Below are 71,916 nucleotides of genomic sequence, written 5' to 3'. Positions count from 1 at the left end.
ATTAAAAAAAAAAAAGAGGAAGAAAAGTAAAAGGGAACTACTTTAATAAGAGATTTTTTTTCAATCTAAATTTGTAATGAAAGGTGAATGAATGCCAAAAGAAGTTTTAAATATCAATTCATGCTCGAGAAGAAACAGATCGAGTGAGTCAAGTGGGTCGAACGAACCGAATAGATCAATTGAGTCAGACAAGTCGAGAGAGCTTTAATCAGGTGGAATATTTGTAGTAGACAAACCGGTGTGAATTTGACGATCTTTAACACTTCCAAACCAAATTGTTGGGCATTTGAAACTAAACGTCAAGGCATTACAAGAGTCTACAGGATTTGATACGGTTCGACAAAGTAAATTTGTTGGGACATTTAAAAAGCTAGAGGGGGAATAATTTTGTTCGCTTCTTTGAAGATGCTTTACAGTAGAAATTTGAACCGAAGATTCCACAATGTTAACGCTTTCAATTTACTTGGTCTCCGCCTCCTTGAGGTAATTAATCTAAGGGTCCGTTCTTCACTCTCATAGATGCACTATGAAAACCTCATTTCTGGAGATGGAGAAACATCGTAGAAGCTCAAGCACGAGAATACAAAAATAAAACACTGTTAGGACACTCCGAGAGCTAGAGGAGGGTGATTTGCTCCAAACACTTTGTGGATGATTTGTTGCAGCGAAAATTCGAAGCAAACGCTAACACCCTTGATTTTACTTGGTATTTACCTCTTTAAGATGACTAATCTAAGGATCCACTCTCCTCACTGATAGTACACTATAAAATCCTCCTTCTAGGAGGCAGAGAAGCCTCATACAAGCATAGACACAAGCGAATACGAGATACAATAAGAAATACAACAGAAACAAGGAAATAGATACAACAATAAAGGATCTTTAATCTTAATCTCTTGTTGTTGTGAATCACCTCTTGATGCTTGAAAATGCAGCTACACTTTGCTCCAAGAACCTTCAAGAATTGGCGGAAAGAATCGAAGAAGAAAAGTTATGTCCCCCAATCGATTAACACGTCAGATCCGAGCGAATCCAGCCATCCAAACTTCGCAACAGCTATTTTCTTCGTCACTTAATCGATTAGACAATCGATTACGGGCCTTCTTAATCAACCACCCAATCGATTACGAAACCCTTTGTTCACTCGTGAGCTTCTCCCAATCGATTACTTAATCGATCAAGAAGCCTCAATCGATCACCTGATTGATTTAGAAGCTCTCTGTTCACTCGCGACCAAACTTAATCAATTAAGACTCTCACGATATTCTCAATCAATTGGAATTCTTCCCAATCAATTCAACACAGTGCAATGGACTGTGCTTCGCGAAAACCAGCTTCCAATCGATCACTTGATGAATTGGGTTTAGGGTGAATCGAACACCTGATCGATTCACCATGCACTTTGCGAAGAGATGTGATCAATCGATCAACTAGCGCAGGTCTCAATCGATCACTTGATCGATTATCCAACCCTAACTTACTTAATCCAAGTCTAGAGTTCTCTTGACGAATCTATAGTCAACCATGACTGACTTCTCCACCAAGTGTTCGGTCAGTCTTTTGACCCACTTGGACTTTGCCAACTTTTCGTTGGACTTTCGATCACCAAGTGCGGCCCTTCTTGACCTACTTGGATTTTCCTCATGCCTAACCGCAGTTAGGACTTTACCTTGCCAACGTGCGATCTCCCTTGACCTACTTGGACTTCCTTGTGCCTAACTGTAGTTAGAGCTTTCCTTTGCCAGTGTGTGATTCTCTTTGACCCATTTAGACTTTCCTTTGTTTAACCGTAATTAAGACTTTCTTTGCCAACGTGCGGTCCTCCTTGATCCACTTGGACTTTCCTTGCCAGCATGTGGCCCTCCCTGACACACTTGGATTTTTCCTTTACCTAACCCTCGAGTTAGGACTTGCCTTACCTAACCTCCGGTTAGAACTTTACCAGTTAGATACCGATCCTCCTTACTTAACCTTTCTCACATATTGTCCAACAACATATTGTCCAAACATCAAAACTCAAATTCGAATCCACTCGAGCTTGGTTAAACTAGTCAACCTTGACCCAGGGAATGATTGCACCAATAATCTTCCAACAAACACTAGAATACAACAAGAACAAGGAAGCAAATACAAATACAATGAACACCTTACTCTTGATCTCTTATTACTAGGTTGACTTGGAAATACAATAGCACTTTTCTCTAGAATCACCAAGAATAAGCGGCTCAAACACCTCGTGAAACCCCCTTTTCCAGGGTTTCTCTCAGGCTGGAAATTCCTCCTCATCAATCAAACGACAATTAAAAAAAACTACAGAATAGCTCTTTTTGGAATGCTTAATCGATTGGTGAGTTATACCAATCGATTACAAAACATATAATCGATGGCCCCCAATCTATTTCAAGACTTTCTGGGTGTGTTTGGTTCAAATTATCACATATTACCTTGGTTATAAGGAATGAAACATAACTTGATGTTGTTGGGTTTAATTTAGGTAATGCAATAAAACCTTGTTTGTTTAGAGGTTTTAGTATATAACCTAGTGTTATATATTACAATATTATCCTTGGTTTAATAATGATAATATTATTATTAATAGTGATATATATAAATAATAAATTTTGATAACATTTTACCTTTTTATTATTATTTTAGAATTTTTTAGATAATTTTATTGGATTTTAGATTAAATCTATTAATTTATTCCAACTATAGCTAGAAATTAATTAATTTAATTTACTACGATTTTAATTAAAATAACAAAGTTCAAAAAAAAAATATTCGTCATCTTCCTCCATAGATTTCGCTCGCTCCCGCCGCCTGCTCTCGCTCCCACCGCTCGCTCCCGCTCTCGCCACTCGCTCCCGCTCCCACCGCCTGTCATCTCCCCCTATTGCCACCTCCGGTCGTCATGCCTTTGCACTCCACTGCCATGCGCGCATGAAGATTCGGTGGAGACCTCTAACACCGCCTGCTGCCACCTCCGTCAATGCCTCACTGCCACCTCCGGCTCTGCCTCACTACCACCTCCGGCATCGCCTCGCTGTCGATCCGGCACCGCCCAGCTCGACGATTGCTCCTCAGCTCACTTCGATCGTCATGCCTTTGTGTTCCGTTCCCGCGCACACAAGAAGATTCGGTGGTGACCTCGGGCACCACCTCGCTGCCACCTCAGGCACCGCCTCACTGCCGATCCAGCACCACCCAGCTTGACGATCACGCCTCGGCTCACTCCGATCGTGCTCCTTTTAGAGGTTAATTTCAAAATATTTTTTGCTTAACCTTCGAAATCGAGAAAACCAAGGCAGATGGAGGTTTTTTTATTCTGGGTCAGATGCCCAAATTGATGAGGTTTGATAATGTGTAGGAATCGAGAAAAACTTAGAAATCCAAAAACCTTGAACCAAACATAGTTATCATGGATAATCGTAGACAGATAACCAAGGTTATCCACGATAACCCTAAACCAAACACACCCTCTATGCTATCGCGAAAAGACCCTCAAACAATTACCCTAATCAATTGGTTTAGCCTTAGTTGATTACCCAATCGATCCCAACACTTTCTGTTTTGCCACGACAAAGCTCCTAATCGATTACCCTAATCGATTGGGTCATGCTGAATCGATTAGCCTAATTGATTTAGTACTTTTCTGTGCTTCACGAAAATAACCCCCAATTGATTAGGCAATTAGCTTAATCAATTAGAACAATTATCAACACTTTTTTTTTGTGAATCAACCTCCTAACCGATTTCCCTAATCGATTGGTGATTACCCTAATCGATTGCCAACCTTAACACCTAGAATCAGAGTTTAGAGTTCATTTACCCAACATCCAGTCAACCGTGACTCGTTGAGACTTCTCGTTTCCTAGCATCCAGTCAATCTTAACCTGCCAGAGTTTCTTCAACAAGTGTCCAGTCAACCCTTAACCTACTTGTGTTGGATCGTAGAAGTCGCTAGAGGGGGTGAATAGTGATCGAAAAATTCAAATCAAGTACACAGCAGAAATACGAAAGATAATGCTAACACAAATCAGTTTTACTTGGTTCGGAGCCTTCGTCGACTCTTACTCCAAGGTCCGCACTCGTCGAGTGCTTTCGTTGGGCAATTCACTAGCAGTTCACAAAAGATTACAGAAATAAGTACAAGAATTCTTTAAAGGAAATACCGACAATAATTGGAAATAAACTTGAGCCGCAAGTTGTCGGAGAAGCTTTGCAGCGTAGCAAGAGCGTCTTGGAAGCAACGCGCACAAGAGCAATCGTAGCAACAAGTGATGTTCGCAGCTCTGGAGGAAGGCTCCTTTTATAGGAGTGCTCTGGACGCCCGGATCCCTTCCGAGCACCTGGACTGTGACGTTGGCCCAGCCAATCAGCGCGCTCCACGTTGCAACGAGGATGAGTTTTGCCTTCCGGGCGCCCGAATCCCTTCTAGGTGCTCAGACCATCATTTTCCAGAAAATCATTTTCCTGCAAGAAAATGTTAGTCCAAGGTAAAAATATAATTTATACTACATTGCAAAACAAAATGTTAGCATAATTATATTTAAACGGAGTAATAATTAGATTCTGTCTCCCCAATATCAAAATCTAGTCAAGATCTCAACTTAGACTTCCGAAATAAATCTAAGTTGGATCTTTGGAATGTATACTAAAAGCCTAGCTTTTTGTATAAATATTTATTTTGAAATAAAGAATCACATAGGTCAAATGTCTACATTTATATGCTAAGTATAGTTGTTCAATTAATTTATATTGTAGATAACATGGTGTGTAGTGTCACACACAGAAAATCATGTTAGCAGTTCCTTATAAGTTATAAATAGTAGATCACGACTAAGATGGATAGGAACAAACCATTGGAATAATCGTAGTGTAATTTGGTATTAGTTTATCTTGATTATAAAATTACACTTGTACACTCTGAGTGTATTGAGCAGGACTATTTGAGGTAGTTTCTTTTTATACTGACTGCATAAAAGAACAATTCCTCTGTTATTATGGAAGTGTGTGCTCTTAATCCCAATATAATAACAAGCACATATATTTAGTATTTATTTCTTTAATTTATCAATGGATGAGATTTAGTTTGATAAATCAATAGGCCCAATAAGTTGGGAAATAATATTATTTATAGTGTGTGTTATTAATTATAGAAGGAAACTGTGTCCTAGTGATCTAGGTTGATGATGTCCCCAAGAGAAGCTCATAAGGATTGTCATGTAAACCCTACAGGTGGACTTAGTCTGACATGACAATAAGGTTGAGTGGTACTACTCTTGGAGCTAGATGTTAATTATGTGAGTGTCAGTAACTCATTTAATTAATGGGCATTCGATATCTTAAACACAGAGAGACTAATACACTCATGATAAGAAGGAGCCCAAAATGTAATTTTGGATTGGTGCGGTAATTCAATAATAGCTCTTTAGTGGTATGAGTTATTATTGATGAACTTGAGTTGGGTATTCAGGGCGAACACGGGAAGCTCAAGTTCATTGGGAGACCACAATTAATTCCTCCTCTCGGTCCCTATTGTATCCTCTTATATAAAGTCTTATATCGACCCAAAGCCTAGCCTCTTAGCCCATGCTAGGGGTCGGCCCCTATCCTTGCTTGGAGCCCAAGCAAGGGGCCGGCCAAGCCAAGCTTGGAGCTAAGGCTAGGGCCGGCCAAGCCTTACTTGGTGCCCAAGCAAGGGGTCGGCCAAGTGTGAAAGGGAAGAGGGATTTTATTAAAAATAAAATTTTGATAAAATCTTTCATTTTATGTTTTTATCCACATGGTTTTAAAAGAGAGTTTTTAATTTCAAGATCTTTCCTTTTATAAATTTTCTACAAAGGATTAAAAGAGAAATTAGATATTTTTCCTTATTTGTAGATATCTATAATGTTAAGAGAAAGATTTTAATTTTTAAGAAAACTTTCCTTTTTTTGTAATTATGATATAAAAGGAGTTTTATTTTTAAATCTTATCTTTTATAGATATCCATAAAATGATTTAAAAGAGAGATATTTTAATTTATAAAACATTCCTTTTATAGCTAACCACAAAATGAATTTTTAAAAGAGAGATTTTAATTTTTGTTTAAAATCTTTCCTTATTTGTTTAAACATGGTGTGGTCTGCCATAGAGAGGAATAAAAGGAAGTTTTATTTTTTATTATAAAACTTTCTTTTTTTGGATTCACCAAGGATTATAAAAGAGAGGGAGGGGATGCCTTCATGAGACACACAACCTATTCTATTGTTCCTCTCTTCCACCCTTGGTGGTCGGCCCTTCCTCTTCTCTTTCTCTTCTTCTTTGTGGCCGATGGAATCATCTCTTGTGGAGCTCTTAGTGGCCGATTGCTTGGAGGTGAAGAAGTAGAGAAAGGAGGCATTGTTTTCTAGTATCCCTTGGAGCATTGTGGTGGTGGTCGAAACTTGGAAGCAAGGAAGGCTTTGGTGGATTTCTTCTTGGTAAATTGTCTCCCACACGACGTCCAAGAGAAGAAGAGGAATACAATAGAAGATCAAGAGGTTTTTGTTAACAAAGAAAGGTATAACTAGTTGTCTTGTTCCGCATCATACTAGTTTTCTTTGTACGAATTTTGAATTACCAAATACAAGAGGCTAACGATTCTAGGCAATCGAATTTATGTTTCGATTTTGTGTTTCTTTTGTTTTTCGATCTTGTGATTCGATTGTTCTTAATGGTTAAACCCAGGGTTACTATAAGGAGATTAAATATTGAATTTCGTTGAAAGGCTTTGTCTAGTAAGTGGTGGATGATCCCATACCCAAGAAGGTCTAACGCCTCGCCATGTTTAACCTGGAAACCGATCTTTGAAATAAATATTTAATCAACTTTGTAACATGGGTGGATTTGGACCAATAATGTTAAGCATCGTTTGCGATCCAAGTCAAAACCTTTAAGAACAGATAAGTTGAATTTGGAATCAATAATGTTAAGTTTTGTTTGCAATTTGAAATTTAATTTCTAAATAACACAATAGGTTGTTAGGAAAGGTTCAGGACTTATACAAAAAAATTTTACAGGGGAACCAGTACGATATTTCGAGTAGCAACCAACAGAATCGACGCATACTGTTCCCTCGAACGGGGAACGCGTCCTCACCAAGTCACTCACCTCCAGTGACTTACCTTAACTTACCTGCCAGACATCTGGTCAGCCCGTCGACATGTCTAGTCTTCGTGCCATCTACCTAGTCAGCCCATCGACCTAGCTGAACTCTCCTGCAATACTGAGTTAGCAAAATAGAAAAGGCAAATAGTGTTAACAGAATTCAAGTATAGCCTAGGGTTATCTCCCCCTAGGGTTGGCTAGCTTCACTTACTAGGACTTCCATTGTCTGGCTTCACTCATCAGGACTTCCTCTATCTAGCTTCACTCACTAGGGTCCGGCTTTACTCATCAAGAATTCTACCACCTAGCTTCACTCACTGGGCATGGCTTCACTCACCAGGACTTCCACCACCTAGCTTCACTCACTATGGCCTGGTTTCACTCATCAGGACTTCCACTACCTAGCTTCACTCACTAGGGTCTGGCTTCACTCACCAGGACTTCCACCACCTAGCTTCACTCACTAGGGTCTAGCTTCACTCACTAGGACTTCCACCTTGCCTAACCTCTAGTTAGGAGTAGTCACTCAGTAGACTTCTCACCTGTCTATCCTTTAGTTAGGACTTACATTTGCTAATCATCTAGTCCTGATTAGACTTCTCTCTTCCAAATATCAAGTCTTGTTTGGATCAACCCTTGGCCAAACTGACCAGACTTAGGTATATTGTCAAACATCGAAACCCTAGAGGTCGACTGCACCAACAACTTGGACTTTCCTTTACCAACTTCTTATTGGATTTTCATTGCTTAGTTCCCAACTAAATCTCCCACTGCCTAGCATAGCTAGGACTTCCATTGCCTAGTTCCGCTACGACTTTCCACTAGCTAATTCCCAATTAAGTCTTCACTGTCTAGCCCCGCTAGGATTTTCATTGCCTAGTTCACAACTAGGTCTTCACTATCTAACCTCGCTAGGACTTCCATTACCTAGTTCCCAACTAGGTCTTCATTGTCTAGCCCCGCTAAGATTTCCATTGCCTAGTCACACTAGGACTTCCCATTGCCTAACCTCCAATTAGAATTTTCCATTGTCTAACATCAATTTAGGACTTTCCCAAACAAGTATCTAGTCCTCCCTTGATCTACTTAAGTTCTTTCTCACATATTGTCAAATATCAAAACTCAAGCTCAAGTCAACCTAAGCTTAGTCAAACTAGTCAACCTTAACTTGAGAATGATCTCACCAACAATCTTTCCCTTTTTTATGCTTGACAATATGTTTAAGTTAAGTTGACCGATATTAGCACAACTCTCTTTTTCATCCCATGCCAAAAGATAAATAAGGGTTTCCTAATTTGAATCATATATTTTTCTCCCCCTTTGACATACATCAAAAATTTTCTCTCTGAGATTCATCCTTTAATCATTCAAACTTCACAATGAAGGTCTCATACCCTTCCATTATCTCTGATGCTCAACCTTGAGCATCCATCCAATATCCTTTAAAAAATTCTCCTTTTATACACAAATCATGTCTTTAAGGTGATCCTCCCCGTCAAAACATGTTCCGACTTCTATCATTGCACCAATAGTGATCTAGAGTTCCTAAACCTTTAGAAAATCCCAAGATTTGAAGTTATGAGGTTGAAAGTTCAATCTTGAATCTAAACCTCCTCCTAACTTCAAATTAGTCCCCTTTAACCATTTCTCCTCATTTTCATCAAGAAAACTACTCTTAAATGCTTACCTAAGCACTTCAGAGGATTATGAATAGTTAAATTAACTAAACATGACTTAATGGATTGAAATCAAATCATTTCAACCAAAACAAAGCACTGTCAATCGATTCCAACAAGTGTTAATCGATTGGCGTTGGGTGATAATCAATTACACCATGTCCCAATCGATTGGCAACAATGTCTAATTGATTACAGTTTTTGATTTCCGAAGTTAATTTCAAAATGAATTTTAGAACCACATAAATAATTCTATAATTTTTTTAAAACCCATAAAATTTTATGTAAATATTACTTATGTCATATACTATCATGAAAAAATAGTTTTCTATGAAAATATAACTCATTCTCAAATAATGATATAAAATTGAAAAGCATTAGAAACTTTAATATTTCTCTCTAACTTTGTATCTAACTAATTAATGTTGATTCCTATCAACAAATAGACTTCACCAAGGTTTTTCAAAGTATTTTTGAAATTATTTTCAAAAATAATTTCCAACCACGATCTTGGGCTAAATACACATGACTTGCATATTAGTTTTTTCCATAATTGGACTTCACATAATCATTTATTTTTTATGAAACTATAACTTAATTAGATGCACTAAATCAATATCTTGAGTCTTATTCATTTTCCTATTATCTCACTTGTATCTAATGTGTCTCAATACACATACAAGTCAACTTTATAATCTTTATGAGATGTAAAATATATTTTCCCTAAACTAAGGGATCATGTTTCTCTATCTAGACATTTTAACTTTAATCATCCTACCTATGATGTAAATTTATGTCATTATCCTTAATTACAAAAAATTTAAAGCAATGCAAGAAAATGATTATGACATATATCAAATGAGTATTTTTCAAAATAAAAACTATCATAGCTAAATGATGTAGGTATGATATGACATATAGTATTTTTCATAACATATGAATGCAAAGTATGATGTCATGGCATGTAATAGGGCACATAAAACAAGGTAATTTTAGCACAAAGAAAATACCTAGATTTTTATCTATGTCCCATCAACTAATTACTAAGTTAAAATAAGCCTAAGTTGCCCTCATCTCCCTAAAAAATCCAAAATCCTAACTTGACATTCCTTTGAATTTTATCATATTTGTGTCAATTTAATCAAGCTCAATACTTCAAAATTTTGATTGACACACTTTTACTCTTTAAGAGTAAAAATTAACTTTTCATTTTTAATGTGTCACAATACCTTGAAAATTTTCTAAAGTGTCAACTTCACTATAGTTGAGCTAACTACTCTTCAATTAGAGTTGACACACTCTAAACTCATTTAGTATGTAGAGAACACACTCTTAGGAACCTAAAATGTATTGGTGTTCTTTGGGTGTTCTAGGTATTCACTAGGGATAACTTCCCTAAATACCTTCCTAATGACTTTCCTATGCTTCTTAGAAGCCTTAGTCACACTAGTCTCCTTAAAGTCAACTCTAGGGATAAATTCCTTTGTAACCTTGACTTGATTCCTAGACCTTGGGTTAGTTCCATAGTAATATGAAAGTATATGATATGAGGACAAGTTGTCCTTGAACTTAGATTTGTAACCCCAAACCCTTCTTATCCATAGATGACCCTTGCCTCTTTTGACCAAGATTTTGCTTCTTTAACCTTTGACGTTATTAGCTATTTTCTTCAGGGTCCTTTTCAATTTCTTAAGTCTTGACCTCAAGACTTGATTTTCAATCCTTAAATCCTCAAATTTGGATTTTTCATGAATGTCTTGGATATTTTTCTTCTTAGGCATATATCTAACTTGCCTAAAGTTCTTGCCTAAGATGTTTTCTACCTTCCTATCCTTAGGAAAAGTTGTTCTAGCATGATATGACCTATAATTTTTCTTAGGATTATCATGCTTCTTATTTTCTTCATAACATGCTCTAAAATCATAAAATTTATTTCTATCTTGCATTTTATCATGACTTAAATAAGTACTATTAACAATTGTACCTTAGTTTTGCCCTTGGATGCTCCCTTTGACTTGAGCTTCCTCCTTTGTTATCGGTCAGATTCCTTCCCTTTAGACATTGATTCCAATAATGTCCCTTTTGATTGTAAGAGAAGCACACAATGTGCATCTTGCCTTTTCGTATCATGAGGTCGACCTTCTTTGATTTTTCCTTCACCTTGGGTGTCACTTGAACCTTCTTCTTGGCCAATTTTGAACACTTGCTATTATCGTATCCATTTTTCTTACACTCAAAGCATATAATATGATTTTTATTTTTGTTAATTGAAATTGATATACCTTCACAATTTGCATGGGTGGCACACTCTTCTTCTGCATCGGCTTCGGAAATTGAGGGTTCCCTTTGTTACCAATTCGAGCCGAAAAAACCGCTTTTTACGTCGCGGAAACCCCGAATCTAGCCATAGATCCGTGCAAAGATAAATAATATAAATTCATATACATGTTTGTCAACACTAGATCTACCTTAGATCTACATGAAAAAGAGGTTTTACCCTTGTAGCGATGCCCTTCGCTTATCCCGCTCGTCCAAAAGGTTGCCGGATCTCGTAGAGTGTCAAGTGTACACTCCTCTACACGTATCCACACGGACAAAAGGTGGAGAGAACCACTTAGAATGTGCTAGCACCCTTGAGTGGCTCGGCAATGGAGGAGAGGGAGAAGAGAGAAGAGAGGAAGAAGAAGAAGGGAGAATCAATGAGCACACAATTGCACTTACACCTTCATCTAATGTGGTCGGCCACTTAAAATGCATTTTAAACCTCCATGTAATACCAAGAGTCATGGCTCTTGGTCTTCCTCATGAGGTGGCACACAATGATGTAGCCATGATGATGTGGATCACCATTATTGGTCGGCCCATGCCAAGTCACAAATGAGGTGGCATTTGGTCAAGTCAAATTTGACCCTTCATCTTCCCTCTCAAGTCAAGTCAAACTTGACCTCTTATCTCCCATGGTTGATCAAATCTACCATTTGATTCAAATCAATTTAATTTAATGAATCTCTATTCATTGGTTTAAATTGACTCAATGAATCATAGTCTAAACTAGACTCATTCAACACATGAATCAAATTGAGTCCAACTCAATTAGTCTAATTTGAATTACTCTTAATCCAATTTGGTTCATCACATGAACCTAATCCTCTTGGTCCATCATATGGACCTAATCTCCATCTAATTTCCCTTTATGTGTGACTCTATAGGTTCTTGTAACGTTGGCAATGCTCCTAAACCCATTTAGAAACATAAGTAATGAGCGGTATCTAGCAACACATCATTACTACCCAAGTTACAAGAATGTTGAGATCCAACATCACCTTTGTGACTACTAATTGTGACTCTCACAATATGTGACAATGTCCTTCTATCCTTGACATCTAAATTGATCAATTGAGACATAGATCGTGTCATCCTCTAATCAATTTATGTCTTGAACTCCAAGTAGACTCACTCTAATCAAATAAGCTCAATATCTCATATTGACTTATTTGGGCATGGTCATGCACTTAGTGGTCTCACTCTATCAAGAATCATGATGTCACTCCCGTCATATAGGAGGAATAGATTCTATCTACATCACTCACATCTCTCCGCATAATTTGTTACATACCCAGTAATCGTCTTTATAGTCCACTCATTTACGGGTGATGTTTGACGAAGCCAAAGTATGCAACTCCTTATGTAGGGAACCATGATGACTTCAGGTCCAAGAACTGATAGTCATACTAATAGTCACATGAGAAAGTATATGACACTCATATAATGATCCATGATACTTTCTCATAGCGGTTCATTCAGTATACATTCTCCAATGCATACCCATGTATCAACTTGATATCTAATATCCATGACTTATGAGATCAAGTCATCGAGTTGACCTACATACTAGTCTCATCGCATTAACATTGTCCCTGAATGTTAATACTTGACTAGGAATGATTAAGAGTAGTGTTCTCTATATCATCTCATTATCAATTCAACCAATCGATTGATATAGATATTAACCTTCTACTCAAGGACACTATTATACTTAGTTATTTGGCACCAATACAAGTAAGTATAATAACCATAAAGAAATGTCTTTATATATATATAGGAATATGATACATCGAGTCCATACAACAATCATCATATGATTGGCTCTAGGGCTCTCACTAACAATCTCCCACTAGCACTAGTGTCAATCAGTGTAGGCTCTAAGGCCCAATGACCTAGTGTGACCATCATACTTTCTCTGTGCCAAAGCCTTGGTCAAGGGATCAGCGACGTTCGCCTCTATGGGTACTCTACAAATTTTCACATCCCCTCTATCGATGATCTCTCGAATGAGATGGAAGCGTCGTAGTATGTGTTTGGTCCGCTGGTGTGAGCGAGGTTCCTTAGCCTGCGCAATTGCTCCATTGTTGTCACAATAGAGCTTCATAGGATTGGCTATGCTAGGAACCACCCCAAGCTCAGTAATGAACTTGTGGATCCAAACTGTCTCCTTTGTTGCCTCTGATGCAGCAATATACTCGACCTCTGTTGTAGAATCAGCAATTGTATCCTGCTTCGAACTCTTCCAGCTCACAGCATCACCATTCAAGCAAAACACGAACCCATACTGCGATCTATGATCATCCTGGTCAGTTTGGAAGCTGGCATCACTGTAACCCTTTACAGCTAGCTCTCCATCGCCTCCAAATATCAAGAAATATTCTTTAGTCCTTCTCAAGTACTTAAAAATATTCTTGACCGCTATCCAGTGACGCTCACTTGGATCTGACTAGTATCTGCTCGTCATGCTCAAAGCATATGAAACATCAGGACGAGTACATAGCATGGCGTACATGATAGATCCTATGGCTGAAGCATAAGGGATCTTATCCATGCGCTCTCTCTCCTCTCTAGAAGAGGGACTTTGAGTCTTCGAAAGACTCACTCCATGTGACATCGGCAGAAATCTTTTCTTGGAATTCTGCATAGCAAACCGTAGTAATACTGTGTCAATATATGTACTTTGACTTAGGCCAAGCAATCTCTTAGATCTATCTCTATAGATCTTTATGCCTAGAATACAGGTTGTTTCACCTAAGTCCTTCATTGAGAAACAATTCCCTAGCCAAGTCTTTATAGATTGTAGCAAAGGGATGTCATTTCCAATGAGTAGTATGTCATCCATATATAATATAAGGAAGACAACTGTGTTCCCAACAACCTTCTTGTAGACATAGGGTTCATTTTCATTCTTGATGAAACCAAACTGTTTGATCGCATCATCAAATCGAAGATTTCAGCTCCGAGAAGCTTTCTTTAGTCCATATATGGACTTATGCAGCTTGCATACTCTACCAGTATGCAGTGGATCTACAAAACCCTCAGGTTGTGTCATGTACACATCCTCAAGCAAGTTTCCATTCAGAAATGCGATTTTGACATCCATCTGCCAGATCTCATAATCGTGGTATGCTGCAATAACAAGCATGATCCGAATGGACTTAAACATCGCTACTGGAGAAAAAAATTTCATCATAGTCAATACCATGAATTTGCTTGAAACTTTTAGCTACCAAACGACCCTTATAAGTAATAAGTCCATCCATGTCAGTCTTTCTCTTAAAGACCCACTTACACCCAATGGGTTTGACGCCTTCAGGTGGATCAACCAAAGACCATACTTGGTTGGTGTACATGGATTCCATCTCGAATCTCATGGCCTCTAGCCATTTCTCAGAATCTGGTCTTATCACAACTTCCTGATAGGAGGTAGGCTCATTCTCAATGAGCATAACGTCATCATGGTCAGACAAGAGAAATGAGTATCTCTCAGGCTGACGACGTACCCTGTCAGACCTGCGAAGAGGTAGGTCTACTTGAACTAGGTGTTGTTCCTCAACTCCTTGTACAACAATCTCATTATCCATAACATTTTGTGGTTTCAGTTCAACTTCCATCAAAACTTCAGTGCTATGGTTCATATCTTGAATTTCTTCAAGATCGAATGTACTCCCACTAGTTTTTCTAGAAACAAAGTCCTTTTCTAGAAATACCCCAGTCTTAGCTACAAATACTTTGTGTTGAGTACTGGGAATGTAGAAATAATATCTCTTCGTTTCCTTGGGATATCCTATAAAATAGCACTTATCGAATTTGGATCCCAGTTTGTCCGAGACTTGACGTCGAACGTAAGCCTCACAACCCCAAATCCTCATAAAAGATATCTGAGCATCTCTCCCAGTCCATATCCTATATGGTGTCTTTATCACAGCTTTGGATGGAACACGGTTAAGTGTGAAGGCTGTTGTGTCTAGAGCATATCCCCAAAAAGATATAGGAAGATCTGTGTGACTCATCATAGATCGTACCATATCTAATATGGTACGATTCCTCCTTTTGGATACACCATTCCACTGTGGTGTTCCAGGAGGAGTGAGTTGGGATAGAATCTCACACTCAGCTAGATAGTCACGAAACTCATGGCTAAGGTATTCACCACCTTGATCTGATCAAAGTATTTTAATACTCTTACCTAGCTGGTTTTGTACTTCATTCTTGAATTCTTTGAACTTTTCAAAGGATTCTGACTTATGTGTCATTAGATACACATAACCATATCTACTGAAGTCATCAGTAAATGTAATGAAGTACCTATAACCACCTCTGGCAGTGACATTGAAAGGGTCACATACATCACTATGTATAAGTCCTAACAAGTCAGTTGCTCTTTTGCTGTGTCCACTAAAGGGAGTCTTGGTCATCTTGCCCAGTAGGCATGACTCGCATGTCTCATATGATTCAAAATCAAATGAGTCCAGCAAACCATCTTTATGGAGCTGGGATAAACGATTCTCATTTATATGACCTAAACGACAATGCCAGATATAGGTTCGGTTCATTTCATTTCACTTGAATCTTCTGGTACTTATGTTATAGATGGGATTCTCTAAGTCTAAAATGTAGAGTTCGTTCATCAGAGGTGCACTACAATAGAACATATCGTTTAAATAAACGGAACAACATTTGTTCTTTATTATAAACGAAAAGTCTTTCTTGTCTAAACAAGTAACTGAAATGATGTTCTTTGTGAGAGCAGGCACATAACAACATTCATCTAATTCTAGTACAAGCCTAGAGGGCAGAGATAGAAAGTAAGTTCCTACAGCAACAGCAGCAACCCATGCTCCATTGCTTACTCGTAGGTCCACCTCGCCCTTCATCAATGCCCTGCTATTTCTCAGCGCCTACACATTAGTACAAATGTGAGAAGCACATCCGGTATCTAATACCCACGATGAAGAAATAGAAAGATTGACTTCTATAACATATATACCTGAAGTAGAAATCTTATTTCTCTTCTTCTTAAGATCTTCCAGATATCCTTTGCAGTTCCTCTTCCAGTGTCCGGTCTGACCGCAGTGGAAGCAAGTAGCATCCTTGGCAACCCCTCCTTTAGGTTTCATTACCTTGCCTTTGCCCTTGGCTTGGGACTTTCCCGTACCTTTAGGCTTGCCCTTGCCTTTATGCTTTTGCACCATCAGAATGGAGTTAGGCTTTACCTTCTTAAGGTTGAGCTCAGCAATTCGCAACATGCTTAGCAGCTCAAGCAGTGGCTTATCAATTTCGTTCATGTTGTAATTCATGACAAATTGACTGTAATTTTCTAGCAAGGATTGCAAGATCAAGTCAGTGGCCAGTTCTTGGCCAAGTGGGAATCTCAACCTCTGTGGTTCTCTATGTACCCAATCATCTTGAGTACATATGGACCTACGGGAGTCCCATCTTGCATCTTGCACTGAAATAGTGCCTTAGAAATCTCGAATCTCTCGTGCCTTGCTTGTCCTTGATATAATTGACGAAGATGTTCAACCATATCATAAGCAGTCATCAACTCATGTTGCTTCTGAAGCTCAGAGTTCATAGTCGCGAGCATGATGCATGACACATCTAATGCATCATCTTGATACTTCTTATAAGCATCTCGGTCTGCTCGCGTGGTAGTGGCAAGAGGTGCCTCCGGAATGGGATGCTCCAGGACGTACTGTTTTCTTTCTTGTGTGAGAACGATTCTCAGATTCCTGTACTAGTCCAGGAAATTAGCTCCATTGAGCTTTGTTGGTGCAATATCCCTCAGGTCAAGGTTGACCTGGGTAACCAAGCTGAGTCTTGGTTTGGGTTTAGATGTTTGACAATAAGATATTGATTGAAGAAGAGTCAAGTAGGTCAAGGTTGACTGGATACTTGACTGGGAAGTCCTAACTGGGATGTTAGGCAAAATGAAAGTCCTGGTGAGTGAAGCCAGGCAGAAGAAAAGTCCTGGTGAGTGAAGCCAGGCAGAAGGAAGTCCTAGTGAGTGAAGCTAGGCAGATGGAAATCCTGGTGAGTGAAGCCAGGTGAAAGTCCTAGTGAGTGAAGCTAGGCAGATGGAAATCTTGGTGAGTGAAGCCAGGTGAAAGTCCTAGTGAGTGAAGCTAGGCAGATGGAAATCCTGGTGAGTGAAGCCAGGTGAAAGTCCTAGTGAGTGAAGCTAGGCAGATGGAAAACCCTAGTGAGTGAAGCTAGGCAGATGGAAATCCTGGTGAGTGAAGCCAGGTGAAAGTCCTAGTGAGTGAAGCTAGGCAGATGGAAAACCCTAGTGAGTGAAGCTAGGTGAAAGTCCTGGTGAGTGAAGCCAGGCAAGGGAAAATCCAGATAGATCAAGGATGATCGGACATCTGGTGCTGGGAAGTCCAAGTAGGTCAAAGGATTGACTGGATACTTGGCATGAAAGAAAAGTCCAAGTAGGTCAAAGGGATTGACCGGATACTTGGCACAGAGAAAAGTCCAAGTGGGTCAAAGGGATTGACCGGACACTTGGTAAGGGAGTCCTAGCAGGTCAAGGGAGTGACTAGATGCTAGGCATGACATACCAACAGGTCAAGGTTGACCGGATGTTGGTTTGGGAGGTTTAGGACTTGGTTTTGGACAAAACCAAGTCGGATCGATCGATGGATCGATCCAGCTCTGGATCGATCGGTGGATCGATCCGACTGCCCCAATCGAGCCACGGATCGATCCGTGGATCGATCGGAGGTCCCAATCGATCGCTGGATCGATTGGGACGCTGCTGCTCGCGCGATAAGCGCCGGATCGATCCGTGGATCGATCCGCCGCTCGATCCGAGCATGGTCGGATCGATCCGTGGATCGATCCAAAGCCTCCCGATCGATTGGGAACATTCGAATCGATCGGGATCCGACCGTTGGCGTCGTTTATGGCCGCTGGCGCACGATTCTTCGGAATCTCAGAGCTCTCGCCAACTCCTCCACAGCGCTCACAAAGCTCAGATCGCCAGTTCTTGAAGGATCTTGGAAGCTCTCCAAGTCAAGAGGCGGATCAAAGCCAAGAAGAGAAGCTAGGGTTAGGGTTTTGTACTCATTGTAAGCTTGTAAGCTTGTTTTTCTTGTATCCTTTCCCTCTCTTCTTGTATTGAGTATTGTAGGGCTTCTCCGCCCTTGGTAGTTACCACAAAGGAGAGTTTTATTTAGTGGAGGGTGTGTGTGTTGGTGTGGATCCTTGGATTAGTCACCTCTTGTGAGGTGGATACCAAGTAAAACCAACCGTGTTAGCGTTGTGTGTTTGTTTCTGTATTTTCCGCTGCACATCTTCGAAGAAACAAGCAACGAAGCACGACGAGCACACGCGAAGCTATTCACCCCCCCCCCCCCCTCTAGCTACTTTTGGTCCTAACAAGTGGTATCAGAGCAAGGCCGCTCTTCACCGGAATCATCGCCGGAAGGGTCAAGCATAACAAGAAAAGCTAGAGGGTGAAGAAGTTGGAGCAAATTCATCAAAGTCAAAGAATTCAAGAAGCTCAACTTCAAGATGCAATTCCAAGATGGACTTGGATTTGACACAAGGGTGGCTCCACCATATTCATCTACAAGCTTCGATTCTTGGAAATCAAGAATCGAAAATTTTCTTATGATGGAGATAGAGCAATGGTTTGCTCTAATGGAAGGCTTCAAGGCTCCAAAAAATTCAAAGGGCAAAGTTCTAAAGAAAAGCAAATGGAGCCCGGAACAAGTCCAAAGGTGCGAGGCAAATGACAAAGTGACTAAGCTTTTGGTCAATTTATTGCCAAGCACCATTCTTTGCAAAATTGGAGAAGTTGAAGATGCAAAGGAACTTTGGAGCAAATTGGCTAAGCTTCATGAAGAGATCCCCTCCACTGTACAAGATCATGAAGAATCCAGAGAGGGTGACTCTTTGGAGCAAGACCAAGAGGAGGACTCCGAGGTTGAGAGATACTCAACCTCCGAAGAAGAGGAAATCCAAGAAGCTTCATCCTCAAGGGAATGCAACGAAGGGAACAAGGAGGGAGCATACTCCTTGTTTCATATTCAAGATGATGAAGCCTCCACCTCTAGGATTGAGGGGGAGCAATCCTTGGTGACACCGGATCAAGAAGAAGAAGAAGCTTCTAAATCCAGGTCAAGAGAAGAAGAGGAGGAAGAAGCTTCTACCTCCACAAGTCAAGAAAAACCAAATGGAGGAGAATCAAGGTCCGATCAAGAGGAAGCTTCTACCTCCGGATCCAAAGAAAAAGATGCCATCCCTACAAGCAAAGGTATAAATATTTCAATTAATAATAAAAATCATATTATATGCTTTGAGTGTAGGGAACATGGGCACTACAAGAGCAAGTGCCCTAAATTGGCCAAGAAGAAGGGCCAAGTGGCACAAAAGGGCAAGGCGAAGCCCAAGGAGATCATTCCCAACACAAAGAAGAGCAAGGAGCATATTATATGCTTCTCTTGCAATCAAAAGGGGCATTACCGAAGTCAATGCCCCAAGGGGAAGAAGGTGGTCAAGGCTCAAGGAGGCACTAGGCAAGGGGGAGCCTCCAAGGTAAAGAAGAAGGTAACATTTATTGAGCCTACCCCTTTGCATTATGGTAAAAAACATGATAGTTCTAACTTTTATCATTTTAATGCGATTTACCATAAGAATAGGAAGCATGAGGGCTTTAAGGAAAAGCATGTGGCCCTACATGCCAAAACTACTATCCCTAAGGCTAGGGATGTAGGTAAAAACCTAGGCGATAACTCTAAGGATGTAAGATACAAGCCTAGAAACAAAAATGCTCATGGATCAAATGAAAAACCAAAAACTAAGGACTTAGTGATAGAAAATCAAGTCTTGAGATCAAGGCTTGATAAAATGGAAAAGACCCTAAAAAGGATGGAAAATATCCTATTAGGGCAAAATGAGCATAACCTAGGTTTAGGGGTACAAAAGCCATCCAATGGCCATAGAGGTTTGGGATACAAACCAAAGGCTAAGAAGGATGTGCCCTCTTACCATAGAGTTCCATATAGTTATGGAACAAACCCTAGGTCTAGTGGTCAAGCCAAGAATACTAGGGAAGTCATCCCTAAGAGTATTTTTGCAATAAATGTGACTAAGATTTCTAAGAAGTCTAAGAAAGTCACAAACAAGGTCACAAGGGAGGTTATCCCTAGAGTTGACCTAGAAAATGTGACCAAGGCTTCTAAGAAGCCCAACAAGGTCACTAGGAAGGTATCTAGGAAGTTATCCTAGTGAGTACCTAGAGCATCCAAGGAGCACCAATAGGTGTTGGGTTCCTAGGAGCATCTTCTCTACCCCATAGATGGGTTAGAGAGTGTCAACTCCGATTAGAAGGGTAGTTAACCCAACTTTGAGGAAATTGACACTCAAGGAGCATTTTCAAGGTTTTAGTTAACCTTTGAAAATGAAATGGACCTTTTGATTAATCCTTGAAAGAGTAAATGTGCCAAATTGGAGAAGTATTGATTTTATTTTAAAGTGGCACAAATTTGAGAAAACACAAGAACTACCAAGTTGGGATTTTGGTATGTTCTTAGGAAATTAAAGGCAAACTAAGCCTTAATTTAAAAGTGCTACTCTTGAGGAAATTAGAAATGTCAATCTAGGTTTTGGCACTCTCTTGAAGCACTTTAGGGCAATCTAGGTTTAAGGTGTAAGTTTAGCTAAGACTTTAAGGATACTTAGATAGTTAATCTAGGTATATTTTATTTATGCTAAATCTTGCCATGATTGTTTGCCCATCATATGCCATGACATCATGTCTAGTTTTTGCATTCATGTTTTATTATGGAAAATCCAAAAATACCATGTCATGACATTCATACATCATGTAGCAATAGGATATTTTCTTTTGAAAATTATTTTCTTTTGATGTATGCCACAACATAATCATGCATTAAGTTTAATTCCTTGTAATTAAGGACAAATGGCATCTAACAACACTTATTGACAAGTGACATCCTGGGTGGATGTCTAATATCTCTAAAATGCCTAGATAGATATGCATGATCCCTAGAATAGGGCAAAACCAAATTTTACATCTCACAAAGACCTCTAAGGTGACTTGTATGTGTTTTAGTGAATATTATATACAAGTGAGATGTTAGGATGATGAACAAAGCTCAAGATGTTGATTTAGTGCATTCCTTTGAGTTTTAAGTCCATCAAAACACATAGTTATGTGTTTTCCCATCATTGGGAAAGCTAATGTACAAGTCATGTGCATTATGCCCAAGGAACATGATGGGATATTGGTTTTGAAAATGTTTTTAAAATGTTTTTGGATAACCTTGGTGAAGGCTATCTTTTGATAGTAATCACCATTGAATAGTTAGACACAAACTTGAAGAAAAACACTAAAGTTTTTGCAAGTTTTCAAGTTTGTGTCAATCTTTGAAAATATGATGTATTTTCATAGAAAATTATTTTTCCATGATTAAGTATGCCCTAAATAATGTCTACACGAAATTTCATAATTTTTGAATTTTTGTAGAATTTTCTAGGGGTTTCTGAAGTTGACTGAAATGGAATTTCAGCAACTATCAGAGCTCCGATCGATCCATGGATCGATTGGAGTTCCATGAATCGATCCATGGATCGATTTAAACGGTAATTTCCGCGAGCAGAAGCTCGCTGGATCGATCAGCCGATCGATCCAGGGAGTCTGAATCGATCCGTGGATCGATTCAGAAAGGTTCAATCGATTGGAACCCAACTCCAATCGATCCAAGTTGCTGATTTTGGCTGGGAAGGCCTGATCTCAGCATCTTTAAACCTCTTTGAGTCTAGGTAACCATTCCAAACCTCTTAAATACATTTGTATACATACAAAGGGTGTTTTCATGTTGAAAACAAGGATGGATTGGTTAATGACGACTAAGTAGAAGTTTAGGTTGAGGTTGTTTCAAATTTTGAATATTTGAACCTCAAAACTTCTAAATTTGGGTTTCCTAATGTTTTAGGGATTCCAAGTCATTGTTGGTGCAATGACAGAAGTTACCACCATGTCTTTAGGGGGAGGGACTCTTTAAAGACATGAAAATTATTTTTCATGAACCTTGGAAGGTGGTTAACCTTCTGTTGTGAACTTGCTCAAGGTTGAGCATTTAAACTTGAAATGGGGAGAAATGGGGAGTGGATATCCTCATTATTTCAAGTGGACACTCAAGTGGTAGATAATGCTCAGGGTTGGGTAGTTGTCTACATTGAGGGAGAAGTTAAGGATAAATGAAGGGTGTGGGACCTTCATTATCGTGTTGATCACAACGAGTGATGTTGTGAACAACGATAAGCAACTCTTCAGGGGGAGAGTCTTCAACAAATGGATTTGTTGAAGTGTGCCCAGAATTGGAGCATAGGTTGATGTGTGTCCAACGATGGGTTGATGTGTGCCAATAGGGGGAGAATGTATGGTTAAGCTTAGTCCTTCATTACCTATGGGAAGGTCATAGGGGGAGAATGAAAGGACTCATGAAAGGGAGTAAGTTAGGCTTTCATTACCTAGAGGGAGTTTGCCCTCTTAGGGGGAGAATGAAGAGCTTAATTTAAGTTTGCCCTCTTAGGGGGAGAATGAAGAGCTTAATTTAAGTTTGCCCTCTTAGGGGGAGAATGAAGAGCTTAATTTATGCTTTCATTACCTAGTGGCATGAAGAAGGAGGCTATGGGATTAGCCTAACTTACATATGGGATTGTAAGTGTTATTGTGGTATTGTCAAACATCAAAAAGGGGGAGATTGTTGGTGCAATATCCCTCAGGTCAAGGTTGACCTGGGTAACCAAGCTGAGTCTTGGTTTGGGTTTAGATGTTTGACAATAAGATATTGATTGAAGAAGAGTCAAGTAGGTCAAGGTTGACTGGATACTTGACTGGGAAGTCCTAACTGGGATGTTAGGCAAAATGAAAGTCCTGGTGAGTGAAGCCAGACAGAAGAAAAGTCCTGGTGAGTGAAGCCAGGCAGAAGGAAGTCCTAGTGAGTGAAGCTAGGCAGATGGAAATCCTGGTGAGTGAAGCCAGGTGAAAGTCCTAATGAGTGAAGCTAGGCAGATGGAAATCCTGGTGAGTGAAGCCAGGTGAAAGTCCTAGTGAGTGAAGCTAGGCAGATGGAAATCCTGGTGAGTGAAGCCAGGTGAAAGTCCTAGTGAGTGAAGCTAGGCAGATGGAAAACCCTAGTGAGTGAAGCTAGGTGAAAGTCCTGGTGAGTGAAGCCAGGTGAAAGTCCTAGTGAGTGAAGCTAGGCAGATGGAAAACCCTAGTGAGTGAAGCTAGGTGAAAGTCCTGGTGAGTGAAGCCAGGCAAGGGAAAATCCAGATGGATCAAGGATGATCGGACATCTGGTGCTGGGAAGTCCAAGTAGGTCAAAGGATTGACTGGATACTTGGCATGAAAGAAAAGTCCAAGTAGGTCAAAGGGATTGACCGGATACTTGGCACAGAGAAAAGTCCAAGTGGGTCAAAGGATTGACCGGACACTTGGTAAGGGAGTCCTAGCAGGTCAAGGGAGTGACTAGATGCTAGGCATGACATACCAACAGGTCAAGGTTGACCGGATGTTGGTTTGGGAGGTTTAGGACTTGGTTTTGGACAAAAACCAAGTGCTAGATCGATCAGTGGATCGATCCAGGCTCTGGATCGATCAGTGGATCGATCCAGACCTGTCCCAGCGAACAGAGAGCTTCTGGATCGATCCGTGGATCGATCCAGAGGTCCCAATCGATCAGTGGATCGATTGGGACGCGGCTGCTTCGCGCGATAAGCGCTGGATCGATCCGTGGATCGATCCAGGCACGTTTCCAGAGCACAGAGGCGCTCTGGATCGATCCGTGGATCGATCCAAAGCCTCCCCGATCGATTGGGAACATTCGAATCGATCGGGATCCGACCGTTGGCGTCGTTTATAGCTGTTGGCGTGCGATTCCTTCAGAAGAACTTCTCCGATTCACTCCAGAGCTCTCGCCAACTCCTCCACAGCGCTCACAAAGCTCATATCGCCAGTTCTTGAAGGATCTTGGAAGCTCTCCAAGTCAAGAGGCGGATCAAAGCCAAGAAGAGAAGCTAGGGTTAGGGTTTTGTACTCATTGTAAGCTTGTAAGCTTGTTTTTCTTATATCCTTTCCCTCTCTTCTTGTATTGAGTATTGTAGGGCTTCTCCGCCCTTGGTAGTTACCACAAAGGAGAGTTTTATTTAGTGGAGGGTGTGTGTGTTGGTGTGGATCCTTGGATTAGTCACCTCTTGTGAGGTGGATACCAAGTAAAACCAACCGTGTTAGCGTTGTGTGTTTGTTTCTGTATTTTCCGCTGCACATCTTCGAAGAAACAAGCAACGAAGCACGACGAGCACACGCGAAGCTATTCCCCCCCCCCCCCCCCCCTCTAGCTACTTTTGGTCCTAACAAGCTTGTCCTTGTCAAGGATAGAACGCAGGGAGAAAGTGTTCGTGTTTGTCAACATGACAATCTACAACATAAATAAAGCAGAAAATAAATATCATATTCCATTTATCATTTAATTAGGCCTTTAACTAAATGATGCTCTCACTGAATTATAGGGTTTTTGTAGAATCAAGTCATGGATATGGTCAAACCACACTACTAGATTCATATCAATTAGCTATAATTCTCGTGGGACAAGATATACATCATACTACGCCTTGAGTTAGCTTTGGCTAAATCGCCCAAGACTTAGTATGATTGGTAGATAACTAATTATCAATTACATCTCTATGCAACTCTTGTTTATCCAACCGTTGGAAAATGCCTATAGTTTTACCCGATCCAATTGAGTTAACTAGTTATACTCAATCTAATTGAGTTTGTACTCATCCAAGCTTTGATAGACAGAACCAAGATTGTCCCTTTGCACCCTACCAAGATAATATGCGTTGCTCTGCTTTGGCAGATTCAACAATAACAAATGATCGAGGTAGTGATGGGTATCAAAACTTGGTAGACATTTCGAGTTGACTTGATTAAGATCTAATCTAATCATGAATGTGTATCATATACGCATTAAGGCACTAATTACCCTACATTAGCATGCATCACATACACACAAGCAATCATATATACTGATTAATTAATTGTGATGAGGTCATAGCCCTACTACGATCTTCTCAAGCCAATGAGAAGATCAGACGGTCAACCTAGGGATAACGGTTTCTTTAAGCGTCTCCTTTTCACCGCCATGTGTTGACAGCATCCTCTTCGTAACTCCTCCTTGAGTGGACCTTCCACCGCTTCATTTTGTACATTACAAATATGAAACTCGAGTTACATTCGAGTCTAAAATCTATTTACAATAGGAACATAAAATGGGAGGCACGACACGCAGGTCGTATATCATATACAACACGCACAATATAAAAAAAAATGACGCGCAGACCATATTATGAATGACAACACAATTTTTAACCAATCATATTGGGGTTTTTGGGCCATGACCATCACATTATTATGCATAATTCTAAATTATATATTTTACATAAATTTCTATAATTTTACTACTATTTTTATCAATTTTATGAGTCATAACTCCCCGGTGGTCCCGTTTAGCGATTTTCGGGCACGATCGTGAGACAATGCCCCTTGCAGGATTAGGGGCAGCGCCCCTTCTCACGAAATAAATATCACGAGTGTCTCATCTTGATCTAACAACGCCTTAAGTCACTGTCCCAAACAAAAATAATTTTGTTTGGGCGAGACCTTGCTGTTTCGGAAGGTTTTTCTTGGTAGATGAAGCCTACAAGTGTCCAAGCACTTGTTGCTTCGCCTCTACAAGAAAATACTCACAAAATCCATAAAAATAGACAAATTACAGAAACTTACAGATCTGAAATATTTTCATAATAACAAAAACAAAACATGTACAAGCTTCGCATGTGGCTCTAATACCACTGTTAGCAATTTGAGCCGAAAAAACCATTTTTTACGTCGCGGAAACCCCGAATCTACCCATAGATCCATGCGAATATAAATAATAAAAATTCATGTACATGTTTGTCTACACTAGATCTACCTTAGATCTACATGAAAAAGAGGTTTTACCCTTGTAGCGATGCCCTTCGCTTATCCCGCTCGTCCAAAAGGTTGCCGGATCTCGTAGAGTGTCAAGTGTACACTCCTCTACACGTATCCACATGGACAAAAGGTGGAGAGAACCGCTTAGAATGTGCTAGCACCCTTGAGTGGCTCGGCAATGGAGGAGAGGGAGAATAGAGAAGAGAGGAAGAAGAAGAAGGGAGAATCAATGAGCACATAATTGCACTTACACCTTCATCTAATGTGGCCGACCACTTAAAATGCATTTTAAACTTCCATGTAATACCAAGAGTCATGGCTCTTGGTCTTTCTCATGAGGTGGTACACAATGATGTAGCCATGATGATGTGGAACACCATCATTAGCCGCCCCATGTCAAGTCACAAATGAGTTGGCATTTGGTCAAGTCAAACTTGACCCTTCATCTTCCCTCTCAAGTCAAGTGAAACTTGACCTCTTATCTCTCATGGTTGATCAAATCTACCATTTGATTCAAATCAATTTAATTTAATGAATCTATATTCATTGGTTTAAATTGACTCAATGAATCATAGTCTAAACTAGACTCATTCGACACATGAATCAAATTGAGTCCAACTCAATTAGTCTAATTTGGATTACTCTTAATCCAATTTGGTTCATCACATGAACCTAATCATCTTGGTCCATCATATGGACTTAATCTCCATCTAATTGTCCTTTGTGTGTGACCCTATAGGTTCTTGTAACGTTGGCAATGCTCCTAAACCCATTTAGAAACATAAGTAATGAGCGGTATCTAGCAACACATCATTACTACCCAAGTTACAAGAATGTTGAGATCCAACATCACCTTTGTGACTACTAATTGTGACTCTCACAATATGTGACAATGTCCTTCTATCATTGACATCTAAATTGATCAATTGAGGCATAGAATGTGTCATCCTCTAATCAATTTATGTCTTGAACTCCAAATAGACTCACTCTAATCAAATAAGCTCAATATCTCATATTGACTTATTTGAGCATGACCATGCACTTAGTGGTCTCACTCTATCAAGAATCATGATGTCACTCCCGTCATATAGGAGGGATAGATCTCATCTACATCACTCACATCCCTCCGCATAATTTATTACATACCCAGTAATCGCTTTTATAGTCCACCCATTTACGGGTGACGTTTGACGAAGCCAAAGTATGCAACTCCTTATGTAGGGAACCATGGTGACTTCAGGTCCAAGGACTGATAGTCATACTAATAGTCACATGAGAAAGTATATGACACTCATATAACGATCCATGATACTTTCTCATAGCAGGTCATTCAGTATACATTCTCCAATGCATACTCATGTGTCAACTTGATATCTAATATCCATGACTTATGAGATCAAGTCATCGAGTTGACCTACATGCTAGTCTCATCGCATTAACATTGTCCCTGAATGTTAATATTTGACTAGGAATGATTAAGAGTAGTGTTCTCTATATCATCTCATTATCAATTCAACCAATCGATTGATATAGATATAAACATTCTACTCAAGGACGCTATTATACTTAGTTATTTGGCACCAATACAAGTAAGTATAATAACCATAAAGAAATGTCTTTATATATATATAGGAATATGATACATCGAGTCCATACAACAATCATCATATGATTGGCTCTAGTACTCTCACTAACACTCCTTGTCCCGATATCAATGAACCCCCCCTCTCAATACTTGAGGTGGATTCTTCTTTATCCTCATCCTCAGATATTGAGCATCTTTCAACCTCCGAAACCTCTTGTTCTTGATCAAATAAGTTTACCTCATTGGATTTGGCTTCATTTTGCATTAAGGTTGGATGTTCATGAAGCTTTGCCAACTTGATCCATAAATCCTTGGCATCTTGATATTCTCCAATTTTGCCAAGATGTTGCTTGGTAATAACTTAACCAACAATTTAATTACCTTATGATTAGCCTCACAACCCTTGATTTGATCCTTGATCAATTTCTATTTCTTGAGGAGCTTCTGTTTGCTATCTGTTGGAACTTGAAATCCCTCTATTAGAGCAAATCATTGCTCTATGTCAATCATGAAGAAACTTTCGACCCTAGACTTTCAAAGATCGAAACTTCCCATTTCAAATAGTGGAGGTGTTTGGAGTCATATCCAAATCCACCTCAAAAATCTCCTTGATGATGAGTCTTTGACTTGTTAAAATTTTGGGCTTCAACTTTCAACTTCTTCCTCTAGCTCATGAGCGACCTTGTTCTGATACCACATGTTAGGACATGTAGAGAGCTAGAGGAGCGGATAGCTTCATTCATTTCTTTAAAGATGATTTGTAAAGGAAACATGAAGTGAAGACTCCATAATGCTAACATCTTCGATTTACTTGGTCTCTGCCTCCTTGAGATGACTAATCCAAAGGTCTGCTTCTCACTCTCATGGATACACTATGAAAATCTCTTTTTCGAAGGTGGAGAAACCTCGTACAAGATCAAACATGATAATACAAAAAAAATAACATGAGAATACAATAAGAACAAGTAAATAAAATATAAATACAATAAATACCTTGCTCTTGATCTCTTGTTTCTCATAAATGTCTCTTGTTGACTCAGAAATACAACAATACTTCACTCTAGAATCACTAAGAATCGATGGCTCGAACACCTCACGAAACCCCCTTTTCTAGGGTTTCTCTGAGGCTGGAAAACACCTCCTAACCGATTAGGCTTACCCCTAGTCATGTCAGATGATCATTCAAAAATCTATAGAACTGCTCTTTTTTGAACGCCTAATCGATTGGTGAATCATTCCAATTGATTATGAAGCCTTTAATCGATTGCCCCAAGCGATTCCAAGACTTTCTATGCTATCGCAAAAAGGCCCTCAATCGATTATCCTAATCGATTGGTTTGACCTTAATCAATTGTCCAATCGATCCCAACACCTTCTGTGTTGTACAAAGCTCAAAATCGATTACCCTAATCGATTGGGCTATGTTGAATTGATTAGCCTAATTGATTCAGCACTTTTTTATGTTTCACGAAAATAACCCCCAATTGATTAAGGCAATTGGCTTAATCAATTAGAGCGGTTACCAATCGATTAGGCAATCTGCCTAATCGATTCAGTGCTTTCTATTTTTCACGAATCAACCTCCCAATCAATTGCCCTAATCAATTACCCAATCCTAACACCTAGAATCAAAGTTTCGGGTTCTTTTGCCCAACATCCAGTTAACCATTACTCATTGAAACTTTCCATTGCCTAGCATCTTGTCAACTTTGACCTATTAGGGCTTCTTCATCAAGTGTTTGGCTAACCCTTGACCCACTTAGATTTTCTCTTGCCAACTTTCCTTTGTCAAGTTTCCAACTAGGTCTGCCACTGCCTAGCACTGCTAGGACTTTCACTACCTAATTCCGCTAGGACTTTCCACTGCCTAGTTCCCAATTAGGTTTTCACCACCTAACTCCGCTAGGACTTCCATTATCATGTTCCCAACTAGGTCTTCACTACTTAGCCCTGCTAAGACTTCTACTGTTTAGTTCTCAACTAGGTCTTCACTACTTAGCCCTGCTAAGAGTTCTATTGTTTAGTTCCCAACTAAGTGTTCACTGCCTAGGCCCGTTAGAACTTCCATTGTCTAGCTCTCATAAGGACTTTTCGCATAACCTCTAGTTAGGACTTCTCGTTGCCTAACCCCCAGTTAGAATTTTTCAGACAAGTATCTGGTCCTCCCTTAACCTACTAGACTTCTCTCTCGCACATTGTCAAACATAGAAACTCAAGCTCAAGTCAACCCGAGCTTAATCAAATTGGTCAACCTTGATCCGAGAACGATTACACTAATAAAATATTTGAATGTCATAATTTTTTACTCAGGTATCAGAACGAGACATTGTTTGACTTGAATGGAAACTCGTTCAAAGACTTAGATTTGTTACCGAGTGGAATCCATTACCTACAAAATCACAGATCCAAAATACATCATCTAGGACCTTTTTAAAGGCTCCACATCATTTTTACTGTTTTTAATAATTTTTATATTTTTGATATTTTTTTTATTTTTTGCAATTTAGTTTGGGGTATATAAGTGTCATGTTTAATTATTTTGAGACAATTTTAATTAATAGTCGTTGTTCAGCTCTTTCTTAGAATGTTGAGTTTTTTCTATTTTCTAAAATTTCTTTTCAAATAGATAATAGATTATAGATTATACAAGATTATTTTCGATATTCATACATAACACAACGAATTCAATAGTTTGTAAATTTGTAAAGTAATAAGAAAAGGGTTGACATTAATGTCTAAACAACCAACATAAAATCTAATTGTCAAGCCTGATATTTGTGAATTGGGAACTTGTACGAGCTGCATGTATCGAGTGGCTTGGAAGAGCAAGAGAGGAGGGAATTGTGGGTGTGAGGCATCTAAAATAGGACTGTCATGAACTCTAGTCCAGTCCAAAAAAACGTATATAAGTATTTTATAGTTTGAAATTTGGCACCGACCGGAATTAATGCGTTTTTTTGTCTCTTACTTTCTTTTTCTCCCAATGTGCAGCGCACCTCTAATTCCTGAATGTCCCTGGTCCGACGCAAGAAGGGAGTGGCAGGGAAAAGCAATTCCAAAAGGCTTTCTTGACCGGTTCTTCTCCCCCTGTGCATGTGCTTCTCTCATTTTGATCGTGGATTGTCGAACAAGTTAATTCACAGATACTACCAGAATGTCAATGTATATGATAGTATCACTATCTATATATGATCACTGTACCCGAAAAAAAAAAAGAAGGCGGCCTGCCAAAGGCAAAGACTAAGTCAACTTTTTATTGACATAATACCTTCATCCTGCAAAGAAAAAAAACGAGGAAATATTATAGAGAGTTTCGATCAATTGTTTCTAATTAAAATCCTTGTAGGTGATATAAAGGTCACGAATGAGATCAGAGGAAGAAAAAACATGCCTTTCTTTGAGAAAAACACAAATAGATTTACAGTCGTGTGTGAGGGACTTGACCCAGGAGACCGTGGCAACGGCCGCAACGGCAATACCTGTTGGTAGTAAATCTCGATTAATTTTACTTCTATTAGGAAACTATTGTTATTGCTGTCAATTATTGCAAGATTTTATTTTTCAATTATGCTCTTCTTACGGAACTATAGTTGGAACTCCTTAAATATCTTATAATAAATTAAAGAACGAACTCAAGACACGTACACTTGCTTTCCTTAAAGAAATATTTACTTCTACCATGATGATACACTCGGACTAAATAAATATTCCTCCCGGATACAGTATATTCTTTAATAATGTTTTTTTCCCAAGTTGCACATTTGAAAATAACTCTAAATACCTTGGATTTATTCAAATATTTGTGTATTGTTCATGCAGCATAATAATATACAAATTAACAACACTTTAGTTTAACTTTGAGAGAAAATGTTTTATGTTAGGAAGATACGGCATAGAACTAACGATATTTCATAGTATTTGAATCATTGTCTAAGAAAGAACATGTCTTTTGCATCGTCGCCTTTCATTCAAATATCAAAAAATATTAATACATGTCCCCAAGACAATGGTGCAATAATTATCGGCTTCAAAGAATAACTGAAGGATTTAAAATTCGAAGCTCAGCTACAGCATATCATAATTCTTTCTAAAGAAAAATGGGTCTAAGAATATTGGTCCTCTACTTTCTAATTTATTTTAATAACTTATGAAAAATTTCTATGGAATCGGATCGATAGTATCCAAAATTTATGAATAACTGAATACTTAATGTAAACTAACAAAAACATAAGGAACGCCATAACAAACTATTACATAACAATTACAGCTGAACAGATGCGACTATTCTGCTTCCTCATTTCTTCCCCTTTTTTTCCCATTTTATGAAAATCACCAACGGGGCCTAAGAAGGCGTCGTAGAGGACCTTATCAAAAAAAATTCGTAGGATCCAACTGATTAATCTGGACCGATCACTTCGGTCAGCCACCTCCAGGTTAATCAGTTCAGCTGCAACTTGAATTATCTAAAAAAAACACGGGAGTCATGGAATCATTCATTAATGACAAATTCCAGCAATTAATCTCCACTTCCATCCATTACTTGTCATGAAGACCTATCCAAGGACGACTGGTGGAGAATGAATAATAACTTCGACCAGGATGCTGATCAACTGATGAGTCATAAATTAGACTATTTTAATTAATCTGTCGTAATGAGAGAATATTCTGAAGCACGAATGAAGATATGTATCCGTGTAGTGTTATAGAATAATAATCAGAAGCCATCATTCGAGCTCCAAAGAGAGTTTTTTTTTTTTTAATCCTTTCCTTTTAAACACTAGCATTTACAGTTGAGCATAATTGAAGTGGAAAAATTACCTAGAATTTTGGCCTAAAATGCTATTCTCCGGATCATGAAGCTGATTTGTTGATAGGCTCTTCGTTGCAATTTGGGAATTTTTCCTTCTTTGTCTTGTTATTCACGTTCGTCTGTTTGGCCTCCATGTGATTTCGACAACGTTTGTGTTTCAGTCTCAACCAAGCAGCTCCGGAAAGCCGCTCCCTGTACGGACCAGGTTGGACCGGAGCCTAAGGCCACCGCCGGTCCGCGGGCTGCTCGGAGTCGACCGCACCGCCCGCGGTGACTCGAGGCTCCGCCGGAGGAGATGTTTGACGGCCGCGATCAGCTGCTCCGCCGGGTCCACCGCCGGCTCCTCGGCGGACCTGAAGCTCCGGCAGAAGGTGGCGTGCCGGCCCATGGCCTCTTCCGTGGAGATCATGAGTTCCGAGCGGCGGATCTCGTCCTGCACGGCCTCCGCGCAGAGGCCGCAGATCCACCTCCCAACATGCCGCTCCCGCACAACCGCGATATACGCCGGCGTGCACTCCTCCGTGAGGCCGCAGCAGTCGCACGACGCGAACTCCACCTCCACTGCGGCCGCCGCCACCACGGTGGCTTCAGCCCCGCTACTAATCAACGTAGTCGACATGACGAAGAAAACGGATCTAGAATCAAAATTTCTCCCTAGAAACACAATCATGTATTCAGATCGACTCCGAGATATAAATTTCTCTCAATAAAAAAAAAAGGGGCACATACCGATTTGGTGGAGAAGCGAAGATGAAGGAGGAGGAGGAGGAGATGGGAAGCTACCTTAGCTTCTCTGCTGGGGGGATTCGATTTCTTCGCCGTCTCCTCTCGCTGCGATCATCGACGATGGCTTCGACGCTGCTTCCGGCTGTCGAGAAGCTTCCATTTCTCGGGTCAAAACTCAAAACAGAGAGGTTGCTTGCTGCCTCGCTCGTTATAGATCTCTCTGAGAATTCCTCCCCCTTCTGGTTGTTTCCTCTTTTGTCGATACGGCGGGTGTCGTGGCGGGTGGGTGGGGTTTGGGGGTGAACGAAGGGCTTTTATCGACTAGGCATCGGGCGCCACAGCAATGATTGAGGGGGGAGGGAATGAATCAGTGGGTGGGTGAAGCCTCCGCGTCAGCAAACACCCGGTTGCGATGGTATTAGATGCCTCTTCTTTCGTACCCGATCGGTACCCGCCGGTCGGCTCCGCTACCTGGACTTCGCCTGATAATAAAGCAGGTAAGATTGGTGGAGGGTGGGAGGAATTTAGCGGGCGAATTATTATTGTCGAAGAAGATGCCAGCTGTCTGCCAACTCATCGGCTGAGTGAACCAGGTATTTGCCTAATTGTAACGTCTTGGTCAGTCGTTGCAGTCTTGCAGAAATCAGCGGCGAACGTTATCAACAAAATTCTCAAGTTTACATTTATTGCCAACAGCTTTTTATTTCAAAAAAAAAAAACTAATAATAACATTTTCATTTGTTTATAGCTTACAGCAAACTGTTGCACTTCTAATAAATTAATAATTTTATAAAAAAAAAATTATTATTATTATTATTATTACTTACTTCCTTTTATAAAATAATAGGGGTGTACACTATTCGACATAATAATATTATGTCACCGAATTCTATTATTTTATATGAACTCAACAAGATTATATTACAGTAATTATAAAATCATAATTATTATAATATAATTACTCACTGAACAAATTTAAATTGTAATAACTACAATTTGAATCGGCACAAGCGGGCAAAGACTATCCGGAGATAACCAACGATGGACATGTAGTTGGACTATCGGGCACCGAGAGGAGGGCGACCTTTAATCACCTATTCCAACTCAAATTATAATCTAGATAAGATTATGAACCCAATCATAATTAATTATGATGAAATTTTAACCATAATCCAACTGCAGTTACTAAGGAAAAAAGGAAACAAATATAACCCAAGTTTGATGTATCTATTTCTACCTACTAATAAGAGAAAATTACGTTTTCAATCATATAACTTGTACGTTTTTCAATTTTAATTATGTTATAAGTCAATTTATATCTTTAGTCTGTAATTTATAATATTTTTTAATTTTAATCTTTTTTTCTTTCAAAATTATAATTTTTCAATAGAAAATATTAAGTTGTAAATTGGATTTGGAGGTTTTGATTTTTATGAATCATGTATTTTTTTTATATTCCAATTGTAAATTGGATATTTTTGGTTGAAAATTTTTAATTTTTAGAAAGAAAGATTGAAATTAGAAAATATTATAAGTTACGTGAACGTAGAAAAGGTGCATGTTATGAAGCTGGAAACGTAATTTTTCATATTAATAATAATAATAATAATAATATTTTAAGAAAATGAGATGGGCCCTTTAACAGGATAGGATGAGACGGAGCGAACAAGTTTGACGGTCAAACTGCTACGTCTCTCGTGTTGCCGTGACGACGGTGGCTTGCTCCTCCCCACCGCCATCGTTTGCTTCCCTTCCCCGCCAATCAATTTCAGAACCAAAAGGAGCTCTTTCCTCCTCATCGCTTGATCCGTTCATCAGCCTTCTCCCAGCATCATCGCCGATTGCCAATTGCCGATTGGTGAGACTCAATAGAGTGTCTATGTTCTACTGGTTTTCACCTGAGAATTTCTGGTGCTGCTTTTTGCTTGCGATCGTCTACTAAAATTTTAGGGCTCTTGTCGTTTTTTCTTCGATTTAGAGTATTTGGGAGGATTGATATTTTGAAAAAAAAAAAAGAAAGGTAATTATTTTCTTCTCAGATTCATTCACGGATATCGATTTCGTGAATGTTACGGCCCAGAATTATGGATCAGAAAGGGAAAAAAAGTTATTTTGATAATCAAATCTGAGTTGAATCTATGCTCCATTTATACCTTAATATCTCAGAAGATCTTATTATTGTCATTCCCTCTCTTTTTTGAGTTATAAATGCGAGAGCAGTGATTTCATATTACTTGTGATCCTGTTTGTCAAAGGATTGATTTTACAAACTAATGATAGCCTTGAATCTGATTGCGCAGAAAATACTCTGTTGTCTCACGCGAATTGATCCCAAATAATCGATGGTGACAACGGAATTTAACGAAAAATCTTCATACTCCTCACTGTCAAAGCTAGATTTGGGTAGTTACCATGACAAAGAGAATGGAAGCTACTTGGTTGATCCTGATAAGGGCGCTTCATGGCTGAGATTGCCAAAACATGATTGTCTATTCCAATCATCATCAGATGACTTTCTCGACCAAGGCAATCAAAGTCAGAACTCCTTCCACAGAACCCAACCCAGCCAACTCAGAGCTAATCCTGAAGTGAACTTGAAGAATGTTTTGAATGGGTTATATTCAATTCTTGTGGGACGAAACCAAGCAGATAGTGCCAGTCAACCTCAGCTAACCTCTGGTTCAGATGAATCCCCAAGCTCAGACATATCATTTTTCGGTGTAGGACCAAATGGGGATAGTTTTTTGCATCGATCAGTTTGTGTGCCAAGTGCACCACCATTTGATGTAGAAGCTATTAACTGTGATACATTCAAAGATATGCTTGAGGCAGATCCGCCCGAATGGATTCCTGATAGTTATTCAAGAGTCTGCATGCAATGCGATTCCCCTTTCACAGTCATCACCCGAGGAAGACATCACTGTCGTTTTTGCGGTTGTATATTTTGCAGAGAATGTACAAAAGGAAGGTGCTTGTTACCAGTCAAATTCCGAGAACGAAATCCTCAAAGAGTCTGTGATTCTTGCTATGACAGGCTTGATCCTTTGCAGAGCATACTGATTGTCTCAAACAGTAATTCTGTGCAATCAGCTAAACATGATGTTACTGACTGGACATGCATGAGAGGATGGTTAAATTTTCCTGTCGGCATGTCTATGGAGTATGAAATATACAAGGCCACAAATACCTTGAGGAGTTATTGTCAGGTGTTGTTTCCTAATCCTATAACTTCTATGTTTGAAATTTCATTGTAGTTTGTAGTATATCTTTTAAATCAAATATGAGCAGTTTGGGAATGTGGATATCATGCGCCACACATCAACATTTTGCCTAGCATGCAGGTTGCTAGGTTAGATCCTGAGAAATCAATTCCCTGGGTTATCCTTAAAGGAGCAAAAGGACTTGCCATACTGACAGTAATTAAAGCTGGTGCACTTCTTACTTACAAGGTGGGTACTGGTCTTGTAGTTTCTCGAAGAGTTGATGGATCATGGTCTGCGCCATCTGCCATTCTATCTATTGGTCTTGGATGGGGAGCACAGGTAAGCATTAAATTGTCAGCTGTTCTTTTTGCTGTTACACTTGTGTTAAAATGCTTAGTGAAGCACTTATCTGGAAATTATATTTATGCCACTGTAGTAGTTTACTGTTATTCCATGTTCTTCTCAATAGGTAAATAAGCCATATGATGCAAAAAAACACTTGATACCAATTAACTACTTGGGTGTATATATATTTATTTAAAAATAAAATGCCTACATTTCATCATTATTTTGATATCACATTTGCTTCTTTTTTATTTTGCTTTTTTTATTTGAAACTTAGATGGGAGGCGAGCTTACGGATTTCATCATTGTGCTTCATGGCTCTAGAACTGTCAAAGCATTTAGCAGCAACATGCATGTCTCAGTGGGTGCAGGCTTGAGTGCTGCTGCAGGACCAGTAGGGAGAGTGTTTGAAGCAGACGTCAGAGCTAGTAGTAAAGGGTCTGGCATGTGTTATACATACAGTTGTAGCAAAGGTAGTAATTCCTCAATACTAAGATGATTGTTAGTTTGGTTTCCAAAGTATGCTCTAAATCATTGACTAGTTACATGATGTGTCTTCATTGATTGAAAATCCCAAAATAATTGACACTATCAGGTGATAACTTTGTTTGACTAGCAGAGTAACATGCTGGTAAAGTTACAATTAACAGACTTTTCAAGTTATAGATGAAGATTGAGTATAAGATTTACTAGTCAGAAAGTGGGGCATAAATTGAATCTGTCCCAAGCAAATGACAGAAAAATGTTCATGTTTTCCAAGTCCTGATGATATGCTCTTGTCTGTATTTCATAAACATAAGTTATAAACTTCCTATTTGTAGGTGTATTTGCTAGTTGACATATGATATCCATCACAGCTCGAAGTGTTTCAACAATATTGTCATCCACTTCTAAGTAGTCATTGAAAATTTGGTTAAAAATGCACTAGTAAACCAGCCATCCTGATTTGGTATTTGGCAGGTGCTTTTGTTGGAGTTTCACTCGAAAGCAACTTCGTAGCAACCAGGACCGAGACTAACTTGCGCTTCTATGGCGATCCTTACCTGACTACAAATGACATTCTCTTTGGGACAGTGAAGAGGCCTACAGCTGCTGAGCCCTTGTACTTGGCATTGAATGGCTTGTACTCAAAACTAAGTAGTTAGTTCTCCTTCAATCATCTCTTGTACATATTCTACCCCACCGGCTGTCTATTCTCTTATGATCTCAGCTGTCAATTAACTGGAAGGTGCAAATATCTCATTATTGTTGACTGAATACAAAATCCTGTCTATCGAACATCAACTGATTCGTGTTTCAGGCTTTTGGTGTATAGTAGCTAAATTTATCGATTGTGAAGATTTCAAAAGGCTTTTCTTATTACTGTCATGTGTTAAAACGATCATCTCCCTACAAGAGCTTTCCCGCTAAGGCCTAAAAAGTTGCAAATGCCCGATCCCACCATGGTTGTTAGCTGTGTTAATGTATAACCCTTTTCTAACTAAGCCACAGCCAAGATTAGTAAATAAAAAGAACATCTCATTGCACAAAGTTCCTGCTAATGCAATAGTAATTTTACCGTTGCGCTATGGTTGTTCTATTTGGTTTTGCATCAGTTGCAAACTTGAACGAGGTAACAAAGCACAGAGTTACCTGTTTGAAAAGCATTTCTCAAACAAAAACTTATATTAAGCACAATAATTGTCAGTTTATTGGTAAAGCCCGGTCCAGAGCTCACAATTTTTAAGGCAGCAGTAAGCTGCTACTCCTGAATATTATTCTGCATACAGAAGTTTTGAAAACACAAACAATTCTGGCACTCCGCGATTTTACATCGATCGTAGATCCAGCGAAACAAACAGGAAAAGGAAAGAAATTTTTACTCGTAAACACTGAACACTGGTAATCAAGTCGAGGTCCTTTAGTAAGCATTACCTTCAAGAGGCAGGTCATCAAAGCTCCAAAGGTTCACAGCATTTAGATCATCTTGTGTTAATTCACCACCAAATAGGCAATCAATCGACAAATCATCACTTCCTTCTATGTATGGAAATTGCAAGAATTTCTTATATGGATCAAAAGCAGGTAAGCACTCGGGGAGTTTGATTTCGGAGGCTACCTCTGTGGACACTTTCAATCCAGAATTGTTTTTGAAAACCTTCTGAAGATTATCATCACTAAGTACTTCAGTTTCATTGCCTTTGTTTGCTGAGGGAACATAAAAAGGCATAATCTCTGGGTAACCGAAAGAGGTGCAACCCTCATCGGAAGGGAAGTTCACACCTTGGGATGATTCAGAGGATTGTTTAGTAAAACACCGATTTGAATATTCAGGTTTAGGTAGCCCCTTTGTAGAATATAAACCAGAGTCTGAGTTAGACACTGGTGCTCTTGTAGAAGTAGATTTTGGAGCACGCTTTCGGGGGCTACAGCTTGCAGCAGTGGGGAAATTCACCTTGGCTTTTTTCCCACGGATGCGACGAGCTTCAACATCATAAGCTCTTGCAGCCGCTTCAGCTGAGTTGAACGTCCCGAGCCAAACACGAACACCTTTGCTAGGATCTCTGATTTCTGCTGCCCATTTGCCCCATGGGCGCTCGCGAATTCCACGGAATTGGTTCTTTCTCTTCTTTTTAGCTGACTTAGCTGCTGGTCCATCACAATCTCTTGACTTTACGGTGTTTAAACCCTCTGCAATAACAAAATAAGAAATCAACAAATTTTGTTTTGCCTTTGAAAAGCAAACCTTCCTTTTTCATTTCAAACACAAACAAAGGTACAAAATATGAACAGAAGGTTGTTTGATTATCAACCATGGATCTTTAGATATATTTCCCCACAACCAATAGTTTCCTCTAGCATATCATCAAGTGCCTCGTTGAGCTTTCATTGAGTAAGCATCTCCTTGTGACATTAGTTTAAATAAAATTTCAGCTCAAATCATTATAAATCATATTTCATATTAGAATGGCGCAAACAACTATATCTTCCTTCATAATAGAACAGTAGTGATCCACAAGACTCATATAGTATTTTAGCTCCATAACCAAGATCAAGAGTCTAAAAGCAAAGAATCAAAATATAATATCTACTTATATCATCACTAAAAATTTATACAGACCATCCAAGAATTTTGCAAAACATGTTCCCAATAAGTTATGACAAAAATTATAACAAAAGTTGAATTCTGTTAAGGGGAAAGAAGAGGATAGTTTTAGATATGAATTCAACTTTGATAACATCATCTCTTCTTCTAATTGAAGGATATCTATAATTTGAAAACGCTTAAGAAAAATCCATAATCCTTTCTTTTCGTGTTAACTAATTACCTTCTTGGAATTCAGAGATCCATGGAACCATAGAAACTAACGAAGAAGAAATCATCTGCAACTAGAAGATGGACAGTAAAATAACCTTTCTGGAGAGGTAAAAAAAAACTGCAACTTTACCTAACGAGAAAGAGGATTTCGATCCCAAGGGCTTGAAATCGAACTCATCCTCTTCCGAATTGTTGAACTCCTCGAAGTCGGCCTCGAAGTCATCCTCCAGCTCCACCCTCCGCTTCTTCCCTCTCTTCTTTTTCCCGCCGGGCCACAAGTACTCCGCCTTGACCCGACGCGGCACCGCCGCCGAATTGCGATCAGAGATTATCGCTCCTCCGCACATCGCGGAACTCCCTCAAGACTCCTTTTTGATGGGATTTGCAGGGGAAAGGAGACCTTTTGCCTGGTCAAGCCAAGGGCGGCGCTAGTGGGGTAGAGTTCGGTGGGAAGGAGATGATTGATTGAAATAATTGTGGCAAAAGGGGAAAGACTCGCCCCGACCCAAGGTGATTACAAAGGAAGTAAATTGTCAAGAGGAAATTACGGATCAAGGGATGGTCCATTGTACGAGGACTATTAATTTGAATGGAACCCATTTTTAAGTTGATAGGATCCATCCAAATCAAGGGTCTACAATAGTGGATCATTCCCTGATCCGTAAATTGCGGACTAGAGGATTTGTCCTCGTAAATCGCAGTATCTGAACGAGCATGTGACGGATAGGGTGCAATACAGGGATATAAAATTTATTTCTCAACTGTCCTGAAGATCGACCCTGTGACTTTATTGTGATAATACCCATCTCATATCAACTCGAATGACCCGCGAGGTTGATTGATTGAAATAATGTTAATTGCGATGGTGAAAAATATTATAATTAATAATTTTTGTAGTTAAAAAATAAAAAATAAAAACTCCTATAACAGCACCTACATTAAATTTCCTGTCACTATCTAAAATTTAAAATAAATAACTCATTCTATTAAACGTAAAATATCTCTTTTTTCTACCCATTATATCAATTATTTTAAAATTTTTATTATTAAAAAAATAAAAAATATCATTTTATTTTAAAAAAATATTCCCTAAATTTAAAGAATTATTATTTATTAAATTTAAATTTAGAAAATAAAAAAAATAATTAATGTAAAATATTTTTAGTTTAAAATGAAAGAACAAAAAATAAGCTAAACTGCAGATTCAACCACCAATTAACGATTAATTTCAGACTGACCATAACCGGTCCGTTGATCCGGACCAAATCCAATCCGGACATGTCGAGTCTAGACACATTTTCCAAGGTACAATTCAGTCTATTCCCTTTCGAAGATCAAGCTACATAGATTTTGATACCAAATTATCTATCAGCTTTTATTCATTTCAATAGGCCATCGATACACACCCGGGGAAGTGAAGAGATGGGGACACAATTTATGCATCTGCTAAACAAAGAGATCCTGGCAAGCTAAATGGAAGACCAAAATACACACCATAAACGCTAGTAAACAGATTGATCACCTTTAATGCCTATAAAGCCCAACCCCACCAATGCCCTACGTTGAGGAATTCCTTAACAAACCAAGCACAAATCAATATGAAACTAGGATAGGAGAACAGCTTTGATACAATGGAGAAGCCAAGGCAAGACCTATTAATGAATATTACTAATAGAATCTTGATCTTGATTGAAGGTCGTCATGACTAGTAACCTTTGTCAACATCAATGGTGACGGCATGCTTTTCAGCCATTGATTTAGTAACCTTAGGAGCAACACCGGCAGCTTCAGCGGCACAGTTTGTTTCTGATAAAACAAGTTCCCCGACCCTAAGCCCGCCTTGTGCAGATTCTTTCTTCAAGATTTTAACCACTTCCATGAGCTTCTGTGATCCAGGCTTAGTGTTTGCCACATCCTTGTCCTTCTCATCCAACATGACTGGTTTTCCATCCATGACCTGAGATGAAGATCATATAAATAAGTGCTGTGAAGGCAACGGCAATGCAATCCTACTGTGAATGGGAGGTTACAAGGAAAAACTTGACATGAGTTTCAAAGGAAACAAATACTACTGAGACATTGAACTATCAATGATCTGGAATAGGTCGTGCCTTTCTCTGAAGATAAGGTTGCCTGGTTCTCCTTTCTTGCATCACCTTCTGCCGGGCCTCGTAGAAACTGAAATCATCCACAATAGATGTCTTGCTCACATGTTCCTTGAAAAGTTTAAGCAGTTCAAGACCTTGTTCAAGCTTCACCTGAAGAAAAGAGACAAATGTTATCGACAATAATTCTTTACCTGAATAGAAGTAGAAAATTTTCCTCACCTCTTGAGTATCTCTACTGTTTGTCACTGGCTTGTTTTCGTTGTTCTCCAATGTGATATGCTTCAGCATGCTATTGGGTACGTCCTTCACAATATGCCACTTGACGGGAAAACACCCAATCCACTTGTCCTGCTGCCAGAAATCTAATGTTTTGTTGAAATCAACAGGACCTACCATCTCTGCCACACCTATGAACTGTCCGCTTGTGTTCACCTATAATACAAAAGTAAAATAATCAACAATCACAAAAAGAAAAAAAAAACCATAAAAAGTGAAGAGTGAATTTCTAAATTAATGCTTACAGAGAATAACAAGAACACTGGGCATCTGTTAATCTTCTCCTTCGATTCCTGATAAGCAACATCCAGCTTCTTGTTCCCATGGGGAGTGCTAGCCCAGACATTATACTTGATACTTTTGTGAATATCATCCTCACTGTATGATTTTATTACAAAAAATTTGGCATCTGCATATGTTACAGGGAAATCTGCAGCGTTGTATCGATCTTTTTCAGGGACGGCAGAGTCCTGGACATCGGTAGGAAGATTCTGTTCCCTTTCTGCAAGAGAAAAATCAGGCCCAACCCCCTTTTGATTTCTAAAGCGCTCACCCCTCGGTCCTTTATTAAGCTCACTCAGCTCTTGCAAATTCCCATTACTGGAGCCATAGAAACCATTGACCTGACCCCTAGGCATATATTTGCTATCCATGGGCATTACCCATCTTCCATTCATGCTGGAGTCGTACAAATTCGAATAGAAACCCTGATTGCCTCTGAAGCCATTACCATTCCGGCCATACAATCTGTTGTTAGGGTACATCTTGTTCCCCATTCCTGGAACTGCTGATCTGGGCGAATGCATCCCCTGGGAAATAGTTCTCATAATGTTAAATTAGTAGGGAAAATATCTACGGTAGATAGAAATCTGAAAATGGAAGAAAACCACTCCTAATATCAACAAGACAGCTCCAAGTATGAGCCAAAATTGATTCTGGAAATCAGAATACAAAACAAAGTAAAAGTTCAGTGGCAAGTGCTTGGTTTGCTGCAAGGTTGTTATGAGTACTAAGATTAATTATTAGGAAGTACTAATCTGGTTCATTTAAATGCATAATAAACAACTCAATTAACAGAACCTATTAGTGATGTGCATACCATAAATTGAGGAAGGGGACGAAGGTTCTGATTTCTAATAGATGTAGTATTCGCATCATGTGGAGACATTGAAGAGGCATTATTAGTGGAAGTGTGTCTCTGCTGCCCATCAGCAAATACGGAACCATCATACCATGAAATAGGTGACCACATGCCATCAAACCCGTATCTTAGATCTTGATAACCTGAAGATGGTTGTCCACCAGATGAAATGCTTTTACCAAATGCACCACCTGTATTTGATGCAGTATTATGTTGGCTCTGTTTTACTTTTGTAACTCCGTTGTTGTTATTTGTACTTCCTTTAGCAATACCATTTGAACTAGCTTTTGCTGTATCTATTGGAGTAGGAGTAACATCAGTTGCAGTAGATGTAGAAATATTCACTTTGGAACTAGGATTTTGGCTTGCTGTGAATGGAGCATTTGTAGGGAGTGGTGGTTGGAAATATGCAGCTGGGAACTGGTAATGTTGGGATGTGTATAACTGATTACTATGCCCCAAAGTTGGAACTGGGGAACCAGGTGAAGGATATGGACTATATGGTGCATAGCCATATCCATGATGATACATGTCTCCATAAACCCCCTGCTAAAAACCAGAAATGCTATCAAAGCCTTGACATGCATACACAATTACAAAACAACTTGTGAGTTCAAATTTGAAAAAATAAATTGATCAATAAGGTAGTAAGATTATCATCAAAATGAGACGCTCAAGAGAGCATAGGGATTTAATACAACTTACATGTGGAGGCACCTCTATTCCATCATGGTTAACATATCTAGAATAATCCTCCCAATCTGCCACCGAGCCATCATAACCTAAAGTGTTCACAAATATATTCACTCTTCTATAGAGAGACACTACAATCTCATTGAAACTATAGAAATTTAAAACAAAGCACAACTCAAAAATAATTCCATCAAGTCATTAAGGGAAAAAAATCAATCATGTTCAGATAACTAATGTTTTAAAAAGCATATGCAGTCAAGACACCATACAACAAGCGGACACATTTATTTAAAAAAAAAAACTAGTTCTATTGACAAAAAACATGAAGCGGAATATATAAAAAATGAGGACACATTTCATGCATAGTATATCAAATTAATTTAACTAAATAATAATACAAACAAATTTTTATGTAACTCAAAAATTATTACATGATCGCCAAAATCCACTTCCTATACAAAATGTTGCATACAAATACAGCCAAGCATAAAACATAAATCACACATAAGAAAACAAGTTAACCAACTAATGTGATTTATATTAAAAAAAATACTCGTTGATGTAAAGAATACATAGACTATATTACTTGTATATCTGTTGGGTAACATCTTATTAAACAGATTAAGATTGAGTTGGGCATGACTTCAACTTTCAGAAGACAAGACTATGTAATCCTTATGCAAACAAAAGCAGCTGCAATGCAATCCTTACTGCAGAAGTGGATTGTGAATTACCTATGTAAAACAATGATGACAACACATGCTGACATGCATCCCATTAAAATGGTCTAAAACAGAATATAGACAAGATGGCAATTGAATTGATTATTGAAATCATCCGTGGTATTTACATCTAACCTCCATAGTAGTAAGATGAAGGGAATCCGTTTGGCAAGTAGCACATACTTGCATCCTTATGATCCTGAAGCAGAGGAGTAAAAGAACGCTCATATGTAGGGATTGGAGTAACTTTCCCCCCATTTGCTGAAGCATACTGGCCTCCTGAGGTCTTCTTAGAAACAAGAAAAGCCAATTAATAACAACTTTATTCAAATATCAATTTATATATTAATATAATGTTACAATCCCACCAAAAGCAAGTAAAGGATTAGAACAGCTAGAATTCTACCTTCTTTGTAACTCCTGAAACATTGTCACTCTTGCTGTTGGAGTCCAGGGATAACTTTTGCATCAGATCTGTAGCTTCTACGACAAAATTATTAAGGAAGAGCTGAAATTGAAAGCATAATACTTATTTCAAACCAACACAAATCTCTCAGATTGTAGCTCTCTCTCTCAAACCGAATCTCCAGATTGTTAACACAGATGTATGAATGAAAAGCAAATTGAAATTACGAATCAAATATATAGTTAATTTTTTCACAAGCTTTAACAAAGCTTGTCAATACAGACGTAACAAAACAGATATACAGTTATTCTTTCACAAGCATTAGCATCACTAGCCCACGAATTCTCGACAAGGAAACCTACAGAAGGTGACTACAAGAAATAAAGTACAGCGTAGCACCAGACCGTAGCTTAAAAAAAACTAATTTTGACGACTCTAAAGTATCTCAACCCAAGCGAAGAAACAAAAACATAGATCAACTTGCTAGAGCAGTAAAACGAAAGCTAACGCAACGAATGCGTAAAAAACAACAACAGACGCAAAGTCAAGTCTTTGAACATATCAGCGATTGAAAATAACGAGAACAACAAAAAAAAACAGATCAGATCAAGGACCAAGGAACCAATTCCAAGGAAAGAAGGATACGGTCAGCAGGAGGAGCTGGAGAGACGGCCGCCATGAAAAAGAAGGAGCTATCAATTCCAGGAGGATTCGATGGCTCTAAACTCTCGAAGAGGAGGGAGAGAAACCCTAGGAGAGGAGAAGAGAAGAAGCAGGCGCCGCCACAGGAGACGTGGGTAGGAAAAAGAAGAGGGTTTTGTCACCGAAGCAGAGTTGATAAAAATACCCCGCCTTCGCAAGGCGCCACTCTGATTACTAAGCCGCCCCCGTTCACACTCTCCATTGACGCCATTCCATAGACGATTGGTCTACAATGCAGATCCTTTTGGGACCCGTATTGTCCCAGTAAATTGTCCAATCATAGAACGGTATAGATTTCGGGTGAGAAAAGAACGAAGGAGTTCCCTCTCACTTCTGGATGGTGCTTCTCAGCGTAAGCTTCTCGACGAAGTAATTCAAAAATAATGATAAAAAACGGATGCCGCAACTTTTTAACTCTATTGTTTTTTATCAAAAGAAAAAAACAAAAAACTATTTAATACAGTTAATTGACTATTGAGGCAAATGCAAATGTATCACAAATGCAAATATACGATATAGTTTCAAATTAATAAAAAAAATATTACTAAATTATAAAATAACTGCAAATGTTTTTTTAAGATTATATCAGTGCGACTATTATATATAAATTCATCCCTTTAATGGGAATGAACTTTTTCATTTCACTTTTCCTACCTTAGCTATGCTTAAATTATTTATTGAAGTTCCTCTTATAAGAAAATGATTTTATCCACGTCTATATTATTAATTAAATATTTTAAATTTCATAATTAAATATTCATGCAGTTCACATATTAAATATCATACTATCAAATATTTTTAATTTCATCATTAAATATATTTTTTAAATTTTTTTTTAAGAAAAAAAAAGAGAGATCGTCAGGCATAATTCTATACTTGATCATTTCAAATCTCCTTATAACATTCTCTTTCAATAAAAAATATTTAGAAAAATATCTTCGATTATAGATGTTCTTAATTATAGCTACTAGGAAGATCTCTCGTGTTGTATTTTTAAATATATAACATGTGTAAGAGATGAGATTATTTTAATTAAATTATACACAAATGATTATGTTCTTCTATAGTTTCTTATAACTTGTCCCTAAATTATATAAAGGGAATAAATAATGATGTCAATTTATAACCGACTACAAAGTGATCAGAGGATGAGAAAAAAATTTTTTTCCCATGAGTACATACGCCCATCGAAATTTAACACCTTACTTCATTATAATAAAATCGTCACCCTCTAAATAACTAAATACTCTCGTGAGAATAAAAATAAATTTCTAATTAAAGTGTGTAATTTTTTTCCGATTAATTCTAATTCATCTATCAAATAAATCTAAAACACAAATTAATAGATACTCGAACATGGACCTTCTAAATATCCATTCAGTTAAAATTCTGATACCTTATTTAGTTTTGTAAGTATTTTACTACTATATCACGTTAATAGACTGGAAGATTAGATTATGACATTAAAATAAATGGTAACAAAAGGTAATAGTTATCCAAAAAATATAAAGAACTTTTTTACCAAAAATATATGCTCGTTGAAAATTGATCCATAATTTTATTATAATAAATTTATTATATTCTAATTAAACTAACAATCTTAGGGTATCTCTAACGATTAACCTTTCTTGTAGTTCTCAATATATCACATTAATATCATATTATAAGTATAATAATCTACTATTCTCTAAAAAAAAAGAATCCATATAATTTTTTCATAGGTCTTACATATAATCATGTATCTTTATTTATTATTTTCATTTAATATCTCTCTATATTTTTTATTTAATATTTAATTAATTATGATCTTTAATTTAATTTATTTATAATTTTATAATTAATAAATTAATTATTTTATGATTTTAATTTAATTAAATTTATAATTTTTCATTTAATATTAAATTAATTTATGAATTTTAATTTAATTATAATTATTTATATATATATTTAACTTATCTCAAATATATAATTTTTTTTTAAAAAAATATCATTTTAATTATTACTCAGGAAATAAAATATTATAATTAAATGTTTCATAAAATATTTTTTTTAATTATTTTAAAATATTAAATATGTAATATTATTTTATTATTGATTATTAACTCCACCTCCACCTAAAAAAAAATTTAAATTAAATCAATTCTTAAACTAAAATCTCCAAACTTTACTTACGCAATCATAAAGTCTTTTTTATTGAAAATTTTTAATTTTATAAACTTTTCATAAAATTTGTATTGAAATGCTCTTAGAATAAAGATCTTTATCTATCTATTCGTGAGACCGGATTGATCATCTTATTAATGAGACTAATTAAAATTATTATTATTATTTTTTTTATCTACCTATTCGTCCTCCGCTGACATTTCCTAGATCTTTATCTATGTATTCCTCCTTTCACTGACTTTTCCTAGTTCACTAGTTCATCGAATGGTTGGGTATGATATGAACACCCCGATGCTGTCAAACATCACTAGTCCAGAGCTACATGCCAAATGGCAAACATTCAATTTCAAGCAAAGTTTTTGTCCTCCGAATCAACAATGGAATCTTATCCCTTCGTTGAATAAATTCATTAAAGACATCGGACATTAACAAGAAATTGGCTGCGGTGCAAAATTTTAGAGAAAAAGCTACAAGGCTCGATCCTCGAACAGACAGATGAGAAAACAAGAATGACATCTCTCCACGTACCGGTGGATTGTGGAAGAATCGTCTGTCCAACAATTTGTTTGAGTAGTTAGAAGGTTTTACGAAACCAATCACAAGTAATTAAGTTCAAACAAAGCGGACCTGTAAATTAAAATCAATACCTTGGACCCAACATGAAGTGACCCATGTTTCATGTGATTCAAAAAGATGATTACATAAGATCATAATGCTCATCCAAGAGGCTCCTCCATAAGGGATAGTAAGTCACTGTATTGAACGGTCTGATAAATAAGAGGAACTTATTCACTGAGGAAATAAATCTTAGAAAATTCAAACTTAATATAATTTTATCATCCGAATAATAACTCAGCTACACCCGTGACAAGTGACCAATGTTTCATGCCTCTGAACAAATAAGTGAGAGAGAGATGGTATTCAATTGTAGTGAAATGATGGCAATCGAACCAACCAATTAGTGCATGCATATGGGAATTGAGAATCTTCTATTTAGTATCCATGATCAAAGTTAACTTAAAAATAAATAAAGACTAGGAAATAAACTTATGATCAAATTTAACTTTAAAATAAATAAATAAAAACGGTAGGAAATAAACGTAGTTTGAGCCGTCAACTTCTCTCAGGACCTTTGCAGCGTCCTCAGGGAAGGGTTCAGGGGCAAAATTAGGAAATTTTTTTAAGGGGGGATGAATCCATACTACACAGGTCATCCGTCATTGTCGCCGTCGATCGCATGCGCAGACGTGCTTCAACGTGTCCTTTTGGGTGGAAAGAAGAACGGAAAGGAGATGGGAGGTGGAAGGCCTGAAGCTCACATTGGCTCCATTTCTCCATCAACATCATCCGCTTCATCACCTCCTATATAAAAGTTTATCGGAGAAGAAGATTGGGAGGCTACAAAAACAGCCCCCACAATCAGAAATTGTCATACTAGGCGGTTCCGACAAACTTGGGGAGAAGGGAAAGAGGGGGGGGGGCCTAAGCCCCCCTTACCCCAGTCCGCTTCTGGAAGGGGTTAATAACAAATTGGGCCAAACATTTTGTATCTATATGTAAATTCAATTTCGTCCTCGATTCCTGTAGTAGACAAAATTTATTTTCATTCTCTACCTCTAAACTTTACTTTGCTTCTAACTCCCTAATGCACATCGATTTTCTTAATTATCCTCATATTTTTAGTCCAAAAAATCTAAAATGAAGTATAATTCCTCCTAAATTCAGTACATTTAAACTAGAATCTAATATATTTTCTATCAAATTGAGCACGACTCTATTTCTATCTGACCAATCGATTGATATACTAAATTCTAGTTAAATGGTGCTAAATTTTTGAGAAATTATACCATTATTTTTATAGAACATGATCCCTTATTATTTTTTATAGATACAAAAAACTCAAAATGAGATATAATTTATCCTAAATTCAGCATCATTTAATTATAATCGAATATATCAATTGATTGATCAAGCGGAAAAAAAATCATGCTCAATTTGATAAAAAATATATTAAATTTAATTTAAATATACTGTATTTAGGAGGAATTATATTTTATTTTAGACTTTTTTTTATCTAAAAATAAGAACAATTAGATAAATCAGTGTGCAAGGAGTTAAAGTAAAGAAAAATTATACAGAGTGAAAATAAATTTTTTTATACAGGAATCAAAGAGAAAATTGAGTTTGCTATAAGCGAATTTAGGATAATTTACCAATAAAACAATCAGTTCCAACAAAATATTAAGAAGAAAAAAAAATGTAAAGTTACACCAAGTTAGACCTTTCCTTTCAAAAAATATATATATATATATATATGTTTGGCATATATGTGTGTCTGGCCTATGCATTTGAGATGGCAGCTAGGCTGCTATCCCAACCATAGTACATTAGCTTTGCAGGGGGGAAACACAGCCAAAAAGTAATGCGGATCAAACCAGGGTAATAGCCAGGTTCCAAGTTTTCAATATCGGCCCAGGAAAGAAGAATTCTTAATATCCACATTCATATAGGAATAATCACAATCTAAAACTTAAGGAGATCACAATAATGAACTAGAAATAGTGACAGATTTTTTTTTTTTAAATTATGTTTTTGATATTTTTCGCCTTCACATACCTGTTTCAGTTTAACTGTGGAAGTGGCATCATAATTAATCGCTATGAGGGTCTCACTATCAACTTTCTTGATACAATGGATCCTTAGACTTGACTGAAAAATAGGTAAAGATACTACAAAGATGTAAATTTCAGAGGCAACAATAGACTTCTTGCTTTTGTAATTCATAATATGACATTCCTGCAGAAAACAAGAGGGCAGAAAAAGTGATGAAAATAATAAAAGAGATATTAGCTCTCCCACTTGGTAATGGTTCGTTCATCAAAAGGAATATCATATAATCTAGCAGCCATTTCAGAGATAAAATAATGGCACTTATAGGCGGTTAAGTATCTCTTTATCACTTCTACTTGCTATGTATGTTTTCAGATAACCACACGTGCATAAAGATAGATGCTTGTCCATACAGGTTGATCTTACCTGAAAACATCGATCGTCAACTCGTCGGTAATTGTATGCCGAGGTGGATTATAGTGTCGATCACTTGACGATGTGGTCTCGCAAAGCTCTTTCTGCTACGAGCCTGAAAGGAAACATGTTGAGAAGAGCAGGTTAGAATGACAACTAGGGGTTCTCCAACATAGTCACTCTAATGCTCAAGTAAATCTTTGAAGGAGGGAGGATGCATAAAAGGATTAGGTTTGATACATTGTATGTTCGCATACCTTTGCTCACGAAGGTCAGCTACCTTTTATAGGGTCGTGACTATCCATCACGTTCTCCTCGTGCACCTCGTTTCTTGCAATTGTTATCATATTTTTCGAGATAAATGATCATTACTGTCCATTTATTTCAGATTGAATAGCTGTGTTTTCCATCTTCCCCATGATAATGCTTGAGTTGTCCACGTTTTTAATGAATAACAACTCATCACTTTAATTCTTGATGGTTGGAACCATTTCAATTTAGCCATGTGACTTTTGGAATCTGAGTAAGCGATCAAGAGTCAGGAGTCAAATTGAAACTCGAGACTGGAGTCGGATTGGAACCCGAGTATGGTGTTGAGAGTCCTTGGGACCAACGTACAATTGCTTTGACTTTTAACTATTACCTTGGCAAGACTATTGACCTCTTTAGCCACGTAGCCTCCGCTGATTATCCCTGTATCATTAATCTCCCCTTTAAATCTAGTCGAAAGAGGTGAAAATTTGACTGACTAGACTGATATGATGTGGCAAGACATCTTTCTTTAACCTGATTATCCGGACATGTGGCAAAGAGCAAATCCTAGGCACGACCTTTAACCAGATATGCGCCTTATTACTGTCACACCTCTTAAATGTGGGCCATGCTTTATCAATTTCAACTTCCGAGCCCAAAAGGCACTATTGTCTCCGAAGTTATATCATGTGCATTAATGTGAGGTGACCCCTAGCAGGGAAGACTGAACTTCTATCTCAATGTAATGATTACGAGGAGTTATCGTAATTTGTGTGTTTCATCGAGCGACTAATGATCTCCCTGCTTTCAAGATGGTCCGGATCCAACGATCATAGTCGGACGCATGCAAATATAAATTAGGTTGCGAGGGCTATTGTCACATTGTGTAACCCTTGTTTGTGCATATGCTGCTATTCAGCATCTTCGCTTTGAGCTTTTGTGTTTCCGTCTTTAAGTCACTCAACTTCTTGTTATTAGTCGTTCCCCAACCAACTTTTGGCCCTTCCCTTTCTTTGCTAGCATTTGTGTCCTGATGTGAACCTTGTGATGGTTGCAGGGTCTTCGTCTACTCTTTGATATAGATCCATGGAGTCAAGCATCAGTAGTGGTGCATTAGATAGACTAAGGACCACTTATGGGATTCCGGCCGACCATGGCCGAATACTCTCCAATGGGAATGACCACCCTGACCATCCTCCCTCAGGTCGTGTGACTTTCTTCTAAAGCCATCTGCTAAGTGGACTTCGCTTCCCCATTCTTGCTTTCTTCACCAAGGTGTCCTAGTATTTTTCGCATTCATTTGTCCTAGTTGAGGCCAAACTCATTTTGAATTTTAATCGAAGTAGTTATTTTGTTTCATCTGTATCAAACCCCTGTATCCGTTCAACTTTTCCATTGCTTCTTTTATCAGAAGAATATAGAGGATATAGAATTTTTCTTCTCCTCTCGAATTGATCATGACGTACTCAAGGGTTTACCATCAGCCAATAAGGGGTGGAAATCACAGTTCTTTTTTGTCCCAAGCCCTGTGTCCTGGCCAACCCGCTAGCAACGTGAACTACCCCCACCTCCCGCTTTAAAGGATTATCACTTGGAGCGAGACTATTTTCGTGCCTATGCGCAATTGCAAGATTGAAGTTTGACAACACTTCCTTACTCAAAGAACGATTGCTTCGCATGTTCGGGCTAAACCTCGTTCCGGCTCCCCTTTGACTTCCTTTTGGTAAGATTATTTTTTCGAACTTTAATTTATAACTGAAGGCATATTTTTATTTTTGTAGTCACCACCCTGTTGAAGCTCGCTTTAGGCTAGGCGATGAAATTGGCAAATGCTAAATTGGAAGCCCGCTGCGTTGAAATTGCTGACTCAACCAAGGAGACAACAATCAATATGGAGGTCCACCCAACCCAGCAATCAATATGGAATCTCCGCCAGACTCAACACAATCTCTACCCGACCCAACACCAGCATTGGTGGAGGCGACATCTCAAGTACTAATAAGCGCAGAGCCCATACCTTTGGGGGATTCTGGAACCCCTTTATGAATAACCAGGAAAAGACACCGGTTGTTTGACCGCAACCCTTCTCCACCATGGGCTCGGGATTCAGATTTCCCTGCCAATTAACAAAATTACCATGTGAGGATTTTATCCTCTGGCAATCCTCCGCCTCTGCCCATCTATCTCGTAACTCCTCCTGAGGAGACAGGAGATAACCCAACGACTGTCGATCCCATGCATTTGCTCGATTCAACTCCTCTTGAGGCTATGATCCCGACCTCCCTTCCGCATAGAAATCTAGGGGCAAGCTTGTCATGCTATCCATTGGGACTCGATCTCTTGGCTCCTCAAGCTGGTGCAGATGTTGGGTCTACTATCTCTGCATAGGATGATGATCCCACCCTAGCTGATGAGAGAACCCCACAAGGACAAGCAATGCTGACTCAGCGGCGGGGCCAGCAAGAGGTCGCAGCGTCTATTAAGAAAATAAAAAAAAACTCTTCCCTTTTTCCAACTAAGATTAGTAGCACTATCACAATAATTATAATCTCAAAAATAAACAACTAATAAAAAAGAAGAGGTAAACAAATTTGACTTGGTTACAACCTAGGTGTTATTATTCCAAGGCGGTTGCAAAACTCTACTAGAAAAATCTCCTTCTCTGTTGGTGGAGAAGCCTCTTACACACTTTGAAAAACTTAGACAAAACTAAGAAATGATTACAACAGTTGTTGTTTTATTTTCTAGCTCCAGAGGTCTTTTTATAGCTCCTGAAAATTCTATCCGTAGCTTAAGGGCGCCTCCAAGGTAGATGGAGGGCGCCTCCAGCAAGGCAGCAGCGGATAAAGCTTTATCCGCTGCCAACGACCACTTTGGCCAGGTCGAGGGTGCCCTCCATAGACATGGAGGGTGCCTCCCTTGCTTATGGAGTGCACCCTCCATGCTTATGGAGGGCGCCCTCCGCCTGAACATGGCGGAGGGGCATGGGATGCCTCGGAGGTGCCTTCAACCTCTGTTGAGGGCGCCTCTAGCAAGTTTGCTCAGCTCCTTTCGTTCTCCTGCTGCTCAGATTGCCTGGGTGATTGCGACCAATTAAAATAGGGCTCACCCGAACCCAATTTCTGGCATTTTCCTCGAGCAAGCTTCTGCTCTGGCTTCTCGTCTCTCGAACGTCGTGTACGTTCTTCTCATCCACCGGTGTACTCTTCCGCAGCATCTCGTCCCTCGGACACACTGAGCCCATCGACTCTCTCCCGTGTTGTCCTTCTCATTAGCCGCGTTTTCCTTTCGACTTCCTGTGCTCCTAAGCTCCTGCACACTTAGACATAGGGATCAAAACCAAACATGACCTAACCTAATTTGGTTGATCATATCAAAACAACCATGAGGTCCAACAAGCAGTTCCAAGAGAGTTTCAGTTAGATGTCACTCTCCTTGATCCAGTGGCAGTGAGGTGGAAAGATAGTGAGGCCACAGCAAAAGGTCTCTCTCAGATCTCTAGTAGAGAAGCTAATGGGAACCGGGGTCGAACACTTGTTAAAGTTGATGGTCTTTAACTGGCGATTCCTGAAAATATGGTTCACAAAATGCGTGTTCATATAACTGAGCTGGAGACCCAATTAGCCTCTTTGAAAACCAAGGCTACTCTGGCACAAGTGGAGTTAACGTGCCTAAAGAACTTGTTGTTGGTGCAATTAGCCTCCAAGGTTTCGATGTTTGACAATGTAACTAAGTCTAGTTAGTTTGAATAAGGGTTGATCTAAACATGACGTGATGTTTTGAATAGAGGAGTCTAGTCAGGACTAGATGACTAGCAAGGATAAGTCATAATCGGAGATTAAGTAGGTGAGAAGTTAATGTGCATAGAATATATATACTTTTATGCATGCTTTAACGTATATTCACTTGCTTTCCTTATGTATGTTCTATGCAATTTCATACCTCTTTATCATATATTCAGCATAATTATTTTTTTTTGTCAGAGATATGCTCTTTGTTCATTTTTCTATTGACATGATGTAATTTCGGAGCAGAAACAGTGCTGAGACGTGCTTCAGAGAGATCAAAGAAGAAGATCAAAGTCTGGCCGTGTGTTTCCACACGACCATGGTGTTGGTGCGGGAAGCATCCGACGATCGAACCCAAGTTTTGATAATGGCAAAGGGATTCAAAGTTAAGATTACTTGTTTTCTAACATGCTTGAATGAGGTTTCAGGACAGTCCTAACTAAGGTTAGGCAGGTGGAAAATCCTAAGGGAGGGGGGGGGGGTAACCTTAGGTCCTAGGGGGTGGTAACCCTAGGTGGAGGAAAACCCTAAGGAGCGACAACCTTAGGTCCTAGGCGGTGGTAACCCTAGGTGGAGGAAAATCCTAAGGGGAGGTAACCTTAGGTCCTAGGGGATGGTAACCCTAGGTGTAGAAAAACCCTAGGGGAAGGTAGCCCTAGGTCCTAGGGGGTAGTAACCCTAGGCGGAAAGTCCAGTCGGTCTGGAGGACCGGACTGGCACCAGGTAATCTCTCCTGAGGGGAGTAGGTGAGGACGCGTTCCCCGTAGAGGAAACAGTAGGCGTCGGGCCGACCTAGGGTTTCTAGTCGGAAATCTGAAGTCAGACCCGGACAGTTCGATGACTGTCAATCACTTAATTCATCATATTTTATGTGTGCTAACTTTGTCTTGTAGGGTATGTGTGTATTTGGTGAACTAACATGCTTTGTAGGGACAAATGAGCAAGGCAAGCTTCGGATGAACAGTGTTCGAGGCGCCTCCATGGAGCTTGGAGGCGTCTCGGGTGTAGAATGTGAGCTGGCCACGAAGCAATGCTGGAGGCGCCTCGGATGGAGTTGGAGGCGCCTTGGACCAAGGCTTGGAGGCGCCTTGGAGTGGCTTGAAGGCGCCTTCAAGTTGATAAGGTGCGACGAGTTCAGCAGTGATTCACGCAGGTGACTCGGAGGCCTGGAGGTGCCTTGGATGGTCTTGGGGGCGCCTCCAATAGTGCATAAAAGGAGTGTTCGAGGCAGCAGCTAACACGACGAATTCAAGAGATCTCTACAATAACGTGCTGCTCCAAAAGACACTCTGAAGTGCTGTTGCGAGTCCCTGACGACCCAAAACTTCGAGACTTTGATTCTGTCGTCGGTATAACTTTGTTATTGTTATTGCACTACTGTAATACCTTTGTAATTGAATTTGTGCGCTATAGTTGTTGCCCACAGAAAGCGATCAACGATTGCGGACATTGGAGTAGGAGTCGCCCTAGACTCCGAACCAAGTAAATATCTTGGTGTCTTTTGTGTATTGTTCTTCTTCCGCTGCTACTTATCGATTGTTTTACGATTACGAAATGAGTGAAAGCCACGAGCGCTATTCACCCCCCTCTAGCGCTTCTCGATCCAACAATTAGTATCAGAGCGGGGTAGCTTCGATTTGATGCAACCACCAATCAAGCATTTTTCGTCGCTTTCTCGTTCATTTAGGGTAAACCCCCCCCCCCCCTCCACGCCTTTCGTTTTTTCCCTCCAAAATTGTTTTCGAAAAATTCATTCTCATCTCTTCACCGCTCATTAGTATTGATAAAATATCGCATTTAGCAAAATTTGAAATAATATTTTTTAATAATATTTTATTATTATTTTATTAATTTTTCTCAAAATTCGTGAATTCCTATTTCTATCTTTTTCCCGCACTACTAATCCAAGACCAAGTCTTGGAATAAGTTTTATTGTTTTTATTTTGCGAGATTCCTTCTTAATGGCCTACGAAGATGGGTACAACTCCACATGGCTACCACTTCTGTCCGGCGGAAATTTTAGATACTGGAAAGATCAGATGGAGCACCAATTGAGGACCGAAGTAGAAATATGGACCATAGTCCATATTGGATTTATTCTCCCCACCGAAGAAGGTGTACCCATCACCTGTGACAAGTGGGATGCACAAACAATAAGAACATTCGAGGCAAATGCAAAAGCAACATGGATTCTCCTATGCGGACTAACAAATTCAGATCTTGATCGAGTTGGAAAGTTCAACAATGCTAAGGAGCTTTGGAAGAAAGTGCTCAAGCTTTATGAGATCCCTTCAGAGTCAGAAGATCGAATAGAACCTGAGTCCGAATCTGAATTTGAATCCCTAGAGTCAACCTCCGAACCAGACTCAGAAGAATCAGAGCAAACCGATTTCATAGCACTGATGGCTAAAGACGAGATATCTGAATCTGAGTCAGAATTTGAAATGGCAACAGTCAAGGGGGAGGATCCTATCATGGATCTAAAAGGTAAAATTGTAAATTCAAATTGTAAATCTCTCATAACCTGTTTTAAGTGTAGAGAGAGAGGGCACTATAGAAACGAATGCCCCACTCGTAAGACTCGACCGACACAATCGGAGGAGAAGGAGAAAATGATCAGGAGAGGGAAGAAACACATTAAATGCTCCAAATGAAAACAAATGGGTCACTACAAAAGACAATGCCCAGAAAGAAGACCCAAGAATCCAGAGGGAGAAATCAAGGTTAGTACATTTACATTATATGAAAATCCAATTTTTACAACACATGATTGCACTAGCTTAACTAATCCTGCTTGCTCTAGTATAGATTTCTCTTCAAAATTAGATATGCATGCTAATAATGTAATGAATAAAATTAATTAAAATAAAAATAAGAAATTAACTCTTAGAAAATTAGAAATACAAAATAATATTTTAAAAGATAAAATTGATAAATTAGAAAAGATTGTTAATAATTTAGTCAAATCACGAAATCTAGACTTGGGTTATAAGTCTAAAGTAAAACTTAAACACTACAAACCAGGTTATAATCAAGTACCTTTTATTTACTAAACTTAATTTAAATAAAACTTAAATTGAATTTATAAATTAAGTTAAAGTATCTACAAATCCTAAAAGGTAAATCTATAATATAGGAGGAGGCTTCAGAATAGCTGACACCTCCAAAAATAATTTACCCGATAGGATAACCCAAACCAAGCTACCCGGCAGGGTAATTAGAACTAATTAGAAAAGGGAGCAAGTATAACTTGATCTATGGTACTGGTGAAATTTTGGATGATAGTACGTTAGGGAAGCTTAGTCTATGCATGTCTAGGAAGATATGGCTTCGACTTGGTGCATTTGGCTAAGTGGAACTAATCGAAACTACCCTTTATGAAACCTAACTAGTTAGGTTTTGTATTAAGTTCAGTGAATAGGACTATTTGGAAAACCTCGAAGACATAGTTACTTTAATGATGTCCATGTGACTCACCATAGCCGAGAAGTTTATCCGAAAAATGTCTATTTGTTGAGCCCAAAGCTAAACCTGAATCTAACACAAAGTTAACCCAAACTCTATAATTGAACTCAACTCATCTCACAAAATTATAGGATTTCCTGATTTGAAATTTAGATCGGGTGAGATAACTAAGGATTAAAATTAAATCAAATTAAATAAAATAAATAATTAATAATATTTTAAAATTCTTTTAAAATCTTTTAAAATTATTTTTAAAATCCTTTAAAAATCCATTTAAAATTCTTTTAAAAAACTTTTAAAATTATTTTTAAAATCATTTTAAAAATCATTTAAAAATTATTTTAAAAATCTTTTAAAATTATTTTAAAAATCCTTTAAAAAATATTTTTAAAATCCTTTTAAAATTCTTTTAAAAATCCTTCTAAAATTGTTTTAAAAATCTTTAAAAATTATTTTAAAAATCCTTTAAAAATTATTTTAAAAATCCTTTTAAAAATATTTTAATATTATTTTAAAAATCATTTAAAAATTATTTTAAAAATCCTTTTAAAATTCTTTTAAAAATCTTTTAAAATTATTTTAAAAATTATTTTAAAAATCCTAAAATTCCTTTTAAAATTATTTTAAAAATCATTTTAAAATTCTTTTAAAAATCCTTGTAAAATTATTTTAAAATTATTTTAAAAATCCTTTAAAAATTCTTTTAAAAATATCTGGCTATGGTGATCCTTTTGAAAATCATTTCAAAATTTATTTTAAAAATCATTTCTAAAATTATTTAAAAATCATTTTGAAAACTATTTGAAAATCATTTCAAAATTTATTTTAAAAATCATCAAAATTTATTTAAAAATCATTTTAATTCTATAATTAATTTTAAAATCATAAATCTTTTTGAAAATTATTTGAAAATCATTTTGAAAAGTATTTGAAAATCATTTCAAAATTTATTTTTAAAATCATTTCAAAATTTATTTAAAAATCATTTTAATTCTATAATTAATTTTAGAATCATAAATCTTTTTGAAAATCATTTTGAAAACTATTTGAAAATCATTTCAAAATTCATTTTAAAAATCATTTCAAAAATTATTCAAAACTCTTTTTGAAAATTATTTGAAAACCATTTAAAAATTATTTGAAAATCATTTTAAATTATTTGAATCATTTTAATTCTCTAATTAATTTTAAAATCATAAATCTTATTTAATTCTTTAATTATTAAGGTTCAAATCATAATTAATCTTTAAAGGCTAATTAATTTCAATCAAGGTATTAATTTTTAATATATTCATCAAAATTCTAAATGTTCACTCATTTGAAAATCAACCTAAACCTTATGTTAAATATCAATATTTTTTAAAATTAAAGTAAAGACAACTCCATCTCACACTTACTCATAAGCTGAACATGCTTGATAATATAGAATGAGTAAGATGGAAAATTAGGAAAATAATAAAATTTAAATACATGCTTGGACTATAGGACACTAAGAATTTATTTTATACCTTTAAGTGTTTATCAAAATCTTTTTAATAGCTCATTTTTCAAACAACAATTAGTTTCAAAAGATTAAGTTTAGCTAATTTTTGTTGAAATTGTGCTAAGTATTTTCAAAACCATTTCAAATTGAGTTAAGTGTTTTTCAAAAGGCTTGTTAAAATTTAGTAAGTATTCTCTAAAGCTTCTTTTCAAATTTAGCTAAGTGACTTCTATAGCCTTTTTCAAAATTAACTAAGTTAAATATTTTTTCTCAAAAGACTTTTCAAATTTAATTAAGTATTGTTTAGAAAATTCCTTCAAACTTAGTTTTCTAAAAAAATTCTATTTAAGCATTTTACAAAAGTTTCTCAAGTTTACCTAACTTTTTAGAAGCTTTTCAAAATTTAACTTAATATTATTCAAAAAGCTTTTCGAAATTAATATCTTTTAAAAGGCTTTAAGAATTTAACGAAATATTTTTCAATAAAGCCTTTCGAATCTAACTAAGTTTTTTTTCAAAAGTCTTTTCAAAATTTACCAAAGTATTACTTCAAAATTTAAGCTAAGTATTAAAAAGTTTTTTAGCTAAGGCCATTTATCTCTCACTTTCTTGTTACTCCCTTTTTACTTTGATATATGGCAAAGGGGGAGAGTATAAGGAAATTCAAATAAAAATTTTAAGAAAAAGGGAAAACTTTTATTAAGGGAGAGCTTTTGCAAGCTTCTATTTAGGGGGAGCTTTTATATGTGCTTATTTATGTGTGTGCTGAATTTATGCTTATCCTTTATATGTTTTTGCTAAATTCATACTTGTGCTATCACTGTCTTTCCTTTTTTACTTAACTTTGAATTTCGGTTGTCATAATCAAAAAGGGGGAGATTGTTGGTGCGGGAAGCATCCGACGATCGAACCCAAGTTTTGATAATGGCAAAGGAATTCAAAGTTAAGATTACTTGTTTCTAACATGCTTGAATGAGATTTCAGGAAAGTCCTAACTGCGGTTAGGCAGGTGAAAAATCCTAAAGGGGGGGGGGGGGGGGGGGGTAACCTTAGGTCCTAGGGGGTGGTAACCCTAGGTGGAGGAAAACCCTAAGGGTCGGCAACCTTAGGTCCTAGGCGGTGGTAACCCTAGGTGGAGGAAAATCCTAAGGGGGGTAACCTTAGGTCATAGAGGGTGGTAACCGTAGGTGGAGAAAAACCCTAGGGGGAGGTAACCCTAGGTCCTAGGGGTGGTAACCCTAGGTCCTAGGGGTGGTAACCCTAGGTCCTAGGGGTGGTAACCCTAGGCGGAAAGTCCAGTCGGTCTGGAGGACCGGACTGGCACCAGGTAATCTCTCCCGAGGGGAGTAGGTGAGGACGCGTTCCCCGTAGAGGGAACATTAGGTGTCGGGTCGACCTAGGGTTTCACGTCGGGTCAACCTAGGGTTTCCGGTCGAAAATCTGAAGTTAGACCCGGACAGTTCGATGACTGTCAATCACTTAATTCATCATATTTTATGTGTGCTAACTTTGTCTTGCAGGGTATGTGTGTATTTGGTGAACTAACATGCTTTGCAGGGACAAATGAGCAAGGCAAGCCTCGGATGAACAATGCCTGAGGCGCCTCCATGGAGCTTGGAGGCGCCTCGGGTGTAGAATGTGAGCTGGCCGTGAAGCAGTGCAGGAGGTGCCTCGGATGGAGCTGGAGGCGCTTTGGACCAAGGCTTGGAGGTGCCTTGGAGTGGCTTGAAGGCGCCTTCAAGCTGATAAGGTGCGACGAGTTCAGCAGTGATTCACGCGGGTGACTTTGACCAAGGCCTGGAGGCCCCTTGGATGGTCTTGGAGGTGCCTCCAACAGTGCATAAAAGGAGTGTTCGAGGTAGCAGCTAACACAACGAATTCAAGAGATCTCTACAACAATGTGCTACTCCAAAAGACACCCTGAAGTGCTGTTGTAAGTCCCCGACGACCCGAAGCTTCGAGACTTTGATTCTATCGTCGGTATAACTCTGTTATTGTTATTGCACTACTGTAATACTTTTGTAATTGAATTTGCGCGATATAGTTGTTTCCCACAAAAAGCGATCAACGATCGCGGGCCCTGGATAGGAGTCACCCTACGCTCCGAACCAAGTAAATATCTTGGTGTCTTTTGTGTATTGTTCTTCTTCCGCTGCTACTTATCGATTGTTTTACGATTACGAAACGAGTGAAAGCCACGAGCGTTATTCACCCCCCTCTAGCGCTTCTCGATCCAACACATGGCTCCACATTCGTGGCAAGTAGCACACGGTCATGCCAAAGGGCACGACTGTGCCACTCCACTAGAGCGTAACCAAGCTTGGATCATGTGGTTTCACACAACTGTGTCAAATTTTTAAAGGTAAGGAAAGGTCGGGTCGGGTCGGGCCAAAAGCCACGACCGTGCCAAATCTCCAAAGCCAAGCTAAGGTGTGGTCGTGCCTTTTGGCATGACCATGCCATTCCAACTAAACGACTTCACACCCCGGTCATGCCATTCCAACAGAGCAGCTTCAAGCTCTGGTCGTGCCAAAAGGTATGGTCGTGACACGGACCGTCTGCAGGGTCGTGTCCAGCTCTATAAAAGGGGAGTTCTTCCCCTTTTCAAGAGAGAAAGGTTCTCCCACTAAGGAGACCAATCTTGATCCAGATCTACACCCTTTTTATGCTCCAATCAAATATCCAAAGTTATTTTCGTTATCTCCTTTGACTCTGCAAGCATAGGATTGGATCTGAAGATCACTCAACATCTTAGATAAGCTTTTCTCCCTCTTCTCTTTAGATTGAGTTTTAAGCTTTCAATTTTAATGTATTTGGATTCATCTCCTCTTGTCATGGAGTAGATTTCATTGTTATAGGATTGAGGGAGTAGTTGTGATGTGTAATTGATGCTTACTCTTTGGATTTGCCAATTTCCTATCCATATGACACTGCATATGCCTTGTATTCATTTAATCTTATGTGTGTATGGTATGTTTGTGCTTAAATCTCATGCATGATTAAATGATTGTATTGTTTTATTCACCCCATAGAAGGGATGCTCTAGGTCATATGACCGGGGGCCCTAGTGACAAGAGTATCCCTTTAACCGGATATTTAGAGTGTCGACTTAAAAGAGAGGATAATTCTCTACAATGAAGTATTGTATTAGGCTTAATGGGCTATTTCTCGATCTATGTTATTATGTGTTTAGTGTATCCTTGTGGTTGTATGACCAGAGGTCCTAGTGATAAAGATATCCCTTTAACCAGGCTTCCTAGGTGACCAGTCATACTTGGTAGCATAAGATATTAATAGAGGTAGCACTCCATCACAACCGTCGCGAGTAGTGTCTATATTGAATTGAACTTCCTACATGTGTATATGAATAGAGGATGGGTAATAGGTAATTCTTTGTACACTGACTAACATCATAATGAATCTGAGCTCCTAGAACACGTCCTTTAACCAAGTTCCTCAACCATTGTCTTTACTAGCTCTCTCTCTCTCTTTCTTGTTACTTTACTTCTCACTACTTTAAGTGCATAAATTCACAAATATCAATCATTTAGCTAATTCACTGTGATTGATCTCTAGTACTTATATCCAATTCCTATCAGTTCAATATCTTTTATTACTTGATGACAACTGTGCACTTGTGGATCGTACACATCAGAAGTCCACTGAGTAACTTGTCCTAAATGAAAGTTAGGCAAGGGGAAGTCATGGTGAGTGAAGTCAGACAATGAAAGTCCTAGTGAGTGAATTTAGGTGGTGGAAGTTTTGATGAGTGAAACCAAGTGGTGAAAGCTTTAGTTATAGGATTGATGCACGTGAGAGGGGAGGGGGGGTGAATCACGTATATTAATTTTTTTATATATATTTAAAACTTTAAAACAAAGTGTATAGCGGAAGACACTAAAACACAAGAAAAGACAAAGTATGCGATCAATAACTTGGTTTGAAGCCTTCGTCAACTCCTACTCCAAGACTCACGATCTTTCAAATCCTATCGATGGGCAGTCCACTAAAACCTTTTCCAAAATCGTCGGAAAAGGGAATCGAGTACAAGGAATAAGAAAAGTGTAATAGTCCTACACTTTTCTGTTGCAAGTCTAAATAAAAGTACAATAAAATAAATTGTTACCAATACTTAGAAGATGTGAACTTGATCGAGTTCATGTGTTGGTGTCGGTTTGTCGGCAACGATCAGTTGTCACAGAGGAGTAGTGCAACAGCAGCACAACAGATCGTACGTGGTCGAAGCAGCAGTGGGATCTTTGAGGCTTGAGGATGAAATGAATGCATTCTGTTGGTCAAAGACCTCATTTATAGGCTGTTGAGGGTGCCTCCAACCTCCACAGAGGTGCCTCCAACCTCAAAACTGATCTTGTGGAAATAATACTTAATAACCTTTGATACCTTCGACTTGTATCCATGTGAGGGCACCTCCAACGCATCTAGGGCTCCTCTGTGCCACAAAGTATTATCCGTCAATTTTATCTTTTTAAGGACACCTTCAACGAGTCTAGGGTGCCTCCAAGCGTCGATCCAAGGTGCCTCCACACACCTCTAAGGCGCCTCAGATACTATTTATCTAAAGTTATTTTTGCATTTAATCCTATAAAAAAGAGTTAATCTACAAAATAAAATATATCTTACAAAACAGAGTTAACACAATAATAAAATAACATTATTAATTATATCTTATCTTCCCAATACCAAGATTTAGACATAGTCTCAATTTAGGCTTTCAAAATAGACCTAAAATGGATTGTCTTCGATAGTCCCACCAGGACTCATCCTCACGGGATTACTCTCCTCCAGTGACTTATCCCACTTATCATTTGTAGTCACTTAACTGGCCTTTTGACCAACCAAATCTTCTCGTCAGTTGTTAGGTCCGCAGACCCAACTATATTTCGGTCAGTTGTTAGGTCTCATAAACCCAGGTGGACTTCCTACCAGATATCGGGTCACTATTTGATATATCTGAACTTCGTGCCAGTAATCAGGTCCTCAGACCTAACTGGCTTCAGCTTGATATCAACTCCTCTAGACCCGTCAATTTCTATACATTTGGTAATAAGGTTAGATAACACAACATCTAACTTTAATCAATTTGTTATTCATCAAAACCTATGTTTAACCATTGGTGCTAACTGCACCAACACTAGTAAGAAAAGCTAGGACCTAATGAGTGAAATTAGGTAGTGAAAGCCCTAGTAAGTGAAGCTAGGTAGTGGAAAGTCTTAGTGAGAGAAGCTAGGCAGTGGAAAATCATAGGAGGAGATAATCCTAAGTAATGGAAAGTCTTGGAGGAGTGAACTCTAAACATATGTGATTGAATGGTTTCCGATCGACCACGTGCAGTCGACTGAACCAACAAATCATGAAAGTTGCTAACACTACTTTACCTTACTGTTTTATATCTATTATGTCAACTTAGTGTTACAGGTAAGCCTTAGTCGATCAAGTTGATCAGACACTAAGTAAGACTAGAGAAAGTCCAAAGAGGACAAGATGTTTGATAGGTAAGGTCAGGTAAACAACTGGACCATAGAGATCAAGTGAGGATAAGTCCCAGTAGGATTGTAGGTTCTAGTCCAACTTAAATCTATTTTAGAAATCTAAGTTGAGACTAATATTTGATCCTAGTCGTGTTAGATAGGGTATAATTCATAAATTTTATTATGTGTTCTAACCATGTTAGGTAATCATTGTTATTTTGGACTAACATGTTTTATAGAAGTTAGAGTAAAAATAAACCTTGGATAAATAGTTCTTGAGACGCCTTAGTTGAATGGAGGGTGCCCTGGATGAATAGTTTGGCAGCGCCTCAGCTGAGGCACTGGAGGTGCCATGGATTGATAGAGGCACCCCCACACAAATAAATTTCACGGATGAAGTTTCAGAGGATTGGCGGCACCTCCAAGCGGATAAACAACAACGATCTCAGATCGGATCAGCTCGAATAGAGGCGCCATGGGTCATTGGTGTTAGAGTGTATACTAAAAGCCTAGCTTTTGTAAACATTTGTTTTGAAATAAAGAATCACATTGGTCAAAAATGTCTACATTTATGTTAAGTGTAGTTATTCAATTAATTTATATTGTAGATAACATGGTGTGTGGTGTCATACACAGAAGATTATGTTATCGGTTCTTTATAAATTATAAACAGGAGCTCGCAACTAAGATGGAAAGGAACAAACCATTGGAATAGTCGTAGTGTAATTAGGTATTAGTTTATCTTGACTAATAAATTACACTAGTATACTCTAAGTGTATTGAGTATGACCATTTAAGGTAAGTTCTTTTTATACTGACTTAATAAAAGAACAACGCCTTAGTTATTATGGAAGTATGTGCTCTTAATCCTAATATAATAACAAGCACATATATTTAGTATTTATTTCTTTAACTTATCAAAGGGTGAGATTTAACTCGATAAATTAAAAAGCCCGATAAGTTAGGAAATGATATTACTTATAGTGTGTGATGTTGATTATAGAAGAAAACTATGTCCTAGTAATCTAGGTTGATAATGTCCTCAAGAGGAGCTCATAAAGATTGTCATGTTAAACCATGCAGGTGGACTTAGTTCGACATGACGATAAGGTTGAGTGATACTACTCTTGGAATAAGATATTAATTGATGTGAGTTGTCAGTAACTCATTTAATTAGTGGATATTCAATATCTTAAACACAGGGAGATTAACACACTCATAATAAGAAGGAGCTCAAAATGTAATTTAGGATTGATGCGGTAGTTCAATAATAATTCTTTAGTGGTATAAATTATTATTGATGAAATTAAGTTGGGTGTTCGGGGCGAACACGGGAAGCTTAATTTCATCGGGAGACCAAAGCCAATTTCTCCTCTCGGTCCCTATCGTAGCCTCTTATTTATAAAGTATTATACCCACCTATACCCACCTTTGTACCTATCTTAAGGTGGCCGGCCAAGCAAGCTTGGAACCCAAGCTTGGGTCAGCCAAGCAAATAGGATGAGCCAAGTTGTGTGGTCGGCCCTAGCTTGAATCCAAGCTTGGTGTGGTCGGCCACATCAAATTAAAAGGATTTTAATTTTTTTAAATTTTTCTTATGTGGATTCCATGGTTTTAAAAGAGAGTTTAAAATTATAAATCTTTCCTTTTATAGCTTTCTACAAAAGATTAAGAAAAGATTTGATATCTTTCCTTATTTGCAGATTGAAAGGAAGATTTTAATTTTGAGAAAACTTTCTTTTTTATAACCATGTTCATGATTTAAAAGAGAGTTTTAAAATTATAAATTTTTCCTTTTATAAGTTTCTACAAAAGATTAAGAAAAGATTTGATAGCTTTCCTTATTTGTAGATTGAGAGGAAGATTTTAATTTTAAAAGATAACTTTCCTTTTTAGAAATCATCCGCATGTTTTAATAGAGAGATTTTAATTTATAAAATTCCTTTTATAGCCAACCATGAAGGGAAAATTTATTAGAGAAATTTTTATTTTAAAATTTCCGGAAACAAATTAGGAAGTTTTAATTTTGTGTTGAAACTTTCCTTGCTTGGAGCAATGAGGTGGTCGGCCATGATATTTAGGAAAAGGAAATTGGTTTTAATCAATTAAAAATTTTCTTTTCATGACAAAGAAAATAAGGAAGGTTTTATTTAATTTTTCCTTATTTGCTAAGACTAAGGAATATAAAAGAGGGGATAGGGGTGCCTTCATAAGACAACTCTATTCTATTTTCCCCCCTCTCTTCCTTGGTGGTGGTCGGCCCTAGACTTAGCTCTTCTCCTCTTCTCTTCTTCTTTAGTGCCCAGTTTCATTCCTCTCTTGGAGCTTTTGTTGGTGGCCGGTTCTAGCTAGGAGAAGAAGGAGAGAAAGGAGGTTTTGTTTCTAGCATCCCTTGGAGCTTGGTGGTGGTGGTCGAAACTCTTCATCCGAAAGAGAAGTGCTTGGCCGAAACTTGCAATAAGGAAGAAGAAGGGCTTAGGTGGTTCTCATCTCGGTAGATCGTTGCCCACACAACGTCCGAGATAAGAAGAGGAATACAGTAGAAGATCAAGAGGTTGTTGCATACAAAGAAAGGTATAACTAGTAATTCTTTTCCGCATCATACTAGTTTTTCTTTGTATGAATTCCAAACACAAGAGGTTAGAGATTCTAGATTTTCGGATTAGATATTCGAAGTTGTGTTTTTTTGTTTTGTTTTTCGAATTTGTGATTCGATTGTTCTTTTTGGTTAAACCTAGAGTTATATAAGGAAATTAAATATTAGATTTCTTTAAAAGGCTTTGTCTAGGCGGTGGTGGATGATCCCATACCAAAGAAGGAGTAGTGCCTCGCCATGCAGTCCTGGAAGCTAATTTTAGAAATTAATATTTAATTAAATTTATAACATAGGTGGATTTGGATCAATAATGTTAAGCATCATTTGCAATCCAAGTCTAAACCATTAAGAACAGATAAGTTAAATTTGGAATCAATAATGTTAAGTTCTGTTTGCGATTCCGAATTTAATTTCTAAAGAACACAATAGGTTGTTAGGAAAGGTTCAGGACTTGTACAAATATTTGTACAGTGGAACTGGTACGATCTTCCTAGGACTAACCAACAATTTGAGGTGCCTCCAATGTAGTATAAAAGAGGGGTTCGACTAGCTCTTTCAACATCACTTCTGAACAAGATTCTTCGATCATTCTATTACACTGTCTCTCTACTACCACTCTACTACAACCCTACTACGTCCAACTACTACAGTCAGAGTGACACCAACTTCGAGCTATGAACTACAACTACTACAAGTGTTGATGAAAGTGTATTTTAGTTATTATTATACCTGAATAGGAAAGTATAGATTGTTACACTTTCCTTATTTCTATAATCGACCTCTCTGCTCAAAAATTTTTCAGAGGAGAATTTAGTGGATTGCTCTCCAAGGGATTGTGGGCTTTGGAATATGAGTTGTCAAAGGCTTCGAACCAAGTAAAGCCAACTCGAGTAATTATTTTTCGTTGTGTTTTTCTTACCTAATTTTTTTGCTACGTACTTAATTTTCTGACAAGTTTTTTAAAACCGAAAAGAAAAATTTTAAAACGAGATTCACCCCCCTCTCATTCGTTTCAATCCTACACTTGAGGGATGACCAGTTGGAGATCCTTTGTTTAAGAAAGGCCATATTCAAGGGGAAATCAGATAATCTTCTGGCCAAGTATGAGGCAGATCAACTAAAGAAGGAGGTCGATTCCCTAGAAGCCCAGAGTAAAAAGCTAGAGTAGAGGAGGAAAAAGCAACAGAAGGAAATCGAGAGATGGAGGCACAAAATATGAAGCTCGGGGTAGCAAAAGAAGGGACGAAGGTAGCAAAGGACGAATTGGATGTTTGCCAAAAAAAGGCTCAAGCTTCTGGAGGTGGAATGGGGGCCACTTGGGAGGAGACTGAGTCCAGCAAAGCTTTGCCAGAGGATCAGCTACGCAAGTTGAAGTCCTTTCGCAGTGAGGCGGAGATTACTCTTGCAAGAGTCAAAAGTGAGCTTTAGGCAACATTAGAAACTGCATGCTAGGGAACCGAATTCGCCCAATTGTTAGCTGAGGCCTAATTCCGTAAGCTTGAGACTATCCGCTCTAAAGCTGAAACCATTCAAGCTGAGATCGAGGCCCTAAAAGTCTCTAAAGTCAAACTATAAGCAGCTTTTGAAGCCCAAAAAGATCATCTAGAAGGCAAGACGGTCGAGCTCCTAGAATAACACACTGGAGAAGATGTCCACTGGGCCACCAAAAAAAATTCATTCAATTTAAGGAATTTTATGGCATGGTTGTCTAACACTTCGCTCGAATGGTACAGTATGGCGTGTGATCCTATCCGAAAGTCGAAGAGACAGATACTGGGGACGTGACGCTCTTGCTGACCTCCGGTGGACTTCACTACTGCCTGCAACACAAGAAGCATCAGTGCCGAGCTGGGGAAGGGGTCCCCAGCGATGACCCTCCGACGCTCAAGTCAGTCTCCGACGAAGCAAGAAGAAACAAAAAGTGAGAACTGTAGCGTAATAGTAGAAATCATGTAAAAGCATACCTCCACCGATGCCTGGACCCCCCTTTATATAGGGATCCTATAACGTGTATGCACGCTTCTTAAAGTGGGCACATTTTCCCAAGTTTTCCCTGAAAAGATATATTAGTAAAGTGTCCCTGACACAGTATCTTAACGGGCCGAGTATATCTTTGAAGTGATAATGGAAGCTTCCACCGTATGATCCTCTGTCTGACCATGCCGCCTGTCAACGACACTAACTCCCAAAAGGATGTCGAAAGATATCCCACTGTGTCGGTTGCTTAGCCGAGTGGAATGGTCGCTCGGCCAGGATTCTGATATTCCTGTGTTATCTGCTGCCACGCCGAGCGGGATAACCACTCGGCTGAAAGTTCACTATTGCGCCAAGCGGGAGAGCCGCTCGGCTGAAAGTCCTCTGTCCGTGTCGTCCGCCGTCGGGCTGAGAGGGATAGCCGCTCGACATGAAGCCCCCCATCCACATGCTCGGCGAGTATCTCACTGTCTGCGTGCTCAGGCGATGTCAAGTCTGTTGTTAGGCTGAGCGAGGGAGCTGCTCGGCTCGGCTTCTACACGTCCCTTGAGCGTCAGTTTGATTACTCCCTATGACCAAGACGATGGGTCGGTGCTCAACCCCGACCGACGTATAACTCGCCCGATCGGACAACAACATCCACCCATTGACCATCTTGACTTTGACCTCCATGCGGTAGAAAGGTGGGCCCCCGCCTAATCATCGCATCATAAGCCTTCCCTCTAAGTCTAGTCGAAGGAGGCTGCAGTCCGACTGACTGGACCATTGTGTGAGCAAATTCCCTCCCGACCGGCATTTGTCACTGTATGGACTTCAAATGGGATGTGGCATTTCTCATTGATCGACCTGCTGAAGTTTGCTAAACAGGCATATGTGCGCTCCTCCTATCTGATCTACCTGATGGAGGTTTGCACTTGTTAAAAATTTTCCATGGAATGCCTCGAGCGAGCGCGGGCTATGCTGACGTCACCCTAATTTCTTAGGAATCGTGCAAATCCCCTCTTATTAAGGCAGAACGGGTTCCCACACCTGCATTAACTGTCAACCCGTGGTAGCATGCCACGTGTCATGCCCACAGCCGTTGCACGCCTGACGTGACAGGCATTGATGATTACGCTTGGTGATTTGAATTCAATGGTGCGATCTTGTCCTAGGTTTCCGTGACCTAGATCGGACGACTCTGGTCAGCCGAGCCCGATCCATATAAGCTCGTTACACCACTTCCTTCACACTCTGCGTGCGAGTTCCTGGTGCTCAAGTTCCTGCTTCCTTCACATACTCCGGCAATCTTCGGTGCTTCCTCTCCGGTGATCTCAGTTTTTCCAGTGACACTTCTCCCATAACCTGTCTCCCTATCATGCCTATCTTTGATCTTTTTTCAGCCTTTCTCCCTGTTCCGGCGACATTCTCGTGACCTTTTTGTATCTTTTCGATCATCTTTCTTCCATTTTGCATCTATTTTTGTGATGGCCATCTCCTCACAGCCGTTGGCCTCCATCCTTGGGCTCTGGTACAC

The 71,916-nt window shown here is 38.5% G+C and overlaps 4 protein-coding genes across 8 annotated transcripts; 1 reads left to right on the top strand and 3 right to left on the bottom strand.

Annotated features, from left to right (window-relative positions):
- Nucleotides 1-31,911: 31,911 nt before the first annotated feature.
- LOC122032616 lies at nucleotides 31,912-33,737 on the bottom strand. 4 transcript variants are annotated; one of them, XR_006126157.1, is made up of 3 exons: nucleotides 33,276-33,737; nucleotides 32,555-33,200; nucleotides 31,912-32,199 (listed from the first exon to the last, which is right to left on the bottom strand). XR_006126157.1 is itself a non-coding variant. In XM_042591925.1 (2 exons), exon 2 carries the CDS (start codon nucleotides 33,163-33,165, stop codon nucleotides 32,710-32,712), a length of 456 nt encoding a protein of 151 aa, XP_042447859.1. In that variant the 5' UTR covers nucleotides 33,166-33,200; nucleotides 33,276-33,737; the 3' UTR covers nucleotides 32,417-32,709. The 4 variants fall into 4 exon arrangements, 2 of the variants coding, with proteins under 2 accessions (XP_042447859.1, XP_042447860.1); XR_006126158.1 differs by lacking the exon at nucleotides 31,912-32,199 and adding an exon at nucleotides 32,228-32,346; XM_042591925.1 differs by lacking the exon at nucleotides 31,912-32,199 and having other exon boundaries at nucleotides 32,417-33,200.
- Nucleotides 33,738-34,937: 1,200 nt separating this feature from the next.
- Nucleotides 34,938-38,104, top strand: LOC122032446. The gene is made up of 5 exons (XM_042591734.1): nucleotides 34,938-35,130; nucleotides 35,573-36,478; nucleotides 36,614-36,814; nucleotides 37,098-37,293; nucleotides 37,781-38,104. Exons 2-5 carry the CDS (start codon nucleotides 35,615-35,617, stop codon nucleotides 37,963-37,965), a joined length of 1,446 nt encoding a protein of 481 aa, XP_042447668.1. The 5' UTR covers nucleotides 34,938-35,130; nucleotides 35,573-35,614; the 3' UTR covers nucleotides 37,966-38,104.
- A 362-nt stretch (nucleotides 38,105-38,466) lies between these two features.
- On the bottom strand, nucleotides 38,467-40,603 carry LOC122032408 (ethylene-responsive transcription factor 1-like). The gene is made up of 2 exons (XM_042591697.1): nucleotides 40,249-40,603; nucleotides 38,467-39,490 (listed from the first exon to the last, which is right to left on the bottom strand). Exons 1-2 carry the CDS (start codon nucleotides 40,463-40,465, stop codon nucleotides 38,721-38,723), a joined length of 987 nt encoding a protein of 328 aa, XP_042447631.1. The 5' UTR covers nucleotides 40,466-40,603; the 3' UTR covers nucleotides 38,467-38,720.
- An 863-nt stretch (nucleotides 40,604-41,466) lies between these two features.
- Nucleotides 41,467-46,280, bottom strand: LOC122031122 (YTH domain-containing protein ECT4-like). Of its 2 annotated transcripts, none has more exons than XM_042590202.1 (9): nucleotides 46,110-46,280; nucleotides 45,465-45,541; nucleotides 45,194-45,344; nucleotides 44,349-44,425; nucleotides 43,602-44,192; nucleotides 42,748-43,311; nucleotides 42,446-42,658; nucleotides 42,230-42,376; nucleotides 41,467-42,075 (listed from the first exon to the last, which is right to left on the bottom strand). In XM_042590202.1, the coding sequence occupies exons 1-9, from the start codon at nucleotides 46,141-46,143 to the stop codon at nucleotides 41,824-41,826; spliced, it is 2,106 nt and encodes a 701-aa protein (XP_042446136.1). In that variant the 5' UTR covers nucleotides 46,144-46,280; the 3' UTR covers nucleotides 41,467-41,823. The 2 variants fall into 2 exon arrangements, with proteins under 2 accessions (XP_042446136.1, XP_042446137.1); XM_042590203.1 differs by having other exon boundaries at nucleotides 43,602-44,189.
- Between the last annotated feature and the right edge of the window lie 25,636 nt (nucleotides 46,281-71,916).

The sequence above is a fragment of the Zingiber officinale genome, chromosome 11A, assembly GCF_018446385.1.
Source record: "Zingiber officinale cultivar Zhangliang chromosome 11A, Zo_v1.1, whole genome shotgun sequence".
NCBI classification, from domain to species: Eukaryota; Viridiplantae; Streptophyta; class Magnoliopsida; order Zingiberales; family Zingiberaceae; genus Zingiber; species Zingiber officinale.
Note: the sequence above shows the minus strand (reverse complement) of the source record. Positions and strands in the feature narration are given on the sequence as shown.

What these genes read in the sequence shown, in the direction of transcription:
- LOC122032616 (XM_042591925.1), bottom strand. Translation starts at nt 33,165, where the DNA reads ATGTCGACTACGTTGATTAGTAGCGGGGCTGAAGCCACCGTGGTGGCG.
- LOC122032408 (XM_042591697.1), bottom strand. Translation starts at nt 40,465, where the DNA reads ATGTGCGGAGGAGCGATAATCTCTGATCGCAATTCGGCGGCGGTGCCG. An exon ending in GAAATCCTCTTTCTCGTTAG is followed by an intron (nt 39,491 to 40,248) that starts GTAAAGTTGCAG and finishes TTGTTATTGCAG; the next exon opens with AGGGTTTAAACACCGTAAAG.
- LOC122032446 (XM_042591734.1), top strand. Translation starts at nt 35,615, where the DNA reads ATGGTGACAACGGAATTTAACGAAAAATCTTCATACTCCTCACTGTCA. An exon ending in CCTTGAGGAGTTATTGTCAG is followed by an intron (nt 36,479 to 36,613) that starts GTGTTGTTTCCT and finishes CCTAGCATGCAG; the next exon opens with GTTGCTAGGTTAGATCCTGA. An exon ending in GTCTTGGATGGGGAGCACAG is followed by an intron (nt 36,815 to 37,097) that starts GTAAGCATTAAA and finishes TTTGAAACTTAG; the next exon opens with ATGGGAGGCGAGCTTACGGA.
- LOC122031122 (XM_042590202.1), bottom strand. Translation starts at nt 46,143, where the DNA reads ATGGCGGCCGTCTCTCCAGCTCCTCCTGCTGACC. An exon ending in GTCCCCTTCCTCAATTTATG is followed by an intron (nt 43,312 to 43,601) that starts GTATGCACATCA and finishes ACTATTTCCCAG; the next exon opens with GGGATGCATTCGCCCAGATC. An exon ending in AACCTTATCTTCAGAGAAAG is followed by an intron (nt 42,076 to 42,229) that starts GCACGACCTATT and finishes TCTTCATCTCAG; the next exon opens with GTCATGGATGGAAAACCAGT.